General features: G+C 46.3%; 1 long non-coding RNA gene across 1 annotated transcript; it reads left to right on the top strand.

The window, feature by feature from the left end:
- The first annotated feature begins 28,043 nt into the window (after positions 1–28,043).
- Positions 28,044–50,204, top strand: LOC137325534 (uncharacterized). The gene is made up of 3 exons (XR_010963889.1): positions 28,044–28,506; positions 33,616–36,618; positions 49,015–50,204. It is a non-coding gene; the product is annotated as an uncharacterized lncRNA (long non-coding RNA).
- Positions 50,205–72,089: the final 21,885 nt, after the last annotated feature.

The following is a 72,089-nucleotide window of genomic DNA, read 5'->3' as shown; positions in this document are numbered from 1 at the left end:
ACTCAGACTGCAGGACCTCGACCCTTTTCTTTCCTATGTCGTTGGTTCCCACATGGATCACGATTTCTGGCTGTTCTCCTTCCCTTCGCAGGGTGTTCTGCACCCTCTCCGTGACGTCCTTTACCCTGACACCAGGGAGGCAACACACCATGCAGGACTCACGTCGACAGTCACAGAGACGCCTGTCTGTCCCCTGACTATCGAATCCCCAGGATTACTGCATTTCTACACTTCACTGTGCCCCCCTGTGCAGTCCTTTGCCCCATGGTTCCATGCTCAGGACTGCACTCCTTCGAGGTATCGTCACCCTCACTGATATTCAATGCTGAATACCGGTTTGAGAGTGGCCAAACACCCAGAATATTCCTGCACTGCCAGCCTCTTCCTACCCTTTCGAATGGCCACCCACTTGCTATCCTGAACTCCCTGTAGCTGCGGGGTGACCACCTCCTGGGACGTACGATCCAGGCAACCTTCAGCCTCCCTTATGCTCTGCAGTGACTCCAGCTGCCCCTCAAGCTCAGAAACCCTCAGCTTGAGCTCGAGCAACTGGAGGCATTTCCTGCACATGTGGCCCACCAGGACACACGAAACATCCTGAAATTCCCACATGGCACATGAATTGCAGGCAATGGGTCCCAGCTGTCCGTCCATTATATTTAGAAACCTGTTTTTTCTAAACTCCCTTTAGATACTCATATTATTAATTTACTTGCGGGTCTCTCAGAGCTCCTCCTCTCTGTTCACTGTCCTTCCCCCTCTACACCTAATTCCCCCTCTCATCAAATCCTCAAGTTCCCACTCTGTTCGCAATCCATCCTGTTCGCTCTGTGCTTCAGCAGATACCTTCTACCTCAGTGCAGTACTGAGGGAGTGCTGCATTGTCGGAGGTGCCGTCTATTGGATGAGACATTAAACGTTAAGGATTGGATTCAGATTCAGCTATGATTCCCTCTTTCCCTCTTCCCCCCCACCCCCGACCCAAATACACCAAAGAGGAGGACGCTGGGAAACAAAAGAAAAGTGAAAATGTTTGGTTCGACTGACCATGACCAATGGAATCACCCCAGTGAGTCAGTGAGTGGCCACTTGCTTGAGATACCGGAGGGTGACCAGGGCCCATTGGAACTGAGCCAGTGAGTGCCATTAAATGTGCAGATCAGACTCCGATGACATAATCAGGGACCGATCTGCCATTTTAACCTGAGGCCAGAGTGGGGGAAGGAGGCCGAGACATGTTGGGAACAACAGCCAGGTTTCCTTGTGGTGTGGGAGGAGTAGACGTTCTCCTCCAGGCCCCACAAGGAAATTTTGGGCCTCCTCTGCCCCCCGACTTCCCTGAAAAGGACTCCCCTCCCGGAGCATTTACTTTGTGTTGGGACCGTTCCAACTACTGCTCTGACTCTCACAGCCGGGCAGAGGCTTGCTGCCGATTTCCTGGCTGTTTTGGCTGGACAGGTAACGGGTCAGAGCAGACAACTCACTGTAAACAAGGAAGTGAGGCCCAGGAGTCAACATAGTCCGGGCTGTGAGCTGGCACGGCCATGGTAGTTGGACGGTCCCCCGACTCCCCTCTCCACCCCCTCCTCCACCTCCTCTCCCCCCCTCAACCCACCCTCCTCTCCTTCTCTCCAACCCCTCCTTCCCTCATCCCCTCCCTTCTCCCTCTCTCCCTCCAACCCCTCCCCCCTCCCCACTCTCAAACTGCCCTTCCCGCCCCCTCCCCCTCCCCTCCTCCTCTCCAACCCCCTTTCTCTCTCCCCCCTCTCCTATCCCTCTCCCCCTCCACCCCCTCCCCTCCCCCAACCTCCCTCCCCTTCTCCAACCCCCTAACCCCTCACCCCTCCCCTTCCCTTCTACTCCCCTCCCCTCCCCACTCTCCAACCACTCTTCCCTCCCCCTCCCCCTCCCTCCCCTCCCATCTCAAACCCCCTCCCCTTCTCCCCATCTCCCTCCCTTCCCCTCTCCCCCTTCTCTCTCCCTCCTCTTCTCCCCCTCCCCTCCCTCTCTCCCCTTCCACCCCTCCGCTCCCTCTGTCCCCTCCCCCTCCCTCCCTCTCTCCTCTCCCTCCCTCCACTCCTCCTCACCCCCGCCGTTCTCGCGCTCTGAGTTAAAATCGGGGCTAGAACAGACTGATGTGCAGAGAGAGAGAGAGAGAGAGATGAGTAGAAATAAAGTGAGAGAGACGAGATGAGCAGATTATTGCCCATTTTGGTTCCCCTCCTTTACCCTAATACTCTGCGACAGTGCAAGCCACTGCCCGAGGACCTCGAATTTCCTTCGACTGCAGCTGCTGGTTTGACAATAACACAGAGTGAATGGAACTTTATCCTCCTACTTTATGTCTGTTTTTTAATGGAGGCTTATTGATGGCAACATATCAATGATATTCATTCCGTGGCTCCTTATTAACGCTCATTAAACGGCAAGGGATAACACACTACTGGACAAGGGGATATTTTTCCACTTGGCTGTTTATAAATCTGTCGGATAAGATTTTATAAATAGGAATCAGGCTGATGTATTTATTATGTGGAGCAAGCTGCACCAATATTCAAAACAACAGAGGCCTCTCCATTGGGGCAAGAGGCCTCTGAATGGGCACAAGGCTTGTTTTGCGAGCTAGCACACGGTGGGTTTCCGTATTCCAGTGTTCTCCCCTTACTCCCCACGGTCCTGAAGGTGCTGACTCATCCTGTGGTACAGTCCCACGGGCCATAGCCGCCCTGTGGTCCCAATTGCCCATGTGTGAGTCTAGACAATGGGTGTCAGTAGACTATTTGACTGCAGTGGGCATCACAGTGGAGACTGATCGGGGGGCTGCAATTGGTCTACGCCAGTAACGCGTAACGCGAATCAGCAGCCCGTTTTACACCAGGCCCAGTTTTCATTTCCATTGAGTACCAGTTCACTATGAGCCCGTTTCGCACGACTGAGTTGGACCAATTTTACCCCCATCCTGTCCTCACCTAACATCTACATAAGGAAGGTTTCCAGCAGAATAGTGATCAGGAGCAGAAACCCAGGCTGATTATTTCATTCCACGGTCCAGGGACTCCGGAGCCAATTATGACAACAACTTCCTTATTGTGCCATTAGCCAAGGAAAACATCCCAAGGCGCTTCACAGGAGCGTAATAAGACAAAATTTGACACCGGGCCAAAGAAGGAGATATTAGGAGAGATGAGGAACAGAGAGTTTGGTGGGGGTGGGGTGGGCAGGGGGAGAGTTTGTAGGGCTGGAGAAGGTTACAGAAGAAGTGAGTGGTGAAGCCATGATAGGATTTGAACACGAGGATGAGAATTTTAAATTGGAGGCGTTGCTGGACTGGGAGCCAATGTAATTCAACAAGGTCAACAACTTGCATTTATATAGCACCTTAAGCATGGTAAAATGTCCCAAGGCGCTTCACAGGAGGGTTATCAAACAAAATTTGACATCGAGCCTCATAAGGAGATATTAGGACAGGTCACCGAGGAAGGTTTTAAAGAGCGTCTTAAAGGAGGGGAGAGAGGTAGAGAGACGGAGAGGTTTAGGGAGGGAATTCCAGAGTTTAGGGCCTAGGCAGCTGAAAGCACGGCTGCCAATGGTGGAGCGATTAAAATCGGGGATGTGCAAGAGGCAAGAATTGGAGGGCCACAGAGATCTCGGAGGGTTGTAGGGCTGGAGGAGGTTACAGAGATAGGGAGGGGCGAGGCCATGGAGGGATTTGAAAACAAGGATGAGAGTTTTAAAATCGAGGCGTTCCCGGACCGGGAGCCAATGTAGGTCAGTGAGCACAGGGGTGATGGGTGAACGGGACTTGGTACGAGTTAGGGTACGGGCAGCAGAGTTTCGGCTGAGCTCAAGTTTATGGAGGGTGGAAGATGGGAGGCCGGCCAGGAGAGCATTGGAATAGTCGAGTCTAGAGGTGACAAAGGCATGGATGAGGATTTCAGCAACAGATGGACAGAGGCAGGAACGGAGATGGGTGATGTTACAGAGGTGGAAGTAGGCGGTCTTGGTGACGGAGAGGATGTGGGGTCGGAAGCTCAGCTTACTGTTGGATAGGATGCCGAGGTTGTGAACAGTCTGGTTCAACCTAAAACAGTGGCTGGGGAGGGGAATGGAGTTAGGGAATGGAGCAAGGCTACGGAATTTATTGGCAAGAGCTGAAGATATTGGCTTTGGTCTTCCCAACATTTATACCCCCAATACCCACACGCATCTCCCACAAACCTACGAGCGTTTACACCCACACGTGTACCTTCACTCCACACGCCCACACACAAACGGTGCACAGGAAAGTTTGCATCTATATACAGAGCCCTCAGTGGAGCTGCAATTGCCCGCTTGTCAAGTCCGATCCCAGGTGAATGGCAGTGCCAACCTTCACTTCGTGCCCAGGCAGGAGAAAGACGGACTGCCTCAGGTAATGAGATTTCTTGTTGCTGCTGTAGTTCGTAAGGTCACAGCAGTTATTAGTCTGACTACAGAACAAGTGCAAACCAGCTCTGAGATACATATAAAGCCCGGCGGCAGAAATAAGAAACCAGAGCCTGTTGTTAATAAGAAGCATCATTACATTACTTACGGCATTGGTTTTCAAACTGTTGTCCATGAGAGGATTCAACGGAGTCTGCAAGGCTATCAGCTTTCTGTCTGTCTGGGGCCTGGCATTCTGGGCACTACGCGTGTTGCGTCTCGAGAATTCTGTATATTTCCTGCATTTTATTTACAAGGTGTCCTCAAAGTGGTTGATATTTACAGGGAGTCGTCAGGAATGTCTCGATATTTACAGGCGGGCAAAGGAGGGGGGTGGGCAAGAGAGAATCTCATTAATTGTAGGGGGGTTGGGAGAGAGTCTCAATATTTGCAGGGGGGGGGGGGTCCCCGAGAGTGCTTTTATATTTGCAGGAGGCCCCCTCACACGGAAAACGTTAAATACTGCGGAAGTACCACACCGCCAGGAATGCTCACATGCACAGAACCTTCAGGGTACCTGAGGTCCAATAACAAACACAGCGGGAAGATGTCCCTGGCTTGCTGTTTCTGATGAAGTCAAACTTGTTCTTTTTGTAAAGTGTTTACAATGTTAGAAATAAGTGCTGTGTTTATGATGCCGCTAACCCATAAACAAAGAACTTACGTTTATATAGCCCCGTTCACATCCTCAGAACTTGTCAAGGTGCCAATAAAATACTTTTGAAGTGTACTCACTGTTGTAATGTAGCGAAATGCTGCAGCAAATTTGTGCACAGCAAGATCCCACAAACAGCAATGTGATAATGACCAGATAATCTGTTTCAGTGATGTTGGTTGAGGGACAAATATTGGCCAGGACACCAGGGAGAACTCCCCAACTCATCCAGACACTTAGGGGGGAGTTTTAACCACCCAGGATGGGCGGGGTTTAATTCCATCATAATGTGAAACCCGACCCCAACCCGGGGCGGGCGAGTAACCCGCTCTCGAGAGGCGGGTCAGTAATTATATTATCATAATGAGGCTGCGTGTCTCAGATTTTAGCAGCCATTTGAATTTAATGGCTGCGGGCTGGGTCCCTGAGGCTCGGGAAACCTGAGGGGGGCGAGATCGGTCGGATCCAGCAGGTAAGTGTTTTTTATAGCACTGTCTTTGGGCCAGGAGGAGCAGGAGTACTTCAATCAGCCCCTTAAACAAACCTGCCGTGATCTCGCCCCTGCGATCTCTCCCCCCTGCTATCTCTCCCCCCGCCATCTCTCTCCCCGCGATCGTCCCACACCGTGATCTCCCCCCACCGAGATCCGATCTCCCCCCGCGATCCGATCTCCCCCCGTGATCTCGCCCCCGCTATCTCTCCCCCCGCCATCTCTCCCCCCGCGATCGTCCCTCACCGTGATCTCCCCCCACCGCGATCTCTCACCCACCGAGATCCGATCTCCCCCCGCGATCCGATCTCCCCCCATGATCTCTCCCCCCTGCTATCTCTCCCCCCGCCATCTCTCTCCCCGCGATCGTCCCTCACCGTGATCTCCCCCCACCGTGATCTCTCACCCACCGTGATCCGATCTCCCCCCTGCGATCTCCCCTGTGATCTCTCCCCCTGCGATCTCTCCCCCGCGATCATCTCCCCCCCGTGATCCGATGCCCACCCGCGATCTCTGCCCCCGTGATCTCTGCCCCCAAGATCTCCCCCCTGCGATCTCCCACCCACCGCGATCCGATGGCTCTCCCCCACCCCGATCTCTCCCTCTCTGCAGCCTTCCCGCCTGACAGACAGACAGCCTCTCAATCTGGCCGGCTAACGGGCGGGAAACGGGAAAATTCAAATGAGGTCCTGGTGTTAAATTCGGCAGGACCTCCGCGTCTCCCATATTTCCTGGTTTCCCGGCTGCTACAAGTCACCCCCACTCCCTCCCCGCCTCCCTGTAAATATCGGGGACTTAAATACAGCACAACAATGAAATAAATGACCAGATCATCTGTTCTTTTTTTAGGACGGATAAATGTTGGCCAGGACACTGGGGAGAACTCGCCTACTCTTCTTTCACGACTACCTGAGAGAGCAGACGGGGCCTCGGTTTAATGTCTCATCCAAAAGACGGCACCTCCGACAGCACAGCAATGAGGTGTCAGCCTAGATTATGTTCTCGAGTTTCTGAAGTGGGGCTTAGAACCCACCACCTTCTGTCTCAGAAGCAAAAATGCTACCCACTGAGCCAAGGTTCACAGATAACACCTGGTGTCCACAGGAGAACAGAGTCCTTCTCTACCATTAGACATTAAGCTACATCATTAAATAAATTTAAAACAGAAATAGACAGTTTCCTAGAAGTAAAGGGAATTAGGGGTTACGGGGAGCGGGCAGGAAATTGGACATGAATTTAGATTTGAGGTTAGGATCAGATCAGCCATGATCTTATTGAATGGCGGAGCAGGCTCGAGGGGCCGATTGGCCTACTCCTGCTCCTATTTCTCATGTTCTTATGTTCTTACATGCTGAACAATAGCTTCATAAAAGCTGCCAGCTCAAAATTTGCCCTGAATATAGGCCTAGGACATGTAAAGACAAGGAGTGGGAGATGAACTTGTCGTAACTTAAGCAGCAACATTCCATCACTTTTATTACAGGGAAAAAATCTGAAGAAAGCTAAGTGCCGTTTGAAACAGTGATGAATTTAGACAGGGGGGTTGAAGGCATGGGATTTGAGGCATGCCCCCACCCTGACAGAAACATTTGGTTTCTGACACTTTATTTGCTGCGTTTCTGGCATTTTTGGGGCCTGCTACAATTCTGCCTTTCAAACTAAAAATAGCTTCTCCTGGAAGAGTTAGCGGAAATAAAATTGGTTTTACAGACTTCAATCCCACGTCACGGGGTCCAGTTCCTTTCATTGGGAACCTGACCCCAGGCACACGTAAACCTTCACGTCACCCGCCCGTAATAATCCCGACCAGCGGTGTATTCTACATTCACCAGGCAATACTGCCTCCGTCTGGCCCCTGCCCCTGGCAGATGAGCTGGATTGAATTATTGTTGTTTGACCTATTGTAAATAAACCACTTCTTTTCTTGAGAATCTTCAGGAGGCATTATGATTTTTTAAAATTCATTCATGGGATGTGGGCGTCGCTGGCAAGGCCATCATTTATTGCCCATCCCTCATTGCCCTTGGGAAGATGGTGGTGAGTCACCTTCCTGAATCACTGCAGTCCGTGTGGCTTTTTGCAGTGGGATTGTACAACTGAGTGGCTTGTTAGACCATTTCAGAGAGCAGTTAAGAATCAACCACATTGCTGTGGGCCTGGAGTCACAAAGAGTCACAGGTAAGGACGGCAGGCTTCCTTCCTTAAAGGACATTGGTGAACCAGATGGGTTTTTATGACAATCCAGTAGTTCGGCCACCATTACTGATACCAGTTTAACATTCCAGATTTTATTAAATTAACTGAATTTAAAAATTCCCCAGCTGCCATGGTGGGGCTTTAACTCATATCTCTACATTAGTCCAGGCCTTTGGATTATCAATCCAGTAACATAACCACTATGCTACCACACCCACACAGTACATCAAGATCATTGAAACGAAACCTTAGAACTGAACTGTGCTGAAAGTCACACCAACATATCAACTCGTCTCTTAGATGCTCTTGTACCTGCATGTCCAACATTTTCTGTTTTCGAAGTCTTAAAACACAAGGCTGTGGTTTTTGTTGCCACTAATGGTGAAGGAACACATTACAAGTTTAGGTGACGATCCTGCCTGTTATTTTAATAGTCATCAAACTACAACAGCAACAACAACAACTTGCATTTATATAGCGCCTATAGCGTAATAAAATATCCCAAGGCGCTTCACAGGAGCGATTATCAAACAAAACTTGACACCGAGCCACATAAGGAGATATTAGGACAGGTGACCAAAAGCTTGATCAAAGAGGTAGGTTTTAAAGGAGGAAAGAGAGGTAGAGGGACGGAGAGGTTTAGTGAGGGAATTCCAGAGCTTAGGGCCTAGGCAGCTGAAAGCACTGCTGCCAATGGTGGAGCGATGCAAATCGGGGATGCGCAAGGGGCAAGAATTGGAGGAGCACAGAGATCTCGGAGGAGGTTACAGAGATAGGGAGGGCGAGGCCATGGAGGGATTTGAAAACAAGGATGAGAATTTTAAAATCGAGGTGTTCCCGGAACGGGAGCCAATGAAGGTCAGCGAGCACAGGGGTGATGGGAGAACGGGACTTGGTGCGAGTTAGGATACAGGCAGCAGAGTTTTCGATGAGCTCAAGTTTATGGAGGGTGGAAGATGGGAGGCCAGCCAGGAGAGCATTGGAATAGTCGAGTCTAGAGGTAACAAAGGAATGGATGAGGGTTTCAGCAACAGATGAGCTGAGGCAGGGGCGGAGACGGGCAATGTTACGGAGGTGGAAGTAGGTGGTCTTGGTGTTGGAGCGAATATGTGGTCGGAAGCTCATCTCAGGGTCAAATAGGACACCAAAGTTACGATCAGTCTGGGTCAGCCTCAAACAATGGCCAGGGAGGGAGATGGAGTCGGTGGATAGGGAACGGAGTTATCGATTGGGACCAAAGACAAGACTTTGGTCTTCCCAATATTTAGTTGGAGGAAAGTTTTGCTCGTCCAGTACTGAATGTCGGACAAGCCGTGTGACAAATTAGAGACATCGGAGAGGCTGAGAGAGGTGGCGGTGAGATAGAGCTCGATGTCATTTAAAATTTAAAATTTAATTTAAAATTAACATGTTAACAAAACCTGCAGTAAGATAACGGAGTGAGGAATGTTATCCGACCATATTATAGTAAGTATTATCGGCAACCGTAATTTCTGCCCTTTCGTGTACAGGAAATAAAAACGATTGCACGTTGCAAACATTAAAATAAAAACGACGACGTGTGGTTTGCAGGAACACACATGGGAAGCTGAATTTTCACTGTTGTGAGCTAACTGTTGCAATGCGTGATCAGGTTTCACATTGAAAAATCGCTCTTCTCTATAATAGATAACATTTAACAACAAGTAACTCATGCCACGTATCATAACCAATTGTAAGCAAGTAACCATGGGAACAGCCACACTACATCCAGGCCTCAGGCCTGTGCTCCCCGGGCCTCTACAATACCCATATACCACGGGAACAGCCAAACTACATCCAGGCTTCAGGCTTGTGCTCCCCAGGCTTTTACAATCTCCATATACCACAGGAACAAACAAACTACATCCAGGCCTGTGCTTCACAGGCCTCTACAATATCCATATACCACGGGAACAAACAAACTACATCCAGGCCTCAAGCCTGTGCTCCCCAAGCCTCTACAAGTATATAAAAAGGAAGAGGTTAGCTAAATTAAACATTGGCCCCACAGAGGATGAGACTGAGGAAATAATAATGGAAAACAAGGAAATGGCAGAGGAATTGAACAGATATTTTGTATCTGTCTTCACAGTGGAAGACACTAATAACATACCAATAATAGTAGAAAATCAAGGGGCAAAGGGGAGGGAGGAACTAAAACAATCACTATCACTAGAGAAAAAGTACTAGGTAAACTGATGGGTCTAAAGGCTGACAAATCCCCTGGACCTGATGGCTTGCATCCGAGGGTCTTAAATGAAGTGGCTACAGAGATAGTGGATGCACTGGATTGTAATCTTCCAGAATTCACTGGATTCTGGAAAGGTCCCAGTGGATTGGAAAACCGCAAACGTAACACCCCTATTCAAGAAGGGAGTGAGACAGAAAGCAGTTAGACCAGTTAGCCTAACATCTGTCATTGGGAAAATGCTAAAATCTATTATTAAGGAAGTAGTAGCAAGACATTTGGAGACTCATAATACAATCAAGGAGAGTCAACATGGTTTTATGAAGGGGAAATCATGTCTGACAAATTTATTAGAGTTCTTTGAGGAAGTAACAGGCAGGGTGGATAAAGGGGAACCAATGGATGCAGTATATTTGGATTTCCAAAAGGCATTCGATAAGGTGCCACATAAAAGATTACTGCACAAGATAAGAGCTCATGGTGTTGGGGGTAATATACTGGCATGGATAGAGGATTGGCTAACTAACAGAAAACAAAGAGTCGGGATAAAAGGGTCATTTTCAAAATGGCAATCTGTAACTAGTGGGGTGCCGCAGGGATCAGTGCTGGGGCCTCAACTATTTACAATATATATCAATGACCTGGATGAAGGAACAGAGTGTCTTGTGGCCAAATTTGCTGATGATTCAAAGATAGGTGGAAAAGCAAGTTGCGATGAGGACACAAAGTGTCTGCAAAGGGATATTGACAGGTTCAGCGAATGGGCAAAAATTTGGCAGATGGAATATAATGTGGGAAAATGTGAAGTCATCCACTTTGGGAGGAAAAATAAAAAAGCAAAATATATATTATTTGAATGGAGAAATACTACAAAATGCTGCGGTACAGAGGGATCTGGGTGTCCTCATACATGAAACACAAAAAGTCAAAATACAGGTGCAGCAGGTGTTGACCAGAGGTCACCGGTTACGGTTATTGGCTTAGTACAAAGAGGAGAAGAGTCAAATCTCTCTTAACTCTCAATTCACTTTATTCACGCCGTTAGATCATATACATATAGCTTATACGTCTGGTTAGATATAGACATGCAGTTTGCACCAGGTTATACAGTTTTATACCCAAACTAGGATCTAAACGCATACCCACTAGGTTTCTCTGACACTCCCTGAGCGGTCACAGAATATACGTCGTCTCTACGTCCCTGACGTAGGTTCTTCCACTTCCGCGATGGTTAGTCTCCGGAGTCTTCGCTCTGGCTCCACGCCCCAGATTCTTCATTCTTATTCCGAATCTTATCTCTTCAAGCTGTGCTGTCTCTCTCCCTTTGGTTTAGGCTTGCTCGCCTAGTCTGGGTCTTCTCCTCATTGACTCTGTCCCAAGGACTTAGGTAGCATTACCTCATTACTCCTTTTCTAAATAAGGACTTGTGTCTTATCACATCTCCTTTGTCTTTCACAAAACTTAGCTAATTCAAACCGGTTCCAGCCAGCTCAGGCCAGCGACTGAACTCAGGTTACTTCAGTTCAAAAGTTGCTCTTGCCTGTGTGTCAGCAGCTGGGCTCAGGTTACTTTCTGCAGCCCCTAGCCAACACAAGTAATCCGGAAGGCAAACGGAATATTGGCCTTTATTCCTAGGGGGATGGAGTATAAAAGCAGGGAAGTCATGCTGCAACTGTACAGGGTGCCGGTGAGACCACACCTGGAGTACTGAGTACAATTCTGGTGCTCTTATTTAAGGAAAGACATACTTGCATTGGAGGCAGTTCAGAGAAGGTTCACTAGGTTAATTCCGGGTATGGAAGTGTTGTCTTATGAGGAAAGATTGAACAGATTGGGTCTGTACTCATTGGAGTTTAGAAGAATGAGAGGAGATCTTATTGAAACATACAAGATTCTGAGGGGACTCAATAGGGTAGATGCTGAGAGGATGTTACCCCTCATGGGGGAATCTAAAACTAGGGGGCATAGTCTTAGAATAAGGGGTCGCTTGTTTAAGACAGAAATGAGGAGGAATTTCTTCTCCCAGAGGGTCGTGAATCTTTGGAATTCTTTACCCCAAAAAGCTGTGGAGGCTGAATTAGACAAATTTTTGATCAGCAAGGGAGTCAAAGGATATGGGGAAATGGCGGGAAAGTGGAGTTGAGGTAAAAATCAGATCTGCCATGATCTCATTAAATGGCGGAGCAGGCTCGAGGGGCCGAATAGCCTACTCCTGCTCCTATCTCTTATGGTCTTATGGTCTTATGGTCTCTACAATACCCATATACCACAGGAACAAACAAACTAAATCAAGGCCTGTGCTCTTCAGGCCACTACAATACCCATATACCATGGGAACACAACACAGCTGACTGTATAGCAACCATCTCAACTCAATGTTCTTATCTAACTTTGCACATCTTTTTTACCTCACATTGTCTGCTTGCACTGCTTCAAAAACTTGTACTAGTGTCAAAGTTGGATGTGTTGTATAACGGAAGCATCAGTGAGATTGCTAATGCAGTGCCAAATCAGGAGCGGTTATGTGCTGTGGGCCTGTGTCCACAAGGCACTGGATTTAAGATGCTTTTACGTTTCATTGGAGTCTGGGACGAGGTTCCGAGATAGCAATCTGTGCACACCACCACCCCACAGTTCTACGATCTGTGTAGGCCATCTCTAGAATTTGAAACTTGCTTGATTGCAGCTGAGAGAGTGGCTGTGCCATTTTACAAGACTCATCACGCAATGTAACATGCCGTCCCCTCTAAACATCGGAATTGCTAGACGAGATACCAGGGTCCATCCAGTTCGCCTTCTATCAGCCTGGTAGTCGCATGATACAATGATAACGGAGTTGTTGACTAATCGTAGCAATCAATCTCTGTCAAGTAGTCTACAACAGACCCAGACATGAGGCGAGGAAAACCCCAGTGGTGCCAAGGGAGCTTTGGGAACCATAGGTCAAAAGTCACCTTTTTCCTCCCAAGCATCCTACACTTACCACATGTAATATCTCAAGTTACTCATAGTTTGTAGTCCCACTAGAATTTTTCCCTGTTAAAAATTCAATTGCGCAATGGGCGAGAATGCTTCTTGGAGAATGTGAGATGCGCTTTGAATTAATTCCAGCACTTTCTCCGTGGTTGCCATCTGTGGAACTGATATCTCCCAGGTGCATATTACAGTTTTTCTTTTATCCTGTTGTGGATTATCGCTCCACTGAGCAATGAATTTGGCCTTCGTTCCCGTGACGAGGAATCAAATTACATCCCTCGGAGGAATACACAGGAAACATCATATGAAAATACTGGAATTGTCATTTCTAGGGAGAATACTCTCATGGGGCCGATGTGAAGATTCTCTTAGCAGCCCACAGATTGCTAAAATGTATGAGTGGAATGTCACCTGAACGATAAATGGGTCTGGGAGTAATATTGAAGGGCCGTAACCTGAAATGTTAACTTGTCTTTCTCCTACTGAGGTTGATCAACTCTGCATCCTATTCGACCCTGAGCTGAGCTTCCGACCTCAAAATCCACTCCCTCACCAAGACCGTCTACTTCCACCTCCATAACATTGCCGGTCTCTGCCCCTACCTCAGTCCATCTGCTGCTGAAACCCTCATCTATCATTTTGTCACCTCCAAACTCAACTATTCCAATGCTTTTCCGCCCGGCCTCCCATCCTCCACCCTTCGTAAACTTCAGCTCATCCAAAGCTCTGCTGCCTGTACCGTGAAGGCCTTGAGAAGGAGGGGCAGAGAGGTTTAGGGAGGGAGTTCCAGAGGTAGCTGAAGGCACGGCCGCCAATGTTGGAGCGATTAAGATCGGAAATGCGAAAGAGGCAAGAATTGGAGGAGCGCAGAGATTTCGGAGGGTTGTGGGGCTGGAGGAGGTTACAGAGATAGGGAGGGGCGAGGGTCATGGAGGGATTTGAAAACAAGAATCAGAAATCTGCCTCTACTCAGAGAGTTTGTGCCACAGGAGCACTGCTCCCTATTAACTCCTGTGGTCCCCAAGAGAAAACTGTTAGAATTTTTTTCACCTGCCACGAAACTGAATGAGGCGAGCGATCGGTTATAAATATCACAGTCATTGAACAAGAACAATGTTAGTGACTAATTTGTGGTGATTTAAATTGATTTATGAGCTGCTAGTTTGTTTTAGGGATCCATTAAACCTGGTAATTAATAAAGCTAGCACTGTAATGAGGAAGAGGGATACAGTAACAGTGATTAAAGGAGAGAGGATCAGGGAAGGTGGGGAAAAGTTTGGGGGGGGGGGGGGTGTGCTTGCCTGCTGCACTTAAAGAGGTTGGCATCGCAACACAGCCATAAGAGGTAGGACTCCAGTGCTCTTACAGGAGAAAAAATGGGTGGAAAACTAAGGACAAAGTAGTTTGTTTGAATGGTGCCCCAGCCATAAGGGTTGCCAACCCTCCAGGACTGCCCTGGAGTCTCCAGGAATTACTGATTAATCCTCAGGACACTGCTGTGAGCAAACACCCAGGAGGAAAATCACAGGGGCAATAAAATTGTGTTTTTAAAACATTTTTTTTTGAACACTTCTGTTCATTACATATAAAAATATCAGACAGAGGAAAAAAGGCTGTTTGACGGACAGTCAAGAATCATCCAATCGGATAATGAAGAGTCTGTTCATTTTCCGATTGGCTGTGGGAAGGCGGGGCACCGTGAGGATGGGCATGTTGGCCACCAATGGTGGGAGTGTGGGGGTGGCACCGTGAGGATGGGCATGTTGGGCGACCAATGGTGGGAGTGTGGGGGGGCACCGTGAGGATGGGCATGTTGGGCGACCAATGGTGGGAGTGTGGGGGGGGCACCACAAGGATGGGCATGTTGGGCGACCAATGGTGGGAGTGTGGGGGGGGCACCACAAGGATGGGCATGTTGGGCGACCAATGGTGGGAGTGTGGGGGGGGCACCACAAGGATGGGCATGTTGGGCGACCAATGATGGGAGTGTGGGGGTGGCACCATGAGAATGGGCATGTTGGGCGACCAATGGTGGGAGTGTGGGGGTGGCACCATGAGGATGGGCATGTTGGGCGACCAATGGTGGGAGTGTGGGGGGGGCACCACAAGGATGGGCATGTTGGGCGACCAATGGTGGGAGTGTGGGGGGGGCACCACAAGGATGGGCATGTTGGGCGACCAATGGTGGGAGTGTGGGGGGGGCACCACAAGGATGGGCATGTTGGGCGACCAATGGTGGGAGTGTGGGGGGGCACCACAAGGATGGGCATGTTGGGCGACCAATGGTGGGAGTGTGGGGGGGCACCACAAGGATGGGCATGTTGGGCGACCAATGGTGGGAGTGTGGGGGTGGCACCGTGAGGATGGGCATGTTGGGCGACCAATGGTGGGAGTGTGGGAGGGGGGGCACCGCAAGGATGGGCATGTTGGGCGACCAATGGCGGGAGTGTGGGGGGGTGGGGGGAGGTGGATGGTTGGAGGCAAGAGGTCATGTGATGTCATCTCCAGGAATATGTCCAACCAGAGTTGGTAAACCTACCCTGCCATTGGACTTAGTGCCCCCCCCCGTCCACCGCTGGCACACTCAGGCTGCAGTATGGATGATCTACAGGATGGACTGCAGCAACTCACCAAGGTTACTTCAACAGCACCTCCCTCCCCTGCAACCTCGACCCCCGAGAAGGACAACAGCAGCAATGTCGTGGGAACACCGTCACTTCCAAGTTCCCCTCCGAGCCGCACACCACCCTGACTTGGGACACGTAGCGCTGTTCCTTCATCATCACTGGGTCAGAATCCCGTAATTCCCTACTTAGCTCCACTGCAGGAGCACCATCACCACATGGACTTCAGCGGTTCAAGGGCGAGGGTCACTGCCACCTTCTCCAGGGCAACAAATGCCAGTCTCGTCAGTGAAGCCCCCATCCCAAGAACGAACGTGTCTCAGCTCAGGGGCTGTAACGTAACTGCGATGATCTTGGCTGAGGTAAGAAGTCAGCTAAATAATCAGCCGCTTTCTGTAAAACATCAGAGTATTCATAATGAATCGCCTCTATGGTGCCTACAGCTGGCAACAGCAGACTTACTCGCCTTTGTCTATAAACAGAGGGCCCATCAGGTGATAAACCTCACTCGATCAGTTCATGTAAAATTAAGATGATCAGTGATTAAATAATTTTGTCCTTTTTTTAGCGATATTTTTGTGCTCATCAAGTTGAAGGATGTAAGTGGAGCTGATTGGAACATTATTAGTGCCAGCACCAGGTCAGATATAGAACAGCTTGAACATCAGCAAATAGAGGAAACTTACATCCTATCAGTCTGGGCTGGATTTAACAAGAGCTGCCCCTCCTCCTCACCTTAACCGAGGGCCGCCCTCCCTCCTCCTCGCCTTGACCGAGGGCCGCCCTCCCTCCTCCTCGCCTTAACCGAGGGCCGCCCTCCCTCCTCCTCACCTTGACCGAGGGCTGCCCTCCTTCCTCCTCGCCGTTACCGAGGGCCGCCCTCCCTCCTCCTCGCCGCTACCAAGGGACGCCCTCCCTCCTCCTCGCCTTGACCGAGGGCCACCCTCCCTCCACCTCGCCTTGACCGAGGGCCGCCCTCCCTCCTCCTCGCCGTTACCGAGGGCCGCCCTCCCTCCTCCTCGCCGTTACCGAGGGCCGTCCTCCCTCCTCCTCGCCGTTACCGAGGGCCGCCCTCCCTCCTCCTCGCCGTTACCGAGGGCCGCCCTCCATCCTCCTCTCCTTGACCGAGGGCCGCCCTCCCTCCTCCTCACCTTAACCGAGGGCCGCCCTCCATCCTCCTCGCCTTGACCGAGGGCCGCCCTCCCTCCTCCTCGCCTTGACCGAGGGCCGCCCTCCCTCCTCCTCGCCGTTACCGAGGGCCGCCCTCCATCCTCCTCTCCTTGACCGAGGGCCGCCCTCCCTCCTCCTCACCTTGACCGAGGGCCGCCCTCCATCCTCCTCACCTTGACCGAGGGCCGCCCTCCCTCCTCCTCACCTTGACCGAGGGCCGCCCTCCCTCCTCCTCACCTTGACCGAGGGCCGCCCTCCCTCCTCCTCGCCTTGACCGAGGGCCGCCCTCCCTCCTCCTCGCCTTGACCGAGGGCCGCCCTCCCTCCTCCTCGCCTTGACCGAGGGCCGCCCTCCCTCCTCCTCGCCTTGACCGAGGGCCGCCCTCCGTCCTCCTCACCTTGACCGAGGGCCGCCCTCCTTCCTTCATAGAATCATAGAAAGGTACGGCACAGAAGGAGGCCATTCGGCCCACCTTTTCCTGCTATCCAGCTTAATCCCACTTTCCAGCACTTGGTTCGTAGCCCTGTAGGTTACGGCTCTTTAAATGAGCTGAAGGTTTCTACCTCCACCACCCTTTCAGGCAGTGAGTTCCAGACCCCCACCTCCCTCTGGGTGAAAAAACTTCTCCTCAGCTCCCCTCTAATCCTTCTACCAATCACTTTAAATCGACGCCCCCCTGGTCACTGACCCATCTGCTAAGAGAAATAGGTCCTCCCTATCCACTCTATCTAGGCCCCTCATAATTTTATACACCTCAGCCCCTTTGTTCCAAAGAGAACAACCCCAGCCGATCCAATCTTTCCTCATTGCTAAAATTCTCCAGCCCTGGCAACATCATCGTAAATCTCCTCTGTACCCTCTCTAGTGCAATCACATCTTTCCTGTAATGTGGTGATCATAACTGTACGCAGTACTCAAGCTGTGGCCTAACTAGTGTTTTATACAGTTCCAGCATAACCTCCCTGTTCTTATATTCTGTGCCCCGGCTAATAAAGTAAAGTATCCCGTATGCCTTTTTAACCACCTGATCTACCTGTCATGCTATCTTCAGGGATCTGTGGACATGCACTCCAAGGTCCCTTTGTCCCTCTACACCTCTCAGTATCCTCCCATTTATTGTGTATTCCCTTGCCTTGTTTGCCCTCCCGAAATGCATTACCTCACACTTCTCTGGATTGAATTCCATTTGCCACTTTTCTGCCCACCCGACCAGTCCATTGATATCTTCCTGCAGTCTACAGCTTTCCTCCTCACTATCAACCACACGGCCAATTTTTGTATCATCTGCAAACTTCGTAATCATGCCCCCTACATTCAACTCCAATTTATTAATATATACCACAACAAGCAAGGGGCCTAGTACTGAGCCCAGCGGAATCCCACTAGAAACAACCTTCCAGTTACAAAAACACCCATCAACCATTACCCTCTGCTTTCTGCCACTGAGCCAATTTTGGATCCAACTTGCCACTTTCCCTTGGATCCCATGGGCTTTTACTTTTTTGACCAGTCTGCCATGTGGGAGCTTGTCAAATGCCTTGCTAAAATCCATGTAGACCACATCAAACATGTTACCCTCATCCTTGTTACCTCCTCAAAAAATTCTATCAAGTTAATCAGACATGACCTTCCCATAACAAATCCATGCTGACTATCCTTGATTAACCCATGCCTTTCTAAATGACGATTTATACCGTCCCTCAGAATTGTTTCCAATAATTTTCCCACCACCGAGGTTAGACTGACTGGCCAATCCTCTGTCACCAGCCTGTATCCAGGGAGGATTGGAAAATGATGGTCAGAGCCTCCGTTATTTCCTCCCTTGCTTCCCTTAGCAGCCTGGAATACATTTCATCCGGGTCTGGTGATTTATCTATTTTCAAAGATGCTAAACCCCTTAATACATCCTCTCCCACTATGTTTATCCCATCCAATATTTCACACAGCTCCTCCTTAACTACAGTCTCTGCATTGTCCCTCTCTTTTGTGAAGACAGATGCAAAGTATTCAATAAGAACCACACCTACGTCTTCCACCTCCACACATAGGTTACCTTTTTGGTCTCTAATAGGTCCTCCTCACTGTTACCGAGGGCCGCATTCCCTCCTTTGACTGGCTTCCCTCCTTCTTATCGTTACTGATGGGAGGGGCCCTCCTACGCACTATCACCGAGGGGAGGGACTGAGGGGACAGAATGAGGGGAGGGACCCTCCTACTCACTGTTATTGAGGGCTGGATTTTCCAATCTCACTCTGACCAAGTGTCTGGCAGAACAGTGAGACCAGGCCCAAACTGGCGGATAACTTGAGACAATCTCATCCTTTCCACTGGATAATTCAATGTGGCACTGAGAGGAGGGTCCGGAGCAGGCTGGCGTCTGCCAGCTGGTACAGAGCCCGGGGAGAGCAAGGTGGGAAGGGGAGCAAGGACTGGGAAGAAAAGCAAAGGAAATTTACCCTGAAACTAAAAGCAGATATAGAATAAAAATTGCGTGGGATGGATTACACCCACAGGTCTTCAGACTCTGCGTCGCTGTTACTGAAAGTAGAAATGACCAGTGCACATCTTGCCGAGGGATTGATGGGGACGGGACAGGGGACGGGGACGGGGACAGGGGACGGAGACAGGGGACGGGCGTGGTGGAGTTTACCTGGAGCTGGCCACCTGTGACATACGGAGAAGCAATCACACGGTGTCACGTAATAAATTCAGGAGAATAATGTTTGAATTGACTGTTGAAATAGCAGCACACTAATAGGAGAGGCTGCTCTCTCTACTGCTGCCAGCTCTGTCAAGTGTTTGAATGCCTTTTCAAATCAAGTTAAGTTCTGTCGCCTCGAATTGCTCTGGACAGGACATCATGTTAAATTCTAAGTGCACTGAATCGTGGCTTGCAATGCGATTATACATGAATGAGGTGCGGCAGGTATTGGAGTCACAGGTTTTCAATCATTCATTGACCCTGCAGCTTCCCTTTTTCACAGTGGAATCACTGTGCAAATTAATTTTCAAAATGATTCTCCCACAGTAGCTTCAGGCTTGATCTTTGTGGTTATGTTGAAATAACAGGGCCCGCTGAGGGTACAGGCGAGGCACCGGGGGTACAGGCGAGATGCTGAGGGTACAGGTGAGGCACTGGGGGTACAGGTGAGGCACTGGGGGTACAGGTGAGACACTGGGGGTACAGGCAAGGCGCTGAGGTACAGGGGAGGCACTGGGGATACAGGGGAGGCACTGGGGGTACAGGCGAGACACTGGGGGGTACAGGCGAGACACTAGGGGTACAGGGGTACTAACATCAGATCAACCAGGTCAGCTAGTGCTGGTAATGGTTCTGCTGCTGCCATTTACATCTGCTACTGATCAATCTTTTGTTTCTTAACCTGTCCCATTACCACCTTCCTTGCCTTGAACCATCATCCCTTTTGCCATTTAATCACTCCTGCCCCCCACCCTATCAGAGACCTTTCCTTCTGTTCTTTCCTTCCCTCCCCCCTTTCTCCGGCTCTGTACTTGCTCAAAAACTTTTAACTCTTTCAACATCTTCCAGTTTTGACGAAAGGTCTTCGACCTGAAACATTAACTCTGTTTCTTTCTCCACAGATGCTGCCTCACTTGCTGAGCTTCTCCAGCATTTTCTGTTGTTATTCCAGATTTCCACAGCCGTTTGTGTGAAAAAGCGCTTCCTGATTTCACTCCTAAATGGCTGAGCTCTAATTTTAAGGTTATGCCCCCTTATTCTGGAATCCCCCACCAGAGGAAATAGTTTCTCTCTATCTACCCGATCGAATCCCTTAATCATTTTAAACACCTCAATTAGTTCACCCCTTAATCTTCTATACTCAAGAGAACACAAGCCATAATTTAACTCTAAGTCCTGGTAACATTCTGGTGAATCTGCATTGTACCCCCTCCAAGGCCAATACATCCTTCCTGAGGTGCGGTGCATAAAACTGAAGGTGGTACTCCAGATGGGGTCTAACCAGAGCTCTGTACAACTGAAGCAGAACTTCCTCCCAGTTGTATTCCAGCCCTCTTGAGATAAAGGCCAACATTCCATTAGCCTTTTTAATCACTGTTTGTACCTGTCCACTAGCTTTTAGTGATTTGTGCACAGGGACACCCAAACCTCTTTGCTCCTCCACAGCTCCTAGTTTCTCGCCATTAAGAAAATATTCCAATTTGTCTTTCTTGGATCCAAAGTGGATGACCTCACACTTCCCCACATTGAACTCCATCTGCCGTGGTTTAGCCCACTCACTAGATTAGTCAAAGATGACCTACCCTTCACAAATCCACACTGGCATAAATTCCTGTCTCTAGTATCTTAAAACCAGTGCTAACCTGTTCAATGGGTAACAGCAGCGTGGACAGGTGTTCGTGGGAAGGTGCTAAAATATCCTTTGTTGTCTTTTTATTAACGGGGGTGGTCCTGGCTCAGTGAAGAGTTTTTGGGGGCTGGCTCAGTATCTGCAACAGTCCTGTTCTGAACCCTGTCCCTTTTGGAGAATTTATATTATTGCCTTTGTAGTTTTTAAAAAAAAACTGAAACCAAGGCAGAACGGCTAATGCAAGAATTATGAGTCGGATAGCAATATGGGCAAATGAAGCTTGCCTTTCTGAAGTCCTTGACTCAGGATAAAAGCATCTTAAGCAAATAAACAGGAAGCAGAAGTTTCTTACTTGACTAGCAGCCAGGAAGGCACTCCGGCAGAGACATGTCTCTGGCAGAGACATCTCGGCGCTGCTGGAGGGACATAAGGCTGGCTGGGGTGCACCAGCTATCGGGCCTCATCTCTCTATTATGTAGGCGGAGAGCACAGGCGAGCACAATGTAGAGCACAACCTACATTACTTTCTGCCATCTGTGCTATAAAATGAAAGAGGTGGCGGCAGTGGTCAGTGGTCCTCGCGGCACCAAATACCCCACCTCTGGGGTGGGGGTGGGGGTCCTCCCTGAGCCGGAGAAGGCAAACTGCCACCAACAGCCAACATAACTGGATGCAGGCACTGGCACTGGATGTGGACAATGGTACCAAAGTTCCTGGCTCGCTGTGTGGAAGCTTTATCGGCACTGGTAATTAACCCGAATCAAAGAGGCTTTGTTCGGTTGATCATGGAGCTGGTGGAATGACTGGAGAATGGTTGCAGGTCAATTGGATAGGAGGTTGGGAATCCCAAATTGTTTGGCCCCTTGTCAATGGGGGCCAGTGCTACTTTCTTTCGAACCCCCTCCCCTCCCACCGTCCCCAAGAACTAGCAGCATTCAGCCAATTTTGGTAGGGTCATCGGTCGAGGTCCTGGGTGGGCACAACCCAATGTAAGGGCATATTTCAGGCCCCATGATGTTTTAATTTGTTCTTTGTCAGCTCCTGCAGCACAGATGTCCTGCAGGCATTGGCCACACAAACGCAAACTTGCCAGGTTTTTATTCTTACACCAGTGACAAGGAAGACCCACAATCACTGGGTCGTCCTGACTGCTGCCAGTCCTGATAACTCCAGTAAACTTGCAGCAGTGCGTTTCCATGGTGATGCTGCGTTATGACGTCAGCATCCCCCGTGTGCGCCCAGTTCACCATGTCATGGCGCTTTCTGCTCCATTGTTCACAAAGAGAGAGAGGTGGCACAATTTAAAAGCAAGTTTGGGATTTATTTTTTATTTGTTCACGGGTTGGGGGCATCGCTGGCAAGGCCGGCATTTATTGCCCTTGAGAAGGTGGTGGTGAGTCTACCTTCTTGAACAACTGAGTGGCTTGCTAGGCCATTTCAGAGGGTGATTAAGAATCGACCACATCGCTGTGGGTCTGGAGTCACATATAGGCCAGACCGGGTAAGGACGGCAGGTTTCCTTCCCTAAAGGGCATTAGTGCACCAGATGAATTTTTACGACAATGCAGTAGTTTTATGGCCACCATTACTGATACTAGTTTTTTTTTAAATTCCAGATTTTTATTTAATTAATTGAATTTAAATTCCCCAGCTGCCGTGGTGGGATTTAAACTCATAACTCTGTGAATATTAGTCCAGGCCTCTGGATTACTAGTCCAGTAACATAACCACTACGCTACCATACCCACAATCGATCTGTTTCCATGTCCCAGTTAATCCTCCTCTGTGTCTGTCTCTAGATTACAGATCTCGCTCCATTCCCACTTATTGCTCCTCTGTGTCTGTCCCTGGATTATAAATCTCTTTCCATATCCAAGTTATTTCTCCTCTATGTCTGATCCTGGATTACAGATCTCTTTCCGTATCTCAGTTGATCTTCTGTGTGTCAGTCTCTGGATTTCAGATCTCTGTCTGTGTCCCAGTTACTCCCACTCTGTATCACTCCATGGATTACAGATCTCTCTCCGTGTCCCGGTTACTCCCACTCTATATCACTCCATGGATTACAGATCTCTGTCTGTGTCCCAGTTACTCCCACTCTGTATCACTCCATGGATTACAGATCTCTCTCCGTGTCCCGGTTAGTCCCACTCTGTATCACTCCATGGATTACAGATCTCTCTCCGTGTCCCGGTTACTCCCACTCTGTATCACTCCATGGATTACAGATCTCTGTCCTTGTCCCAACTATTCCTCCTCTGTGCCTGTATCTCGATTACAGGTCTCTCTCCATTTCCCAGTTAACCCATTTGTGTCAACCCACGGTTTACAGATCACTTCATGTATCAATTAATCCCCCTGTGTCAGTCCATGCATTATTGATCTCTCTCCATATAATAGTTAATCCTCCTCTGTGTCGGTCCCCGGATTACAGATCTCTCTTCATCTCCCAATTAATCTACTTCTGTGTCGTTCATTAATTACAGGTCTCTGTCCATGTCCCAATTATTCCTTTTCTGTGTCAATCCTTGCATTACAGATCTCTCTCCAGGACCCTTTTATTCCTTCTCTCTGTCAATCCATGGATTACAGATCTCATCCCATGTCCCAATTAATCCTTATGTTTCAGTCCATATATTACAGATCACTCCATGTCAGGAACATAGGAAACATAGGAATATGGGAACAGCAGTAGGCCATTCAGCCCCTCGAGCCTGCTCCGCCATTTGATAAGATCATGGCTGATCTGTGATCTAACTCCATATACCTGCCTTTGGCACATATCCCTTAATACCTTTGGTTGCCAAAAAGCTATCTATCTCAGATTTAAATTTAGCAATTGAGCTAGTATCAATTGCCATTTGCGGAAGAGAGTTCCAAACTTCTACCATCCTTTGTGTGTAGAAATGTTTTCTAATCTCACTCCTGAAAGGTCTGGCTCTAATTTTTAGACTGTGCCCCCTACTCCTAAAATCCCCAACCAGCGGAAATAATTTCTCTCTATCCACCCTATCCGTTCCCCTTAATATCTTATAAACTTCGATCAGATCACCCCTTAACCTTTGAAACTCCGGAGAATACAACCCCAATTTGTGTAATCTCTCCTCGTAACTTAACCCTTGAAGTCCGGGTATCATTCTAGTAAACCTACGCTGCACTCCCTCCAAGGCCAATATGTCCTTCCGAAGGTGCGATGCCCAGAACTGCTCACAGTACTCCAGGTGCGGTCTAACCAGGGTTTTGTATAGCTAATTAATCTCTCTGTGTCAATCCATGCATTATTGATCTCTCTCCATGTACCAGTTAATCCTCCTCTGTGTCTGTCCCTGGATTGCAGATCTCACTCCATTTCCCAGTTATTCCTCCTCTGTCAGTACCTGCATTACACATATGTTCCCATGTCCCACTTAATCCTTTGTTTCAGTCTATGGATTACAGTTCTCTCTCCATGTCCCAATTAATCTCTTTGTGTCAGTCCATGCATTATTGATCTCACTCCATGTCCCAGTTAATCCTGATTTGTGTCGGTCCCTGGATTACTATTTCTCTCCTTGTCCCAGTTAATCCTCCACTGTGTCAGTTCATGGATTACAAATCTCTCTCCATGTCCCAGTAGCTCCTCCTCTGTTTTGGACCCTATATTATAGATCTCTCTCCCTGTCCCAGTTAATCCTGATTTGTGTTGGTCCCTGGATTACAGATCTCTCTCCGTATCCAAGTTGATCTTCTGTGTGTCAATCCATAGATTACAGATCTCTCTCTATGTCCCAGTTAATCCTCCTCTGTGTCAGTTCATGGATGACATATCTATCTCCCTGTCCCAGTTATTCTCCCGCTTCATTGGTCCCTGGATTACAGATCCCTCTGAATGTCCCAGTTAATCCTCCTCTGTATCAGTCCATGGGTTACAGATCTCTCTCCATGTCCCAATTAATTATTTTTTTAAAAAATTCGTTCACGGGATGTGGGCGTCGCTGGCGAGGCCAGAATTTATTGCCCATCCCTAATTGCCCTTGAGAAGGTGGTGGTGAGCCGCCTTCTTGAACCGCTGCAGTCCGTGTGGTGACAGTTCTCCCACAGTGCTGTTAGGAAGAGAGTTCCAGGATTTTGACCCAGCGACAATGAAGGAACGGCGATATATTTCCAAGTCGGGATGGTGTGTGACTTGGAGGGGAATGTGCAGGTGGTGCTGTTCCCATGCGCCTGGTGCTCTTGTCCTTCTAGGTGGTAGAGGTCGCGGGTTTGGGAGGTGCTGTCGAAGAAGCCTTGGCGAGTTGCTGCAGTGCATCCTGTGGATGGTGCACACTGCAGCCACAGTGCGCCGGTGGTGAAGGGAGTGAATGTTTAGGGTGGTGGATGGGGTGCCAATCAAGCGGGCTGCTTTATCTTGGATGGTGTCGAGCTTCTTGAGTGTTGTTGGAGCTGCACTCATCCAGGCAAGTGGAGAGTATTCCATCACACTCCTGACTTGTGCCTTGTAGATGGTGGAAAGGCGTTGGGGAGTCAGGAGGTGAGTCCCTTGCCGCAGAATACCCAGCCTCTGACCTGCTCTCGTAGCCACAGTATTTATATGGCTGGTCCAGTTAAGTTTCTGGTCAATGGTGACCCCCAGGATGTTGATGGTGGGGGATTCGGCGATGGTAATGCCGTTGAATGTCAAGGGGAGGTTGTTAGACTCTCTCTTGTTGGAGATGGTCATTGCCTGGCACTTATCTGGCGCGAATGTTACTTGCCACTTATGAGCCCAAGCCTGGATGTTGTCCAGGCCTTGCTGCATGCGGGCTCGGACTGCTTCATTATCTGAGGGGTTGCGAATGGAACTGAACACTGTGCAGTCATCAGCGAACATCCCCATTTCTGACCTTATGATGGAGGGAAGGTCATTGATGAAGCAGCTGAAGATGGTTGGGCCTAGGACACTGCCCTGAGGAACTCCTGCAGCAATGCCCTGGGGCTGAGATGATTGGCCTCCAACAACCACTACCATCTTCCTTGTGGAGAGTTTTCCCCCTGATTCCCATTGACTTCAATTTTACTAGGGCTCCTTGGTGCCACACTCGGTCAAATGCTGCCTTGATGTCAAGGGCAGTCACTCTCACCTCACCTCTGGAATTCAGCTCTTTTGTCCATGTTTGGACCAAGGCTGTAATGAGGTCTGGAGCCGAGTGGTCCTGGCGGAACCCAAACTGAGCATTGGTGAGCAGGTTATTGGTGAGTAAGTGCCACTTGATAGCACTGTCGATGACACCTTCCATCACTTTGCTGATGATTGAGAGTAGACTGATGGGGCGGTAATTGGCCGGATTGGATTTGTCCTGCTTTTTGTGGACAGGACATACCTGGGCAATTTTCCACATTGTCGGGTAGATGCCAGTGTTGTAGCTGTACTGGAACAGCTTGGCTAGAGGCGCAGCTAGTTCTGGAGCACAAGTCTTCAGCACTACAGCTGGGATGTTGTCGGGGCCCATAGCCTTTGCTGTATCCAGTGCACTCAGCCGTTTCTTGATATCACGTGGAGTGAATCGAATTGGCCGAAGACTGGCTTCCGTGATGGTGGGGATATCGGGAGGAGGCTGAGATGGATCATCCACTCGGCACTTCTGGCTGAAGATGGTTGCAAACGCTTCAGCCTTGTCTTTTGCACTCACGTGCTAGACTCCTCCGTGTCAGATCCAGGATTACAGATACATCTCCTTGTCCCAGTTAATCCTGATTTGTGTCGGTCCCTGGATTACTATTTCTCTCCTTGTCCCAGTTAATCCTCTACTGTGTCAGTCCATGGATTACAGATCCCTCTCCATGTCCCAGTTATTCTCCTGCTCTATTGGTCCCTTGATTACAGATCTCTCTCCATGTCCCAGTTGATCTTACACTGGGTCGGTCCTTGGATAACAGATCTCTCTCCATTTCTCTTTTAATCTCTTGGTATCAATCCAGTGATTACAGATCTCTCTTCATGTCCCAGTTAATCCTCCTCTGTTTCAGTTCATAGATTACAGATCTCTCTCCATGACCCTATTAATCCCTCTGTGTCAATCCCTGGATTACAGATCTCTTTCCGTATCCAAGTTAATCCTCTTCTGTTTCAGTCCCTGGATTACAGATCTCTCTCCATGTCCCAGTTAATCTTACACTGTATGTCGGTCACTGGATTTCAGATCTCACTCCGTATCCAATTTGATTTTATATGAGTCAGTCTCTGGATTATAGATCTCTCTCCTTGGCCCAGTTAATCCTCCTGTGCGTTGGACCCTATATTATAGATCTCTCTCCCTGTCTCAATTAATCCCGATTTGTGTTGGTCCCTGGATTACGGATCTCTCTCCCTGACTCAGTTATTCCTCCTCTGTTGCAGTCTCTGGATTATAGATCTCTCTCCATATCCAAGTTGATCATCTGTGTGTCAGACTCTGGATTGCAGATCTCTCTCCATGTCCCAGTTATTCCTCCTCTGTGTCAGCTTCATGGATTACAGATTTCTTTCCATATCCCAGTTAATCCTCCTCTGTGCCTGCCCATGGATTCGAGCTCTCTCTCTGTATTTCAATCATTCCTCCTCTGTCAATTTTGATTACAGACCTCTTTCCACTTCCCAGTTAATACTTCTCCGTGTCAGTCGCTGGATTTCAGATCTCTCTCCTGAAGGATTTTGGACTACTGGACGATTCAACATAAACCAGTCCCTTTAAAGATTGGGACATTCACTTGGATAGTACATTTACAGTACATTTGAAAGTAAGTGTTAACTTGCCCTGGACATTACAGTATAAACGCACAATTGCAAAACACCAAAGTGCAAACCATTTAAATTGGATAGTTGAACATCACTTTAACACTGCAGGAGCAATAAAGTACAGAAACTGTAGTCAGGCTGCAACTTTCAAGAACAACTGATAAGCAGAAGCTTCCAGAAGGTTATCGATGTCAACAACAACTGCGAAGGACAAAGAACTGATAGGACACCGTGTAGAGAGGAGGATATAAGGGTTTCACACGGTCCATGAGTGGTCCAACCAGCCACCCATCTTAATGCTATGGACAAATTGGGCCTTCTCATAACTTGGTTCACCCCTATTTGCTCAGAAGCAGATAAAGATAAGACATCGTAGCAGTCAAAATAGACAGACAATAGACAACATCAGAGAAGCTGGAAGAAGTTTCAAGAGTTAACGACTGCAGCATGAGTTCCTCCAACCAGACTGTGTTTCTGATCTTTGACAAAAAGACTTTGATTCTGAGCTTTGACCAAACCACTTTGTCTCTAAACTTTGATGAAAAGACAAACCTTGATGAGAAGAACTTCAACACATCACCTGTTACCACAGTAATCAGCTCCCTACTTTTGGACCTAAACGGCTGCATTGACCTAGACGACTGCTTTGATACATAAGGTTGTATGAGTTACTTGCTCGCTTTGCTTCGTGCCTCTTTTAAATCATTAAGTAAGGAACGTTGCGAACCTCCACTTGTATTATCGGGTAGAGTAATCCTTGTATTAATTGAGTTGCTTTATGCTTGCCATGTGCTCTTTTTAAATTACTAAATAAAGAATCACTTTGATTCACAAAACTACCCCGTCGGATCGCTTTCTTTGCCTGAACTACCGTCCCGTTCCTTGAATCTCTGGGGAAGACCCTAAATTCCCTACATAATGGCGCCCGAATGGTCAGGGACTTTAACATAGTTCAACAAAGAATGTGTAATAGTGCACGTGAAAGGACACCGCAGAACAAAAGCTAAAGAGAATTCCTTGGCCAACGTAGGAGGATATAACAAGCAGGGTGAAGAAAAATACTGGAGCCACGTTTAGACAGAAAACAGGGAACGGAGTTTTCTGGGTAGGAACGGGTAGAAGGTATAAACTGAGCGAAATTATTCTGCAGGTTAGGTAAGGCGTGTGGAATATAAAATGGAAGCGGCAGTTCAAAATTACATGGCAAAGAAGTTGCCAAAGAGTGAGGAATAGTTCCCGGTTGAGGACCATCAGGTGGACACCTTCAAAGTATACGATGATATGTGGATACATATGTTAACAGAGAGGCCGAATTTTTTTTTAAAAAGGCTATAGCTGTATGGCTCCCAGCCTTCAGTAAACAATAAAAGAGTGATGAGAAGCAGAAGGCAAGGCAGAAATATCGGATCTAAAGCAGGCCCTAGAAGAGGTAAAGGCACAGTTGGGGAGTGTTATGATAGAAAAGACAGGTTTAGGCACAGAAGTATCAGGACTAAAGCGGGCATTGGAAGAGGCAGAGAAAAAGTTAGAAAAGACACTTGATGCGAAACGGGAGGGACAAAACAGTGAAACACGTGTCCAAACTCTACAAGGCTATGTAGAGTACTTTCAGACCCTGGCAGTGGTGAAAGAAACTGAACTATGCAGGAAACTCAACGTGAGACATTACAGCACTTGCACAAAATAGTTATGGAATGGGATGATCTAAAGGCAGCCATACGAGTACAGATAAACTTCAATAAAGAACTTCATAGAGGAACAGAACTATCTCCTTCCCATTGTAGATGTAAGATAGCTGAGTTAGAAAAAGACCTGCAAGTAAAACAAGGAATTATCTGCTCCATGAAAGGAGATGATAGTGATGGTGATTTAGATGACCAGGATTGGGGTGAGTTAAAGAAAGATCAGCCATGGGATGAGTGCCCCTCTCTCAGTTTGGCAGACATAGAAAACTGTATCACCACTGCCTTAAAAGGGGTGGTACTACCAACCGCCCCTCCTGCTTCGGTACAAGGGGTACCCAATGCTCCTCCTATGTGCGTAATCGAACAACAAGGGATTCCAGTGGTTAATTTGCCGCCCCCCGCCCCCAATGATGGGGACAGGCCTCTCCTAAGTATTTGTGCCCGTTACAGTATAACTTACATGGACGACCGTGCGTAACCGCTGTGGTTGGAGGCCACCGTGGCATATATTTCGTTGACACGGGAGCATCCAGAACTGTCAAATCTGTACGAGAACCGAGGGAATCTCCGTTTTCCTCTGGGACGCCCTCTAAATTAGGTGGATTTACGGGGAAACTCCCAGGTGGGTGTTGAATCCCAGCCAATTCCTATCAAGATAGGATCTAGTGAGGGCAAACAAGTGGGTGATCTAATGAACGGTGTCTCAAAGAAGGAACAGGAGGAGAAGGGGCAATTGTTAGGGCATCATATATTAACGAGGGCAAACAATATTACCTTTAATAGAGAGAAGTCAAAGATGTGAGGTATTGGCACGAAATGTAATGGAATTAAAGCATGATCTGGGTGAGGTGGAATTAAATAGGGATGACCTGAAGAGTAGCTTTAGACAAACGATACAAACCCGACATGAATTGGAGCCAGGAGGCTCGCAACTCATGGTTGCAGTTTTAGATGAGGAGCCTGTATCGTTAAAACAGACCACGGTACGGTTATTGCCTCCACGCTCAGTCGGCAGGACTCGCAGCTAAAGGAAGAGCTAAAGGAAAAAGAAAATAAGCAGAAACAGTTAGAAATAGAAGCGCAGGAGAAGGAAATCCAGCAATTTGGAGATGAGATTGTTGACCAACGAGCAGCAGGAGCTTGTTCAGAAACATTTAAAGTTTCTGTAGAAAGGGACCGTCTCCAAACTCAGAGCGAAAAGGGAAAATGTGAGAGGTGTAAAGTTGCAGGAGTGAGAGAGGCAGTCAAAGAGGTTCCAGAAAGTGAACCGAGAAAGAGGCTTCCAGCAATAGAGGAGAAGGAGGACACTTTTAAACAGGTGAGCCAATACAAGCCTGATAAATGGTCTTTCCCACGAGATGTTAAATAGGTTCAAAATTGAGCTAAGGAAACTTTGGAGATTGAAAATGGAGTTCAGAGATAAAGGATAACACAGGATTTAAAACAGGAGGAAAGGGAAAAGGGAAGATTCTGCCTCTCTTCTTCTGTTACAAGCTAGAGAATTTTTCTTTCGCTTAAGTGTTTATTGCTTTACTTGTTTTAAATCACTTCGACCATTTACAAAACGTTAATATGAATGTATTTACATCTTGAGAACACAAAGAGAAGGACTTGGAGTTGGAAATTCCAAATTCAGCCGTCCTGTGGACATTTGTGTGTGGGATAGGCAGGGTCAATTTCAGACAGGCTGCTAGCAAAAAGGAGGGAGTGAGGCCTTGGAAGATAAGACAGAAAAGCTAGCCGGTCTCGCCCATGTTTTTTGACATATTTTGTTGGGTTTCTTTGAAATTTAGTGCTATTGTTGCAGTGCTTTAGTCAAGCGTATAAAATTTTTTTAAGTTTCCTAATTTAAGATAGTTCCCCACAGTGATAGAAGCCATGATGTGGAGATGCCGGTGATGGACTGGGGTGGACAAATGTAAGGAATCTTACAACACCAGGTTATAGTCCAACAATTTTATTTTAAAATCACAAGCTTTCGGAGATTATCTCCTTCGTCAGGTGAGTGAGTGAAAGGTTCTCAAATCGCATATCTTATATTAGGCTGGGACGGCCTCAACCGGGATCTTGGGTTCATGTCGCGCTACACGTAACCCCACCAGCAAGAGGAAAAAAAAGTTATCTGTTTTTAATATTCTCTCTCTGCCTTTCGGATCTCTTTCTCTCTGTCTGTGTAATTTGACACATTGTGTATTCAGCATACTGGGACCTACTGTTTTCCGTGGCTAACCTGTCTGAACACCAACGACACCTTTGATTGGTGTGATGGTGTCCCAGCCTAATATAAGATATGCGATTTGAGAACCTTTCACTCACTCACCTGACGAAGGAGATAATCTCCGAAAGCTTGTGATTTTAAAATAAAATTGTTGGACTATAACCTGGTGTTGTAAGATTCCTTACAGTGATAGAAGGAAATCTGATGTATCAGGAAGGAAAGTAGCAGAGTAAGGTGGCCAACCACAACCACCATGAAGGTCCAATAAAGGCACCTAAAGGAATCAGAAAGCAGACGAATTGGTTAAGAAAGGAGGAGAGGAGGGAATGAATCGGTAGAAATGGTTCCCCCAATGGAAACCAATCAGCCTGAGAAATTGCCCGACCCAATCGGATTGAAACAATTACAAAAAGAGGATCCTGTAATAAAGGCAGTCATGGTGATGCTAGAAAAGAAAGAAAGCCCAAGGGGAGAATATGCTAATCAGCCCAAATTAAAGGTGAAAAATGGGATCCCGCTGTGCGATTAAAAGTGGGTGGTACCACAGAATGAGCGCAATGCTTTTCTTTACCAAGCCCTTGACGCATCCACCTCAGGACACCCCAGTCCACGGGGAACGTTAGAAAGGCTCCAGCAAGTAAGTGGTGGCCTGGAATGAAAAGTCAGGTGGAGCATTATTGTCAAAACCGTTTAATTTGTGTACAACACAACCCGGATGCTAACGCCAAGTAGGCACTGTTGCACCACACTCGGCCGACAGCTGGCCCTTGGACAGATCGACATATCGATTATATTGGGCCCTTTCCCCCTTCCTCTCGAGGTAATTGGTGTGAATTACTGATAGTAGACATGTTCTCAAAGTGGGTAGGAGAATTTCCAACCCCCATTGCAACACCACTGCTAAAACACTGGTGAACCACATATTCACCAGATGGGGACTCCCAAAGTCCATCGTCTCGGACCAAGGTAGTCATTTTACAGGGAGGGTAATGCAAACTGCTGTGTAATTGTTAGGAATCAAAATATGATTCCATATTTCAAATAATCCTACCTCATCAGGCATAGTGGAGAGAAAGAACCGAACACTAAAAACAATGCTAAGGAAGCTATTTGAGCAATCCTGCTGCCCTTGGCATTAATGGCTATGAGATCCACTGAGTCACGTTGAACCAAGGTCTCACCCCATGAGTTAATGACAGGGAGGGTGATGAGAACCCCTGAACATTTGATGTATCAGGATATGTCTGAGCCTCAGTATCAGGCCTTGACTCAGGAGCGGTACGTTAACCAATTACGTGACCAGCTGACGTCTTTGCAGCTGTTAATATTGGACAATCTAAAAAGTTCAACAAAATGTATTTTGACTCCAAAGTCAAAGCAGTGGAATGGGATGTGGGACAGACAGTGATGGTAAAAACATACCAATCAGCAGGGCCGTTCGCAGCTCGCTTTTCTGGACCATATCCCATTGTGGATAAAGCCAGTCCATCTGTGTACAAAGTAGCCCTGAAAAAGGGAAAAGGAAAATGGGTCCATGTTAACCACTAAAACAGTACGTACATACTGTAGTGAGCCTGATGGAGGAAGAGATTACTCACCTCCCTCCTGTGCTGTGGGATGAGCAGGATGACAACACATTACGCCCACCTGTGGTAGGACAGAGAGCCCCCAGTCCTAGGCGGCTGAGACAAAGGCCAGTCCATCTGCCTAATAGGTACACTCCTCCATGGGAGTACAAACAAAGTACAAACGATGTGTAAATAGCAGAAGACATTTACACGAAACCAAATAAAGTTGATTTAAAAAAAAGTAATAAGATATTAACAAAGAGCAGACATTACCCATACATTTTGTTTCACCCTAGGTCCTGGCTTCAGACCAGATATCGGGAAAAGCAAATGAAACATCGGTATATTACATATTAATAAGGTTGGACCATGAACCTGTTGCTAGCTGTTGTGTTGAGCTGCGTTTTGCCCCTCGGTGAAGCTGGACACCTTCGGGTCAGCTGGGACTGTGTCGTCACGAGTTATACCACCAATGATACCAGGCCATGGTCAAAACTGGATTATATGTACTAGCAGGAAAAGGACTTCAATTGACATGTACGTGTATTGGCAACGGAAATGAATCAACTGCTATCAAGTGCTATCGGATGAGTGCATTCTATATGGGTGATACTAAGAATACATTTGCATTTCCTAATAGGACACGGGCAATGATAAGTTCTCTCAATTTCCCTCAGGTCTGGAAGCGACATGCTGATTGCTATGGGTGCATACCCAGAGGGGCTGGTGAGGTGTCATCCAGGTCCTCCTGCTTTAAAGTGATCAGGAATGCGGAGTTGTCAGAGGCAACTGCCCATTCGGCCTCTACCGAACGTCTGCTTGTGGACAAGGTTTATTGGTTTTCAAAACACATCAGATCCTATACAATGATTTTAAATCTTCCCTGTTCTGTTTAATTTTTCAAAAATGGCTTTGCTATCAGGTTTGTGTAATGAAACTTCTGAGAGGCTGTCCCAACAGATGTTGTCCGAGAAACTTAGACATTTTATGGAGCGAAATTCAGGTCGAGATATAAATGCAGTCCAAACAAATAAAACCACAGCCCCCATTAGAGGAAGAGAGAAACGGGGAGTAGCAGAGTGGTTGGGTATAGGGGCTACTGCAGGAATGGCTTTCCAGAACAGAATAGATATAGAAAGCATGTGGGAACATGATGAAGTCATGAGAAAGCAATTATGAAGGGGGAGAATAGAGTAGTGAAGGGGTTGTTGGATGAACAGCAACAAGTTTTGATATCTTTGCAGGAGATAGTTGATAACTTTCAGCAGACTCAGGAAAAAAATTAATGAAATGATAAGCAACACAGTGACATCCAAGGCGCCGATCTCTAAAGGCATCACGTGCAGTAAGTACGCCACATTTATGCTGTTTCAGATGAAAAATGGATTGGAGGATGTCAAGAGCAATTGTATTCCTTTTATAACTGATGAACAGCTAGATAAATGGACTGATAATAGAGGAAACCATTGTAATATTAGGCGACTGGGATCTGTATACCCAGTGAAACACCCCTGTGAAGAGTGGAGGAAAGGACAAGTTTTCACTGTGACTATTGCCATCCCACACCTTTCACCTGATCAGAAGCCCTTAGAGGTCTTGAAGGTGGAGTCCATAGGCGTCCTCGAAGGTGAAATACATAAGGAATTGGTTAATTATCCAAAGGTATTGGCAAAGAATGGGGAAACTTGGGTGGCACCAGATTTATCTTGCTGTACTCAGATCAAAGGCACGTCGATGTGTTGGTGCAATGTCATCCAGAATATTGTGCTGGCTTGTGGTTTCACCCTAGATGAGCACTCCCACAATTGTGCTGTTAGTATCCAAAAATGGAAATCAGGACGTGCAAGGCACGGGTACATGGGGACGAGGTCGTTACTGTGTGATGACATCGGACTTGGCTTATCGCCAAGGAACACAAGAGTGCCCTGTATTAACTCCATCATTTTGCTTCACTCCTGAGTTACCTTTGAGAACTGCAAGTTCAGTCCTGATCCCAGTAAATGTTCATAATGCTACGGAAATTCAGGTGGAGATCGGTTTAAAAGGGGAAGCCCTGAAAGCCGTGATCCAGTTTGGACATCTCATACCCCCACTATCCTTGAGTCTTAAATCCATCATAGAATGTACTAAAACTTCGCAGAAGCACCTTGTGAAAATGTAGCAAGACAATGAGAACATAGATAAAGTGATAAACGTGCTCGGTGCTCATGAGTGGTGGGAGACAGTATATAATGTTGGACAACACCCATGGATTAGAATGATTAGTTTGGCTTTAATCTGTACGCAATGTGTACTAGTGTTTATTATGATAATATGCTTATGTGTAAAGTGACGTTTAATCCACAAGCATGGCAAAGCAATATTCTTTCTGCATATGTCACGGCAAACCCGTCCTACACAGGAACATGACCCAATGATAAAGAAAACTGAACAACCATGGACAATGCTCAAAGTGTGTGAATGTGGATCGGTCAAAAGATTAGTCAGGTCCACTTGAGGAGGGACTGTAAGGACTTTGGACATTGGGTCAAACCCCATTTTACACTTTTGAACTACTGGATGATTCAACATAAATCAGTCCCTTTAAAGATTGGGACATTCACTTGGATAGTACATTTACAGTACATTTGAAAGTAAGTGTTAACTTGCCCTGGACATTACAGTATAAACGCACAGTTGCAAAACAGCGAAGTGCAAACCATTTAAATTGGATAGTTGAACATCAGTTTAACACTGCAGGAGCAATACAGTACAGAAACTGTAGTCAGGCTGCGACTTTCAATAACAACTGATAAGCAGAAGCTTCTAGAAGCTTCCAGAAGGTTTTCGTTGTCAACAACAACTGCGAAGGACAAAGAATTGATAGGACACCGTGTAGAGAGGAGGATATAAGGGGTTCATACGGTCCATGAGTGGTCCAACCAGCCACCCATCTTAATGCTATGGACAAATTGGGCCTTCTCATAACTTGGTTCACCCCTATTTGCTCAGAAGCAGATAAAGATAAGACATCGTAGCAGTCAAAATAGACAGACAATAGACAACATCAGAGAAGCTGGAAGAAGTTTCAAGAGTTAACGACTGCAGCATGAGTTCCTCCAACCAGACTGTGTTTCTGACCTTTGACAAAAAGACTTTGATTCTGAGCTTTGACCAAACCACTTTGTCTCTAAACTTTGATGAAAAGACAAACCTTGATGAGAAGAACTTCAACACATCACCTGTTACCACAGTAATCAGCTCCCTACTTTTGGACCTAAACGGCTGCATTGACCTAGACGACTGCTTTGATACATAAGGTTGTATGAGTTACTTGCTCGCTTTGCTTCGTGCCTCTTTTAAATCATTAAGTAAGGAACGTTGCGAACCTCCACTTGTATTATCGGGTAGAGTAATCCTTGTATTAATTGAGTTGCTTTATGCTTGCCATGTGCTCTTTTTAAATTACTAAATAAAGAATCACTTTGATTCACAAAACTACCCTGTCAGATCGCTTTCTTTGCCTGAACTATCGTCCAGTTTCATGAATCTCTGGGGAAGACCTTAAATTCCCTGCACTCTGTGTCCAACTTGATTGTCTGTGAATCAGTCCATGGATTACAGATCTCTTCATGTCCTAATCTGTGTCAATACCTGTATGACTGAACTCGCTCTGTGTCCCAATTAATCCTCTTGTTTGTCAGTCCACGGATAACAGATCTCTGTCCATTTCTCAGTAAATCCTATTCTGTGTCAATCTCTGGATTTCAGGTCTCTCTCTGCCCCAGTTAACCCTCAGGTGTCAGTTGCTGGATTACAGATCTCTCTCCATGTCCCAGTTAATCCTCCTCTGTCTCATTCCATGGATTACACATTTCTCTCCGTATCCCAGTTAATCCTCCTCTGCATCTGTCCATGAATTACAGATCCCTCTCCACGTTCCAGTAATTCTTCCTCTGCGTCTGGCCATGAATTACAGATCCCTCTCCACGTTCCAGTAATTCTTCCTCTGTGTCTGTCCATGAATTACAGATCCCTCTCCACGTTCCAGTAATTCTTCCTCTGTGTCTGTCCATGAATTACAGATCCCTCTCCACGTTCCAGTAATTCTTCCTCTGTGTCTGTCCATGAATTACAGATCCCTCTCCACGTTCCAGTAATTCTTCCTCTGTGTCTGGCCATGAATTACAGATCCCTCTCCACGTTCCAGTAATTCTTCCTCTGCGTCTGGCCATGAATTACAGATCCCTCTCCACGTTCCAATAATTCTTCCTCTGTGTCTGGCCATGAATTACAGATCCCTCTCCACGTTCCAATAATTCTTCCTCTGTGTCTGTCCATGAATTACAGATCCCTCTCCACGTTCCAGTAATTCTTCCTCTGTGTCTGTCCATGAATTACAGATCCCTCTCCACGTTCCAGTAATTCTTCCTCTGTGTCTGTCCATGAATTACAGATCCCTCTCCACGTTCCAGTAATTCTTCCTCTGTGTCTGTCCATGAATTACAGATCCCTCTCCACGTTCCAGTAATTCTTCCTCTGTGTCTGTCCATGAATTACAGATCCCTCTCCACGTTCCAGTAATTCTTCCTCTGTGTCTGGCCATGAATTACAGATCCCTCTCCACGTTCCAGTAATTCTTCCTCTGCGTCTGGCCATGAATTACAGATCCCTCTCCACGTTCCAATAATTCTTCCTCTGTGTCTGTCCATGAATTACAGATCCCTCTCCACGTTCCAGTAATTCTTCCTCTGTGTCTGGCCATGAATTACAGATCCCTCTCCACGTTCCAGTAATTCTTCCTCTGCGTCTGGCCATGAATTACAGATCCCTCTCCACGTTCCAATAATTCTTCCTCTGTGTCTGTCCATGAATTACAGATCCCTCTCCACGTTCCAGTAATTCTTCCTCTGTGTCTGTCCATGAATTACAGATCCCTCTCCACGTTCCAGTAATTCTTCCTCTGTGTCTGTCCATGAATTACAGATCCCTCTCCACGTTCCAATAATTCTTCCTCTGTGTCTGTCCATGAATTACAGATCCCTCTCCACGTTCCAATAATTCTTCCTCTGTGTCTGTCCATGAATTACAGATCCCTCTCCACGTTCCAATAATTCTTCCTCTGTGTCTGTCCATGAATTACAGATCCCTCTCCACGTTCCAATAATTCTTCCTCTGTGTCTGTCCATGAATTACAGATCTCCCTCCGTATCCCAGTATTTCTTCCTCTGTGTCAAAGAAAGAAAGAAAGACTTTCATTTATATAGCGCCTTTCCCGACCTCCGGATGTCCCAAAGTGCTTTACAGCCAATGAAGTACTTTTTGAAGTGTAGTCACTGTTGTAATGTAGGGAACGCGGCAGCCAATTTGCGCACAGCAAGGTCCCACAAACAGCAATGTGATAATGATCAGATAATCTGTTTTCGTGATGTTGGTTGAGGGATAAATATTGGCCAGGACACCGGGGAGAACTCCCTTGCTCTTCTTCAAAATAGTGCCATGCGAGCTTTTGCATCCACCTGAGAGGGCAGACAGAGCCTCGGTTTAACCTCTCATCTGAAAGACGGCACCTCCGACTAAGTGCTGCACTGGAGTGTCAGCCCAGATTTTGCCCTCAAGTCTCTGGACCTGAATCCAAAGCCTTCTCACTCGGAGGCGAGAGTGCTACCATCTAGTCACGGCTATGTCAGCCCATCAATTACAGGTCACTCTCCGAATCCCAGTTAACCCTTCTCTGTGTCAGTCCATCAATTACAGGTCACTCTCCATATCCCAGTTAATCATCCTCTCTGTCAGTCCCAGGATTACAGATCTCTCCCTATGTCCCAGTTAATCATCCTCTAGGAACATATGAACAGGAGTAGGCCATTCAGCCCCTCGAGCCTGTTCCGCCATTCAGTTAGATCATGGCTGATCTGTGCCTTAATTCCATTTACCCGCCTTAGTTCCATATCCCTTAATGCCATTATCCAACAAAAACCTATCAACCTCAGTTTTGAAATTTTGAATTGGCCCCCAGCCTCAACAGCTTTTTGCGGGAGAACGTTCCAGATTTCCACTCCCCTTTGTGTGAAGAAGTGCTTCCTGACATCACCCCTGAACGGCCGAGCTCTAATTTTAAGGTTATGCCCCCTTGTTCTGGACTCCCCCACCAGAGGAAATAGTTTCTCTCTATCTACCCTATCAAATCCTTTAATCATCTTAAACACCCTAATTAGTTCACCCCTTAGACTTCTATACTCGAGGGAATACAAGCCTGGTCTATGCAACCTGTCCTCATAATTTAACCCTTTTAGCCCCGGTATCATTCTGGTGAATCTGTACTGCACCCCCTCCAAGGCCAATATATCCTTCCTGAGGTGCGGTGCCCAGAACTGAATGCAGTACTTCATTTGTATTCCTCTCTGTCAGTGCCTGGAGTACAATTCTTTCTCCATCTCCCAGTTAATCCTTCCCTCTGTCAATCCCTGGATTACAGATCTCTCTCCATCTCTCAGTTAATCCTCCCCTCTGTCAATCCCTGGATTACAGATCTCTCTCCCTATCCCGGTTAATCCTCCCCTCTGTCAATCCCTGGATTACAGATCTCTCTCCATAGCCCGGTTAATCCTCCTTTCCCCAGCCTAAATAAACTTTCTCTCTGCCCAAGCAGCACAGAGTGAGCCGATCTCCGCTCAGTACCGTCGCATGTTCTATTCCCAAACCTGCTTCTCCCTTTCACTTGACATATGTCTCTCTCCCTCCTCTGTTGCTATCACGCTCAATCTCTTTCTTACGTTCCCCCATCTCTGCACTATTCAAAACCATTTTATGTTACTCTCTGCCTTTTCTCTGTTTGACTTGAGTTTTCTTTCTCTCTCCCTTCTTCTTTTCTCTTCCCTGTATCCCTGTTACTCTCCCTTTCTCTTCCCTATGTCTGTTACTCTTCCTTTCACTCTCCTCTGTCTCTGTTACTTTCCTCCTTTCTTTCTAATTTTTCTCGTTCCCTCTCCTGTAACTCTAAAAGATAGCGATGCAATTGCTAGCACACAATACGCTCTTCCAACACTCTGATTTCTCCTGATATTTAAAATACAAAATGTGCTTCCTCAGTTGGTGTCTAAAGGTTTGTACACAGTTCAAGCGACTTCATTCACTGTGAAAGCACTGGGTGAGTGATAGTCTCACTGGATCTCATGCAGTGCTACTTGGACATTATTGAGTTAGATCTCAAAGGGGTTCATCTGTCCTTGGTGGTACCACTTATGCTGTAATGTCTGGTTCTATCTGCACCAGTGTTTATTGTCCACATGAGCCACCTGGTCTAACCCCACTCTGAAGGGTGTATACTGTTAAATATTCAGGGTGGGCCTGTAGAAACATTACAGAGGGCACCTGCCCTGATGTGGTGGTGGACTTAGGAATGACTCCCTGACGCCCCGAGAGGGGACACTTGAGGCCCTTATCGGGCAAAAGAGGAGAGGAGAAAACATGTTTCTGAATAATTTTTCCAGAATTTCTGGCCATCTCTTCGATGGTAATGAATCCCTTCGAGATCAATTATCCTTGTCTTATGAACTGCAGAGGCCTCCCTTAGGCCCAGAAATGGGGTCATGCCTGCTTCCAGTGGGGCTAAATCCTATTGGGTCAATCAAGGGTGAGTTGGGTAGAATTCCCAGGGTAGCCAGGGAATGCCACCAATGTAACGGGAGCAGGCCTAAGAAGTGCCGACGTTCCCACCCCCTCCAGCACAATATTGAGAGTAAAATACCAGGGGTGGATATGCGGTGAGAGGCACTGACTGTAGTAATATTGATAAAATAGAGAAAAACTAGAAAAGGCGCAATGCAGAGTGAGTTGGAGACTAGCAATTGAGAGAAGGATTATCTGTCGGGTGACAGGCTTTATCTCATGTCCGGGCCAGGAGTGTGAGACAGGGGCTGGAAGAACCTCCCAGATACGGGAGCAAGACTCAAGTCTCGGATGGACTTGGACTTGGCAGAGAGTTAAGAGTTGTTGAGGAGAGCAGAGGAGGAAACAGAGCTACTTGGAGGCTCCTTCGTTAATGGAGGAGACACTGAGTTTGGTTTCAGGTCAGGAATGTCGATAGATGAAGAAGGACGAAGGGTGCTTTATGAGCAATTCAATAGATTACACTCCCCCTTTAATATGAATTGAGTGCTCCCCCCATTACAGAGACCATGCCGGAATTGGTTATGTTCAGTGGGCGGGATGAAATCTCTCCACCTTTGTTTCAAAAGGAGTTTGTTAAAAGATTAATACCCAGAGAAAAGATGCACCAAGTTTAACAAACAACACTGGGCAGAGAGTGGGGTCGGGCGGGCTGATACTTGGAACAAACCAAGTGTAAAAGATATAGGGGGAGACTGCACAACTCTTTCAAGCTCCCTCAAGATAACTGAGGGTTAATTGCACACCAAAGCCTAGAACTTATTGTTTGTAGGGCATTCATCGGTGCACTATTTTAAGGGAGGCACTCTCCATGTAAAATAAACAGGCTGCCTCCTCCATTAAGATAATGGACAGAGGAATGTCACATGTGCGTTAAGATTTTGTGAGATCATATTGCAGTCATTTCTGGGCTCCAGTGTTGGAGTCAGACACACTGACACATTCCCAGAATTGTGTTTAGTCCCCAGGGGCTGAATATTATGGGGGAATATTCAAATGAAGGCTGAGCCATGGCTAGATTTCATTGACCTCATTTACTTTTATAGTCTTGGCTTTTGGGCAGGTTCCAATTGCTCTTGATACAAATGGAGCAAGCGAGGCAGTGATACAATTGAGGCTATATTCAGCTCAGTCAGTCTGGTCTTGGTGATTGAAGTGAAGTGACGGTTTCATGGAAGAAAAGTAAAGTGAGAGGACATGATTATGAAATGAACAAATCTCATGCAAGATTTGAGATTCAAAAGCATGTCCTCTGCCCCACCCCCCCACCTCTGAGTCATGGATGTGTGGAAAGGAGTCCCAAATAAAACAGTTAATTCTGTGTTCATAGAATCATAGAAATTTATGGCACAAAAGGAGGCCATTAAACCCATCGTGTCTGTGCCGGCCGAAAAAGAGCTACCCAGCCTAATCCCACTTTCCAGCTCTTGGTCCGTAGTGTTGCAGCAGTTCAAGTGCACATCCATGTACTTTTTGAGTGTGATGAGGGTTTCTGCCTCTACCACCCTTTCAGGCAGTGAGTTCCAGACCCCTAACATCCTCTGCATGAAAGTAATTCTCCTCAACTCCCCTCTAATCCTTCTACCAATTACTTTAAACCTATGCCCCCTGGTTATTGACATCTCTGCTAAGGGAAACAAGTCCTCCCTATCCACTCTATCTAGGCCTCTCATATTTTTATACACCTCAATTAAATCTCCCCTCAGCCTCCTCTGTTCCAAAGAAAACAACCCCAGCCTCTCCAATCTTTCCTCATGGCTAAAATTCTCCAGCCCTGGCAACATCCTCGTAAATCTCCTCTGTACCCTCTCTAGTGCAATCACATCTTTCCTGTAATGTGACCAGAACTGTACGCAGTACTCAAGCTGTAGCCTAACTAGTGTTTTATACAGTTCAAGCATAACCTCCCTGCTCTATGCCTCGGCTCGTTCCTTATGCCTTTTTAACCACCTTATCTACCTGTCCTGCTACCTTCAGGGATCTGTAGACATGTACTCCAAGGTCCCTCACTTCCTCCACACCTCTCAGTATCCTTCCATTTATTGTGTATTCCCTTGCCTTGTTTGCTCTCCCCAAATGCATTACCTCACACTTCTCTGGATTGAATTCCATTTGCCATTTTTCTGCCCACCTGACCAGTCCATTGATATCTTCCTGCAGTCTACAGCTTTCCTCCTCACTATCAACCACACGGCCAATTTTTGTATCATCTGCAAACTCCTTAATCATACCCCCTACATTTAAGCCTAAATCATTGATATATACCACAAAAAGCAAGGGACCTAGTACCAAGCCCTGCGGAACCCCACTGGAAACAGCTTCCAGTCACAAAAACACCCTTCGACCATTACCCTTTGCTTCCAGCCGCTGAGCTAATTCTGGATCCAACTTGCCACTTTTCTTTGGATTCCATGGGCTTTTAGTTTTCTGACCAGTCTGCCATATGGGACCTTGTCAAAAGCCTTGGTAAAATCCATGTAAATTGCATCAAAAGCACTACCCTCATCGACCTTTCTTGTTACCTCCTCGAAATATTCAATCAGGTTAGTCAGACACGACCTTCCCTTACCAAATCCATGTCGACTGTCCTTGACTAATCCGTGCCTTTCGAAATGATTAATACTGTCCCTCAGAATTTTTTCCAATAATTTGCCCACCACCGAGGTTAGGCTGACTGGCCTGTAATTACTCGGTCTATCCCTTTCTCCCTTTTTAAACAATGGCACAATGTTAGCAGTCCTCCAGTCCTCTGGTACCATGTCTGTAGCCAGGGAGGATTGGAAAATGATGGTCAGAGCCTCCGTTATTTTCTCCCTTGCTTCTCTTAACAGCCTGGAATACATTTCATCTGGGCTTGGCAATTTATCTACTTTCAAAGATGCTAAACCCCTTAATACTTCCTCTCTCAACATATTTATCCCACCAATATTTCACACTCCTCCTCTTTAACTACAATGTCTGCATCGTCCTCCTCTTTTGTGAAAACAGACGCAAAGTAAAAGTTAAAGAGATTCAAACTCGGATATAGAACTGGGGAATGTGGTGTGGTGGGATGGGATGGGCTGGGGGGACCTGAGTGGAAGTTTGGGGATTTGGAATTAGGGAGAAGCAGACAACCTATGCCCAACTGTTATGATCTGGAATGCACTGCCTGAGAGGTTGATGGAAGCAGATTGAATAAAAAGAATGAAGAAAGACTTGCATTTATATAGCACCTTTCACAGCCTCTGGATGCCCCAAAGCACTTTGAAGCCAATGCGGTAGTTTTGAGGTGTTGTAATGTAGGAAATGCAGCAGCCAATTTGAGCACAGCAAGATCCCATAAACAGTAATGTGATAATGACCAGATAACCTGTTTTTAGTGATGTTGGTTGAGGGATTAGTAATGTCAAAAGGGAATTGGATACATACTTGAAAAGGAAACATTTGCAGGGATATGAGGAAAGAGCAGGGGAGCGGGGCTAATTGCGTAGCTCTTTCAAAGAGCCGGCACAGGCACGATGGGCCGAATAACCTCCTTGTGTGCTATATGATTCTATGATTCCAATAAGTTACTTGAAGGCTCTTTGGAGCAATCAATAGCCTGCTGCAGAGGTAGATTATGATGCAGCACATTGTGAGGACAGGAGAGTCCTTAGAGCATGAAGTGGGAGCATTGGGCTGTGCTCATCCACAAGGGTGCAGGATTACATGAAAAATTAATCAAAATCAGTTTTCCATTGGCTATGGTGAAAATGGTTCCTCTGGTCTAGTGCCAATGTCTCTAGCAAAGCCGTTAGGGCATCTTCAGAGGTCTGGAGAGAGCATTACAAGGAGCTGGTGCCTGTAATAAGGAACTACATCGAGGCGGATGGTGGAAAAACTGATATTTGATGCATAGAATGAACCCGTCCGATGAGAGGAAGTGGAGTCTGCACTTTATTGTCCAGCTAATGGTAGGCTGCTAAGTTGTTGTATTATTCATATCTTCACACTCTCAGTGTGGGGCAGTGAAAGGATTTGCAGTCTGATTAACAGTATGACAGGCCGCGAGCTGAACGCTTCTTCTATGGGCGTAACTATCTTTATGCTAACCGATAGGGGGGTTAGTTCAATATGGCAAGAGGGTTATATGGACCCCCACAATGGGGGGGGGGGGGCGCGGAGACGCTGTCCACACCCGCCAGATGTTGAGTATCCCACTGGGTGTCAAACCAGAATTCAGAGCCAGAGCTCTAGTCTCCACTCACCGGGTCTGTCTGGAGTGTTGCTCGAACCCTGCATCTTCTGACTCAGAGCGAGGAACCGTTACCACTAAGCCAAAGGGTTGGTGTGGACAGCATTTGTGCTGAAATCCTAAAAGCTGCTTTAAGTATAGGGGTGAGGTGGGGGAGGTGGGTGGGGGGGTTTGGGAAGTGGAACAGCAAAGGTGACATTAATCGCTAGTGAAAGCTCCAGCTATTACAGACATCGGAGTCAACGGACAGCGAAAGAAGGTGGTCCATTGCCAGAAGAGATGGGTATGGCTGAGATTTTCCGCTTCCGTGCTCACCAGCTCCCGATTTTCGCCTGCTCACATTTTGATAGGTGGAACATTGTGGCCAGGAATTTCCAGCAGCGGAGTGGGAACAGCAGCTTTGAGGAAATTCCTGCCCGCGTGGGTTGGTGAGCACTGACGTGGGAAATCCTGGCCTACAGGAGTTACCCTCGTCTGAACACGTTTGGACCACTGCATTTGTTGCAAAGCCTTATCCCTGATGTGATGGAAGCAGGACATCGTCATGGGTTAGAGAGGGAACATTTCTATGTGATAGATTTTTATATGACTTTAGATAGACAGAGTAATGCAAATCACAAATTGAGAGTTCTTTTTGTGACCAGAGGACACTCAATATATGAAACTGTCCAGAGAATCTCCAGTTTCTATGAGAGATCAGCTATCTCCATGGGAGCAGGCTGGTTGTTTGATATGTCAGTCATCTATGATACAGAAACCTTTGAACAAAAACTAATCAAACTGTTGACCCTTTGAAGGACAATGGGTATTTTAATTGTAGATTCTAATCAGACAAGGGAATGGTATTGATTGTCAATGAATACCAGGAATGAGAGCTTACCATAAGATTCATTGGCCCTGAAATTCCCCCTCAGAGCAGGACATCAGTGGAACATTCCGGTCTGCCCCCTCAGAGCATGACATCAGTGGAACATTCCGGTCTTTCCCCTCAGAGCACCACATCAGTGGAACACTCCAGTCTGCCCCCTCCGAGCACCGCGTCAGTGGAACGCTCCGGTCATTCCCCTCAGAGCACCGTCAGTGGAATGTTCCGGTTTTCCCCCTCAGAGCACCACATCAGTGGAACGTTCCCGTCTTCCCCTTCAGAACAAGCCATCAGTGGAACGTTCCCATCTTCCCCTTCAGAACAAGCCATCAGTGGAACGTTCCCGTCTTCCCCTTCAGAACAAGCCATCAGTGGAACACTCCGGTCTTCCCCCTCATTACAGCCTTGGTCCAAACATGGACAAAAGAGCTGAATTCCAGAGGTGAGGTGAGAGTAACTGCCCTTCACATCAAGGCAGCATTTGACCGAGTCTGGCACCAAGGAGCCCTAGTAAAATTGAAGTCAATGGGAATCAGGGGGAAAACTCTCCAGTGGCTGGAGTCATACTTAGCACAAAGGAAGATGGTAGTGGTTGTTGGAGGCCAATCATCTCAGCCCCAGGGCATTGCTGCAGGAGTTCCTCAAGGCAGTGTCCTAGGCCCAACCATCTTCAGCTTCTTCATCAATGACCTTCCCTCCATCATAAGGTCAGAAATGGGGATGTTCGCTGATGATTGCACAGTGTTCAGTTCCATTCGTGCTCGCATGCAGCAAGGCCTGGACAACATCCAGGCTTGGGCTCATAAGTGGCAAGTAACATTCACGCCAGACAAGTGCCAGGCAATGACCATCTCCAACAAGAGAGAGTCTAACCACCTCCCCTTGATATTCAATGGCATTAGCATTGCTGAATCACCCACTATCAACATCTTGGGGCTCACCATTGACCAGGAACTTAACCGGACCAGCCACATAAATACTGTGGCTACAAGGGCCGGTCAGAGGCTGGGTATTCTGTGGCGAGTGACTCACCTCCTGACTCCCCAAAGCCTTTCCACCATCTACAAGGCACAAGTCAGGAGTGTGATGGAATACTCTCCACTTGCCTGGATGAGTGCAGCTCCAACAACACTCACGAAGCTCGACATCATCCAGGACAAAGCAGCCCGCTTGATTGGCACCCCATCCACCACCCTAAACATTCACTCCCTTCACCACTGGCTGCAGTGTGTACCATCCACAGGATGCACTGCAGCAACTCGCCAAGGCTTCTTTGACAGCACCTCCCAAACCCGTGACCTCTACCACCTAGAAGGACAAGAGCAGCAGGCACATGGGAACAACACCACCTGCATGTTCCCCTCCGAGTCACACTTGGAAATATATCATTGTTCCTTCGTCATCGCTGGGTCAAAATCCTGGAACTCCCTTCCTAACAGCACTGTGGGAGAACCGTCACCACACGGACTGCAGCGGTTCAAGAAGGCGGCTCACCACCACCTTCTCAAGGGCAATTAGGGTTGGGCAATAAATGCCGGCCTCGCCAGCGGTGCCTACAACCCATGAACGAATAAAAAAAAAAGGGTCACCAAAGTTTATATAATAATAAACTGGTATAGACAAGGTAACCCCAAGATATTATTTCAAAGTAACCCAAAAATGGAGGGCCAAAGAAAGTAAATTTAAATTGTGAAAAGAAAATTCCAAAGGGATATTCGGAAGAACTCAAAAGTGTAAACTGTCAGCTGGGATAATAAAGATAAACTATTAAGGACATTCAAAATGTAAGATTTAACCCAATAACATATAATTTAGTATAATTATAATCAATAGTAGAAGTAGAATGAAATGTACTATGAATCTATGTATCTATAAATGTAAACTGCACTGTGTATTAATATAGTATGAACCATAAAACGTGTATTCAATAAGAAAGGGCTGGTGGGCCGAGAAGGATGCATGATGGTTATTATAGTCAAGTTTGCAATTAAATCTAACAGAAGGCTGATAGCATTGAAGTGACAGTTAACAGACCTTGGGAAAAATCACAGGCTTGAGGGAGGATGTGCTGTAATGATAAAACAGGTAGTCACGCAGGCTCAGGCCTCTCTACCTCGAGCCCCCGCAAGCTAGTGAACAGAAGTTTGTTTATACAAACGGGGTCCTGTGAAGGCTGGCAATGTGACTCTAAGATAAGGTACCGTTAAGCCTGTAACGACAAGGCACAGATCTTATTGAGGGAGGTGTTCTGTAGATGGGGAATGCCAGTTGAGGTGGATAGTGACCAGGGCCCACACTTTACAGGGGAAATCTTTACTGCCCTGCAGGAGATGCTAAAGATTAGACAAAAATTACACATTGCCCACCATCCACAGTCGTTTGGAAGTGTGGAAAGAGGCAATAGGACACTAAAAACACTGCTACCCAAAATGTGTACAGAACACCCCGCTCAATGGGCTAGCATGATGGCCCCTGTGCCTGATGGCCATACTCTCTACCCCTCACAAGACAACAGGGATCAGTCCACATGAAGCAATGACAGGGAGACAAATGCGCATACCAGGTCATGTAACCTTGGGTAGCAACACCCCTCTGAAACTACAACCGTGTAGTCAGAAGTGGATGCAGACTCTGATTGACCAGACCAACAAGGTAAACCAGTTAGTGGCAACCAACATGGGCAAATCACGACAACAGTTAAAAAAAAAATGCTTTGACAAAAGGGTCAGACCATTTGAGTATGAGATTGGAAATAAAGTTATGTTACAGAAATTCTCCCCAAAACAGCATTCTTTTGATCTTAAATGGACAGGGACTCACCGTATTGTGGATAAGCTGAACCCAGCCATCTATCTTTTGAATGTTCGGTATGGGGTAAAGGGGGAACCAAAGCTGAAGTAGTTTCACATTAACCAGATGAAAACTGTCAAGGATTAAAAGACATTATGCTTGGTCTGATTACAGGTGGAGAATGTGGACTCTTACGCTGATATTGATACTCCAAGACGTACATCAAGTAAAGAATCAAGAATCGGATTGTGCAGCCGTTTTAGGCGATAAATGTACCCTACTTTTGTATTTTGAACAGAACCACAGGTCATTGGTGGTACATAGGGTCAAACATAGTAATTCCTCCCTGGATCAGAACGCTTTCACACCTGTTGGTAGTGGCCCAGCTATTAGTCCTGATTTGTCTAGTTTCCTAGACATGTTATTTGAAACACTTAGTGCACCAGATGAGAGTCCAGTTATGGGGGATATGAACCCAAGACCTAATAGAAAGGAGCAAAAATGGGAATCTAAAATATATCCACATGAAGTATGAGGGATCGGCATAAATGCCTCACCCTCAAGGTAGGGAATTGTAAGAATTAACCCAACAACAGATATAATTTAGTATAATTATGATCAATAGTAGAAGTAGAATTAAATGTACTATGAATCTATGTATCTATAAATGTAAACTGTACTGTGTATTAATATAGTATGAACCATGTAACGTGTATTCAATAAGAAAGGGCTGGTGGGCCAAGAAGGCTGCATGATGGTTATTATAGTCAAGTTTGCAATTAAAACTAACAGAAGGCTGATAGCATTGAAGTGACAGTTAACAGAACTTGGGAAAAATCACAGGCTTGAGGGAGGATGTGCTGTAATGATAAATCAGGGAGTCACCCAGGCTCAGGCCTCTCTACCTCGAGCCCCCGCAAGCTAGTGAATAGAAGTTTGGTTATACAAACGGTCCCGTGAAGGCTGGCAATGTGACTCTGAGAAAAGGTACCGTTAAGTCTGTAATAACAAGGCACAGATGGTACCAGGAGTTGCTTGGGATGTAACTTCTAAAGGGTGAGAGACATGATTAATGGTAAGGCTGAGAGATGTGGGTGTGATAGTAAACTGCCACATAGACTGAAAAAGGGTATAAGAAGAGACCTCAAAAGCCGAGGGAGGCGCACAAGATTCTGGCAAGGAAGAAGAGAACTCTTCAGTCAACAGATCACAGCAAGAGAGAGAGAGAGAGACTGCGCCACAGTCACTTGGAGGGATACTTCTAAGGTTTCAAGGAACAGACTGTGACTATTTGTTAAGTATCACTTTGTTAAGTATCACTTTGTTTGTACTAATTGTGATGTGCTTAATAAATCAGTTTTGCCTTTAACCATAATACCAGTACCATGGTGGTCTTGTTGTTGTCACAAACCACTCCTTGGATTGGATTAAATTATAATCCCGAAAGTAGGGGCTTTAAATCCTACAAAAATGCAGCTGAATGCTGTAATGGGAGTTAGAGGATTGCAGAGATGAGCTTTGATGGGTCAGATGCTACAATGGGAGTTAGGGGGTGGGGGATGAGCTTTAATGGGTCAGTTATGTGGAGAGACTGGAGGAGCTGGGATTGTTCTCCTTAGAGCACAGAGGGTTAAGGAGGGAGTTAATAGAAGTGTTTAAAATTCTGAGTGGTTTTGATAGAGTGGATAGGGAGAAACTGTTTCCACTGGCAGGAGGGTCAGTAACCAGAGGACACAGATTTAAGGTAATTGGCGAAAATTTCAGAGGGAAAATGAGAATGTTTTTTATGCCACGAGTTGTTATGATCTGGAATGCGCTGCCTGAAAGGCTGGTGGAAGCAGATTCAATGGTAGCTTTCAAAAAGGAATTGGATAAATACTCGAGAAGGAGAAATTTGCAGGGCTGTGGGGAAAGAGCAGGGGGAGTGGGACTAATTCAATAGCTCTTTCAAAGAGCCAGCACCGTCACGATGGGCCAAATGGCCTCCTTCTGTGCTGTATGATTCTATGATGCTATAATGGGGGTTAGGGCTCTAGGGATGAGCTTCGATGGGTCGGATGGCCTTTTCTCCCCCTTGAATGTTCTTACGTAAAATTAAGTTTTGATGAAAATCCACACTCGGAATGTTAACCCGCTGACAGGCTGCTGTGTATATCCCACAGTTTCTGTTTTTATTTCTGACTTCCAATATTCACAGTATTTCTTTCTTCTATAGAATTAAGATGCTGCCCTGCTCAGTGCTTAAATCTACACCCTGTGAAAACAGTGATATTGAATTTCAGCAACATCCTCACCTGTAGGGCCGCCGGTGGCGGGTGCTGCTCTGATAGAATTTTTTTTCAATCAGGGCATTCTTCCTCGATCAGAACTGGAAGCTCAAGGTCTATAGTCCAGAGGGAAGGTAATTAAAGGGTGGGAGGGGGGGGGGAGTTCATTAAAGAGTGATCATTTCGTCCTGTATTTCTTAGTGTTCTTTTCACCCTAAATTTTATTTGGGTAAGAAGGTTGTAGGTTATGATGAGAGAAGCACAGAACTGAACTTCTTTTCCTTGGGGATGTAAGGGGTTAAAATACTGTTTGGAACAGGTTCCAAATGAAGAGGCAGGCACGTTCTTTAACTTGGACTGTGAGTGCAGAGCGAGAGGATGTGAGTATAATATTAACGAGAATTAGGCAGGACTTGAGACTGAAAGGAGTTTTTCTTTTCGCCCCAGAGACCTGGAGTCCTTTTGGTCTCTACTGCATCAGGGGATGGATTGTGGAAGCCATAGACTTTACAGTCTAATACATAATTTTCGGCTTTACAGCTACAGTGGGAGTAATTTTAACTCCCCCCCCAAGTATGGGTGGGTTGGGGGCAGTGGGCAGTAAAATGTTTTTGGAGCGGGACTGCATCCTGGCTCCAACCCGCCCACTTCCAGGTTTAACCCAGGGCGTGTTTGGATGCCCGTGCGTGCAACAGAAACCTGGAAGTCCCGCCCCACTTAAAGCCGGCGGGCTGATACGTAAAGGGGAAATGTACCTCCATTACGATAGTTGAGGCACTTAACTTCTTGCGTATTACAAATGTAGAATCAATTTAACCCTACCTGTTTGGGTTTCCTGTCGCGACTGATTCACATCAGGTGGAAGCAGGCGGGAAGGGCCGGATCATAGAAACATAGAAAATAGGAGCAAGAGTAGGCCATTCGGCCCTTCGGGCCTGCTTCGCCATTCAAAATGATCATGGCTGATCGTCTAACTCAGTACCCTGTTCCCGCTTTTTCCCCATATCCCTTGATCCCTTTAGCATTAAGAAATATATCTATCTCCTTCTTGAATACATCTGAAGACTTGGCCTCCACTGCCTTCTGTGGTAGAGAATTCCACAGATTCACCACCCTCTGAGTGAAGAAAATTCTCCTCATCTCGGTTCTAAACGGCATACCCCGTATCCTGAGACTGTGACCCCTGGTTCTGGACTCCTCAGTCATCGGGAACATCCTCCCTGCATCTTGTCTGTCTAGTCCTGTTAGAATTTTATATGTCTCGATGAGATCATCTCTCATTCTTCTAAACTCTAGTGAATGTAGGCCTAGTCTAACCAATCTCTCCTCATACGTCAGTCCTGCCATCCCAGGAATCAGTCTGGTAAACCTTCGTTGCACTTCCTCCATGGCAAGGACATCCTTCCTCAGATAAGGAGACCAAAACTGCACACAATACTCCAGATGTGGTCTCACCAAGGCCCTGTACAACTGCAGTAAGACATCCCTGTTCCTGTACTCAAATCCTCTTGCAATGAAGGCCAACATACCATTTGTCTTCCTAACTGCTTGCTGCACCTGAATGCTCGCTTTCAGCGACTGGTGTACAAGGACACTCAGGTCTCGTTGCACCTCCCCTTTTCCCAATCTATCACCATTCAGATAATAATCTCTCTTTCTGTTTTTACAACCAAAGCGGATAACCTCACATTTATCCACGTTATATTGCATCTGCCATGTTCTTGCCCACTCACCCAACTTGTCTAAATCACATTGGAGCCTCTTTGCATCCTCCTCACAGCTCACATTCCACCCCAGCTTTGTGTCGTTTGCAAACTTGGAAATGTTACATTCCGTTCCCTCATCCAAATCATTGATATATATTGTGAATAGCTGGGGCCCAAGCACTGATCCCTGCGGTACCCCACTAGTCACTGCCTGCCACCCTGAAAAAGACCGGTTTATTCCTACTCTCTGTTTCCTGTCTGTCAACCAATTCTCAATCCATGCCAGTATATTCCCCCCAATCCCATGTGCTTTAATTTTGCACACTAACCTCTTGTGTGGGACCTTATCAAAGGCCCTCTGAAAATCCAAATACACCACCATCCACTGGTTCTCCTCTATCTATTCTACTAGTTACCTCCTCAAAAAACTCCAGTAGATTTGTTAAGCATGATTTCCCATTCATAAACCCATGCTGACTTTGTCCTATCCCGTTAATGCCTTCCAAGTGTTCTGTTGTCACATCCTTTATAATAGACTCGAGCATTTTCCCCACTACTGATGTCAGGCTAACTGGTCTGTAATTCCCTGTTTTTTCTCTCCCTCCTTTTTTAAATAGTGAGGTTACATTTGCCACCCTCCAATCTGTAGGAACTGTTCCGGAGTCTATAGAATTTTGGAAGATGATCACCAATGCATCCACTATTTCCAGGGCCACTTCCTTTAGTACTCTGGGATGTAGATTATCAGGCCCTGGGGATTTGTCAGCCTTTAACCCCATTAATTTCCCTAGCACTTTTTTTTTACTAATACTGGTTTCCTTCAGTTCCTCCCTCTCACTAGACCCTCGGTTCCCTAACATTTCCGGGAGGTTATTTGTGTCCTCCTTTGTGAAGACAGAACCAAAGTATGTGTTTAATTGTTCTGCCATTTCTTTGTTCCCCATTATAATTTCCCCATTACTGACTGTAAGGGACCAACATTTGTCTTTACTAATCTTTTTCTCTTGACATATTTATAGAAGCTTTTACAGTCAGTTTTTATGGTCCCTGCTAGTTTACTCTCATACTCTATTTTTCCCCTCTTAATCAATCTCTTTGTTCTTCTTTGCTGAATTCTGAAATGCTCCCAATCTTCAGGCTTGCCGCTTTTACTGGCAATTTTATATGTCTCCTCTTTGGATCTAATACTATCCGTAATTTCTTTTGTAAGCCACGGTTGAGCCACCTTTCCTGTTTTATTTTTGGGCCAGACAGGAATGAATAATTGTTGCAATTCCTGCACACGTTCTTTAAATATTAGCCATTGCCTATCCACCGTCATCCCTTTTAGTAAAGTTCCCCAATCTATCCTAGCCAACTCACACCTCATACTTTCGTAATTTCCTTTATTTAGATTCATGAGGTTAGTGCCTTTATGACACTGCTTGTGGGCCCGGAGGAGCAGGAGTGCTTCATCCAGGCTCAACTGGCCAACAGGACCCCCCGATGGTGTACCCCAACCCGATCTTCTCCAAGGCCCACCCGATGTCATCCATCTCCCCCCCCCAACCCTCTGATTTCTTCCAGTGTCTCACCCTTTGCCGTTTTTCTCTTTGCTCCTCTGCTGCTTCTCCTCCTCACTGCTCCTTTCTTTAATTTCACACCATAACCTGCCTCACACTTCCCTTCTGAGTCTCCCTTTATTTATTTTTGCTTCTCTCCTCGCTATTTCTGCTGTTTTTTTTACCTCTCTCTTCGCTCTCTCCCACTATGTCTCTCTCTCTCACAGTAAAACATTCCTCCAATCCCACCATCCTTTCATTACCTGTACATTCTCCTTTCCTTCTCGAAAGTGATCCCACAATTTATAATTTATCCCTGAATAACCTTGAATCCCAGACACCAGTTTTTAACACTTGTAGTATTTCCAATAAAGATCGATTCACTGGAGTAGCCCCAACAGGTTTGATGCCAAAAGCTCTGGAACTTTAGGCTCCTGAGCTCACCACTTTCTTCAGATTTCAGCTCACACGTAATGACAGTGAAACAATCTTTAATATTAGTGTTAAAGCTACTCAGATATTAGCAATAATGTTATTACAGTAATTTAATAAACTACTAAAATACTTATTTTAAAATTGCACATTGACTTCCACAGTCTTTTCTTTTTTCTCATGTTTTTTTCTTGAATTTTGCTCTTTAAACTTTAGTCTTGTTATTTCTAAATGATATAGTCTATTTTAACTGCTGAGTCTTTTTTAATCATTTAAAAATTATTTACGGCCCACGATCGATCCTTTCCTCCCTCCCCCCTCTACGATTCACAGCTCCTTTCCCTCCAGACAGGCAGCCAGCCTGTCAATCTGGGAAACCTGGAAACACAAATACCTTCGATTGAATTGCGATCGCAGATTGCGACACGCTCATTTGGCTTCTGTTCTTCCTCACGTGGTTGTCTACCCACCCACTCAATTCCCGGCTCCGAGACAAAATCATGCCCAGTATGTATAGTTGAGTGGGGTGATTAGATCTGTTTGCTCACCATGGAAATCTGTATTGTGAATCGATTCACATTGTTGATAACATAATACGCTTTTGACAAAAATCCCAGCACTGGACTCTCATTCACACAGGAGATGTTCAACTTTCAATCCCGGCTCAACCAACAATTTCCAGCCCACAAGCCAGATTGGCTGCTGATGATACACCTTTAACCTCTGGTTTGGACTTGGTTGGTCTGTTGGCCCTTCACTGGGTTGCTGAGCTGTGTACAATTGATTTTAGTGAATGTGAGAGCTCCGTAAATCTGTCCTCCATTCGAGTGATTCACTGTTGTTCCACGGGTATTGTCAATAATAGTCCGGAAATTACAATCATCATTTTTCAAACAAATAACCAGTGAACTTTCTGTTTCAAGAACTTCCTTTCTGGGCAACTTTTGCTTGTGGAACTTAGACATTCTGATGGGTGGCTATATTTTTTTCCATTGTGTTCTGTATGATAGGGACTGACAATGATATCCCATTGAGAGGCAAAGTCATAGTCCTCCATCTTGTGAGGTCTGGTGTTCCACAGCCCATCTACTCTGTGAGTCTAGTATCTCACAGACCTTCTACCCAGTGAGTCTAGTATCTCACAGCCCATCTACTCTGTGAGTCTAGTATCTCACAGCCCATCTACCCTGTGAGTCTAGTATCTCACAGCCCATCTACCCTGTGAGTCTAGTATCTCTCAGACCTTCTACCCTGTGAGTCTAGTATCTCTCAGACCTTCTACACTGTGAGTCTAGTATCTCACAGCCCATCTACCCTGTGAGTCTAGTATCTCTCAGACCTTCTACCCTGTGAGTCTAGTATCTCTCAGACCTTCTACCCTGTGAGTCTAGTATCTCACAGCCCATCCAACCTGTGAGTCTAGTATCTCACAGACCTTCTACCCTGTGAGTCTAGTATCTCACAGCCCATCTACTCTGTGAGCCGAGTATCTCACAGCCCATCTACTCTGTGAGTCTAGTATCTCACAGCCCATCTACCCTGTGAGTCTAGTATCTCACAGCCCATCTACCCTGTGAGTCTAGTATCTCACAGCCCATCTACTCTGTGAGCCTAGTATCTCTCAGACCATTTACCCTGTGAGTCTAGTATCTCACAGCCCATCTACCCTGTGAGTCTAGTATCTCACAGCCCATCTACCCTGTGAGTCTAGTATCTCACAGCCCATCTACCCTGTGAGTCTAGTATCTCTCAGACCTTCTACCCTGTGAGTCTAGTATCTCACAGCCCATCTACCCTGTGAGTCTAGTATCTCTCAGACCTTCTACCCTGTGAGTCTAGTATATCACAGACCTTCTACCCTGTGAGTCTAGTATCTCACAGCCCATCTACCCTGTGAGTCTAGTATCTCTCAGACCATCTACCCTGTGAGTCTAGTATCTCTCAGACCTTCTACCCTGTGAGTCTAGTATCTCACAGCCCATCTACCCTGTGAGTCTAGTATCTCACAGCCCATCTACCCTGTGAGTCTAGTATCTCTCAGACCTTCTACCCTGTGAGTCTAGTATCTCACAGCCCATCCAACCTGTGAGTCTAGTATCTCACAGCCCATCCAACCTGTGAGTCTAGTATCTCACAGTCCTTCTACCCTGTGAGTCTAGTATCTCACAGCCCATCCAACCTGTGAGTCTAGTAACTCACAGCCCATCCAACCTGTGAGTCTAGTATCTCACAGCCCATCCAACCTGTGAGTCTAGTATCTCACAGTCCTTCTACCCTGTGAGTCTAGTATCTCACAGCCCATCCAACCTGTGAGTCTAGTATCTCACAGCCCATCCAACCTGTGAGTCTAGTATCTCTCAGTCCTTCTACCCTGTGAGTCTAGTATCTCACAGCCCATCCAACCTGAGAGTCTAGTATCTCTCAGACCTTCTACCCTGTGAGTCTAGTATCTCACAGCCCATCTACCCTGTGAGTCTAGTATCTCACAGTCCTTCTACCCTGTGAGTCTAGTATCTCACAGTCCTTCTACCCTGTGAGTCTAGTATCTCTCAGACCTTCTACCCTGTGAGTCTAGTATCTCACAGTCCTTCTACCCTGTGAGTCTAGTATCTCACAGTCCTTCTACCCTGTGAGTCTAGTATCTCTCAGACCTTCTACCCTGTGAGTCTAGTATCTCACAGCCCATCCAATCTGTGAGTCTAGTATCTCACAGCCCATCTACCCTGTGAGTCTAGTATCTCACAGCCCATCCAACCTGTGAGTCCAGTATCTCACAGCCCTTCTACCCTGTGAGTCTAGTATCTCTCAGACCTTCCACCCTGTGAGTCTAGTATCTCACAGCCCATCTACCCTGTGAGTCTAGTATCTCTCAGACCTTCCACCCTGTGAGTCTAGTATCTCACAGCCCATCTACCCTGTGAGTCTAGTATCTCTCAGACCTTCCACCCTGTGAGTCTAGTATCTCACAGCCCATCTACCCTGTGAGTCTAGTATCTCACAGCCCATCTACCCTGTGAGTCTAGTATCTCACAGCCCATCTACCCTGAGAGTCTAGTATCTCTCAGACCTTCCACCCTGTGAGTCTAGTATCTCACAGCCCATCTACCCTGTGAGTCTAGTATCTCACAGCCCATCTACCATGAGAGTCTAGTATCTCTCAGCCCATCTACCCTGTGAGTCTAGTATCTCACAGCCCATCTACCCTGAGAGTCTAGTATCTCACAGCCCATCTACCCTGTGAGTCTAGTATCTCTCAGACCTTCTACCCTGTGAGTCTAGTATCTCACAGCCCATCTACCCTGTGAGTCTAGTATCTCACAGCCCATCTACCCTGTGAGTCTAGTATCTCTCAGACCTTCTACCCTGTGAGTCTAGTATCTCACAGCCCATCTACCCTGTGAGCCTAGTATCTCTCAGACCTTCTACCCTGTGAGTCTAGTATCTCACAGCCCATCTACCCTGTGAGCCTAGTATCTCTCAGACCTTCTACCCTGTGAGTCTAGTATCTCACAGCTCTTCAACCCTGTGAGTCTAGTATCTCACAGCCCTTCTACCCTGTGAGCCTAGTATCTCTCAGACCTTCTACCCTGTGAGTCTAGTATCTCACAGCCCATCCAACCTGTGAGTCTAGTATCTCACAGCCCATCTACCCTGTGAGTCTAGTATCTCACAGCCCATCTACCCTGTGAGTTTAGTATCTCACAGCCCATCCAACCTGTGAGTCTAGTATCTCACAGCCCTTCCAACCTGTGAGTCGAGTATCTCACAGCCCATCTACCCTGAGAGTCTAGTATCTCACAGCCCATCCAACCTGTGAGTCGAGTATCTCACAGCCCATCTACCCTGTGAGTCTAGTATCTCACAGCCCTTCCAACCTGTGAGTCTAGTATCTCACAGCCCTTCCAACCTGTGAGTCGAGTATCTCACAGCCCATCTACCCTGAGAGTCTAGTATCTCACAGCCCATCTACCCTGAGAGTCTAGTATCTCACAGCCCATCCAACCTGTGAGTCGAGTATCTCACAGCCCATCTACCCTGTGAGTCTAGTATCTCACAGCCCTTCCAACCTGTGAGTCTAGTATCTCACAGCCCTTCCAACCTGTGAGTCGAGTATCTCACAGCCCATCTACCCTGTGAGTCTAGTATCTCACAGCCCATCTACCCTGTGAGTCTAGTATCTCACAGCCCATCCAACCTGTGAGTCTAGTATCTCACAGCCCTTCCAACCTGTGAGTCGAGTATCTCACAGCCCATCTACCCTGAGAGTCTAGTATCTCACAGCCCTTCCAACCTGTGAGTCGAGTATCTCACAGCCCATCTACCCTGTGAGTCTAGTATCTCTCAGCCCATCCAACCTGTGAGTCTAGTATCTCACAGCCCTTCTACCCTGTTGTCTAGTATCTCTCAGCCCATCTAACCTGTGAGACTAGTATCTCTCAGCCCATCCAACCTGTGAGTCTAGTATCTCACAGCCCTTCTACCCTGTGAGTCTAGTATCTCTCAGCCCTTCTACTCTGTGAGTCTAGTATCTCACAGCCCATCCAACCTGTGAGTCTAGTATCTCACAGCCCTTCCAACCTGTGAGTCGAGTATCTCACAGCCCATCTACCCTGAGAGTCTAGTATCTCACAGCCCTTCCAACCTGTGAGTCGAGTATCTCACAGCCCATCTACCCTGTGAGTCTAGTATCTCTCAGACCATCCAACCTGTGAGTCTAGTATCTCACAGCCCTTCTACCCTGTGAGTCTAGTATCTCACAGCCCTTCTACCCTGTGAGTCTAGTATCTCTCAGCCCATCTAACCTGTGAGACTAGTATCTCTCAGCCCATCCAACCTGTGAGTCTAGTATCTCACAGCCCTTCTACCCTGTGAGTCTAGTATCTCTCAGCCCTTCTACTCTGTGAGACTAGTATCTCACATCCCTTCTACCCTGTGAGTCTAGTATCTCTCAGCCCTTCCACCCTGAGAGTCTAGTATCTCACAGCCCATCTACCCTGTGAGTCTAGTATCTCACAGCCCATCCAACCTGTGAGTCTAGTATCTTACAGCCCATCTACCCTGTGAGTCTAGTATCTCACAGCCCATCTACCCTGTGAGTCCAGTCCCTCACAGCCCATCTACCCTGTGAGTCTAGTATCTCACAGTCCTTCTACCCTGTGAGTCTAGTATCTCTCAGCCCTTCTACTCTGTGAGTCTAGTATCTCACAGCCCATCTACCCTGTGAGTCTAGTATCTCACAGTCCTTCTACCCTGTGAGTCTAGTATCTCTCAGCCCTTCTACTCTGTGAGTCTAGTATCTCACAGCCCATCTACCCTGTGAGTCTAGTATCTCACAGCCCATCTACCCTGTGAGTCTAGTATCTCACAGCTCTTCTACCCTGTGAGTCGAGTATCTCACAGCCCATCTACCCTGTGAGTCTAGTACCTCACAGCCCATCCAACCTGTGAGTCTAGTATCTCACAGCTCTTCTACCCTGTGAGTCGAGTATCTCTCAGCCCATCTACCTTGTGAGTCGAGTATCTCACAGCCCATCTACCCTGTGAGTCTAGTATCTCACAGCCCATCTACCCTGTGAGTCTAGTATCTCTCAGCCCATCTACCCTGTGAGTCTAGTATCTCACAGCCCATCTACCCTGAGAGTCTAGTATCTCTCAGCCCATCTACCTTGTGAATCTAGTATCTCTCAGCCCATCTACCCTGTGAGTCTAGTATCTCTCAGCCCATCTACCCTGTGAGTCTAGTATCTCACAGCCCATCTACCCTGTGAGTCGAGTATCTCACAGTCCTTCTACCCCCCCTCTCTCCCCCCCCACCCCCGGCTGAGTCTAGTATCTCACAGCCCTTCTACTCTGTGAGGTCTGATGTCTCACAGCCCTTTTATCGTCTGTGGTCTCGAGTTTCACAGTCACATAGAGTCCCATGAAATAGAGTCCCAGTACTGACACAGCCTACAACGCTCCTTACTTAAAATTTCCTCAACCTCAACGCCTGTACTGAAACATCTTCAACCATCCCTTTCATTCAGGATCCCCTCTAACCCAATGTATATTCAGCTCTGACACCAAAACAGCAAGGTGCGGCCTCTCTTTACACATTCTGCTCCTGGTATTTTTGTCGCCTGCACCTGTTCAAGTTCACCATCTTGCATTGTCTATGACCATTTTTGCTCTTGCCCGTGGTGTGTACAGAACAAGAGAATGAAACCCTGTGTTTCCTGTTGGATTTACAAACAACCAAAATCATTTCAACAATAATAATTTAATACACATCTGACTCGCTAACTGGGCAAAATAAATATCGAACGCAAAATTGATTTTGTGCAAATTGAAAAAAATCACAGATCTTAAACAGGTATCCAAACAGCAAGATCCCAAAACAATTTTAGCTTGTGAAAGCAAAAGAATTATGTGCAGTGTCACCAACATATTTTAGGACATGTTTGTCTGCACAACATCTCCCCACTTACCTGAAGAAGGAATCTACTACCACCTACTCAAAAGACCACTTACTCACACACCAACAGAAGGAGTCTAGATACCACCTCTTTAAAAGACCACCTACCTAATCACTGATAGAAGTCTAGATACCATAATGTCAATATACATAACATTTCAACAGATTTACTGTATCGATGTACGCTCCTGTAAATGCAGTGTACAACTTCACCAATGTACACACTAGTGCGTATTGTCATTTAACATAAAAAAATATTTCATTCTGTTAGAAGACAAGTTCACTTCGCAGACATACTCACAGCTTCTGATATTTCTGGTTGGATTTGCAAGAAACTGCATTTAAAGAGAACTAATCGTTCTATTTAATGGATCTCCCATCTAGTAATATCACTAAAGACTGACAAAGAAACACTTTTCTTGTCTTCTATTGGCTGGAGACACGGTGAAGGAGGGAGGGCTTTAGATTCCTGGGGCATTGGGACCAGCTCTGGGGGATGTGGGACCTGTACGGGTTGCACCTCAATGGAGCTGGGACCAATGACCTCACGGGGAGGTTTGCTAGTGCTGTGGGGGGTAAACTACATACCACCTACTCAAAAGACCACCTACTCACACACCAACAGGAGGAGTCTAGATACAGGGGGATGGGCACCAGGATGTAGCTTTGGAAAGGAGAAACAAGGGGCACAAAGGATTGGGAGAGAAAGATATCACTAGAGCAAATAATAGTACGGTATTAGGTGGGATCAGACTAAGAGAGAGTACAAGAAAGTCTAAGACTGATTTGCAGTGCATGTGTGTAAATGCACAAAGTGTGGTAAACAAGGTTGGTGAGCTGCAGTCGCAAATAGTCACATGGGAATACGATGTCGTGGTGATAACGGAGACCTGGCTCAAAAAAGGGCAGGATTGGGTACTAAATATTCCTGGATACAAGGTGTTCAGGAAAGATAGGGAAGGAAAGAAAGGAGGGGTGGGGTGGCATTATTGATTAAGGAGAATATTGCAGTGCTGGATAGAGAGGATGCCTTAGAGGGGTCAAAGACAGAATCTATTTGATTAGAGTTAAGAAACAATAGAGGTGCCATTACACTACTGGGTGTATTCTATAGGCCTCCAACTAGTGGGAAGGATATAGAGGAGCAAATTTGCAGGGAAATTATAGAGAGGTGAAAAGGCTATACAGTAGTGGTAATGGGGGACTTCAACTATCCTAATATAGACTGGGATAACAATAATATAAGGGGCACAGAGGGGGAGGAATTTTTGAAATGTGTTCAGGATAACTTTCTTGACCAGTATGTTTCCGGCCCAACGAGGAAGGAGGCATTGCTGGACTTGGTTCTCGGGAATGAAGTGGACCAAGTGGAGCAAGTGTCAGTGGGAGAGCATTTAGGGAGCAGCGATCACAGTATCATAAGGTTTAGAATAGCTATGGAAAAGGTCACGGACCACTCTAAAGTAAAAATACTCAATTGGAGGAGGGCCAATTTCAGTGGGATGAGAACAGATCTGGCCCGGGTAAATTGGCAGGCAAAACTGTAATTGAACAGCAGGTGGCCTTTAAGGAGGAGATGTTTCAGGTATTTTTTTTTATTCGTTCATGGGATGTGGGCGTCACTGGCGAGGCCGGCATTTATTGCCCATCCCTAATTGCCCTTGAGAAGGTGGTGGTGAGCCGCCTTCTTGAACCTCTGCAGTCCGTGTGGTGAAGGTTCTCCCACAGTGCTGTTAGGAAGGGAGTTCCAGGATTTTGACCCAGCGACAATGAAGGAACGGCGATATATTTCCAAATCAGGATGGTGTGTGACTTGGAGGGGAACGTGCAGGTGGTGTTGTTCCAATGTATCTGCTGCTCTTGTCCTTCTAGGTGGTAGAGGTCGCGGGTTTGGGAGGTGCTGTCGAAGAAGCCTTGGCGAGTTGCTGCAGTGCATTCTGTGGATGGTACACACAGCAGCCGCTGTGCACCGGTGGTGAAGGGAGTGAATGTTTTGGGTGGTGGATGGGGTGCCAATCAAGCGGGCTGCTTTATCTTGGATGGTGTCGAGCTTTTTGAGTGTTGTTGGAGCTGCACTACTTTCAGATGTAGACAAGGTACAATCTAATGAGGGAGAAAGGTAGGGCAACTAAAGCCAGAGCTCCCTGGATGACAAAGGAAAAAAGCGGCATATGACAGGTGTCAGGTGAGAACCAGTCAGAATATAGAAAGTTCAGAGCGGAATTGAAAAAGGAATTAAGAGAGGCAAAGAGAGAGTATGAGAATAGACTGGTGGCCGACAAAAAAGGGATTCCAAAAGTCTTCTACAGATATGTAAACAGTAAATGGGTAGTAAGAGGAGGGGTGGGGCCGATTAGGGACCATAAAGGAGATCTACTCATGGAGGTAGAGGGGATGGCTGAGGTACGAAATGAATACTTTGCATCTGTCTTTACCAAGGAAGAAGATGCTGCCAGATTCTCAGTAAAGGAAGATATAGTTAAGATACTGGAAGAGCTAAAAATTGATAAAGAAGAGGTACTTGAAAGGCTAGCTGTACTTAAAGTAGATAAGTCACCCGGTCCGGATGGGATGCATCCTAAGCTGCTGAGGCAACTAGGGTGGAAATTGCGGAGGTACTGGCCATAATCTTCCAAACATCCGTAGATATGGGGGTGGTGCCAGTGGACTGGAGGATTGCAAATGTTACACCCTTATTCAAAAAAGGGTGTAAGGATAAACCCAGCAACTATAGGCCAGTCAGTTTAACCTCGATGGTGGGGAAACTTTTAGAAACGATAATCCGGGACAGATTTAACAGTCACTTGAACCAGTGTGGATTGATTAGGGAAAGCCAGCACAGATTTGTTAAAGGCAAATCGTCTTTAACTAACCAGATAAAGTTTTTTGATGAGGTAACAGAGAGGGTAGATGAGGGCAATGTAGTTGATATGGTTTATATGGACTTTCAAAAAGTGTTTGATAAAGTGCCGCATGGTAGGCTTGTCATCAAGATTGCGGCAATGGAATAAAGGGGGCAGTAGCAACATGGATACAGAAATGGCTAAGGGACAGGAAACAGAGAGTAGTGGTGAATGGTTGTTTTATGGACTGGAGGGAGGTGTACAGTGGTGTTCCCCAGGGGTTGGTGCTGGGACCACTGCTTTTTTTGATATATATTGACTTGGACTTGGGTGTACTGGGCACAGTTTCAAAATTTGCAGATGACACAAAACTTGGAAGGATAGTAAACAGTGAGGAGGACAGTGATAGACTTCAAGAGGATAGAGACAGGCTGGTGGAATGGGCGGACACATGGCAGATGAAATTTAACACAGAAAAATGCGAAGTGATACATTTCAGTAGGAAGAATGAGGAGAGGCAATATAACCTAGAGGGTACAACTCTAAAAGGGGTACAGGAACAGAGAGATCTGGGAGTATATATGCACAAATCATTGAAGATGGCAGGGCAGGTTGAGAAAGTGGTTAAAAAAGCATACGGGATCCTGGGCTTTATAAATAGAGGCATAGAGTACAAAAGTAAGGAGGTTATGTTGAACCTTTATAAAACACTGGTTCAGCCACAACTGGAGTATTGTGTCCAGTTCTGGACTCCGCACATTAGGAAAGATGTGAAGGCTTTACAAAAGGGTGCAGGAGAGATTTACTAGAATGATTCCAGGGATGAAGGATTTTAGTTACATGGATAGACTGGAGAAGCTGGGGTCATTCTCTTTGGAACAGAGTCGGTTGCGAGGAGATTTGATAGAGGTATTCAAAATCATGAAGGGTCTAGACAATATAGATAGAGAGGACGGAAGGGTCAAGAAGCAGAGGGCATAGATTTAAGGTGATTGGCAAAAGAACCAAAGGTGACATGAGGAAAATCTTTTTTACACAGTGAGTGGTTAGGATCTGGAATGCACTGCCCGAGGGGGTGGTGGAGGCAGATTCAATCATAGCCTTCCAAAAAGGAACTGGATAAGTACTTGAAAGGAAAAAATTTGCAGGGCTACGGGAATAGGGCGGGGGAGTGGGACTAGCTGGATTGCTTTTGCATAGAGGCGGCGCAGACTCAACGGCCAAATGGCCTCCTTCCGTGCTGTAACCTTTCTATGATTCTATTCCCACTCTTCATTGCTTCAAGCACCAAAAGACTGCAGCTTGGTTTAATTACATGTTTAGGTGGGTTACATCCTTACTTTATCTGCCAGTGAGTTACATTCTTTGAGGTTTAATCCCACTCATGTTTTTCTTGTCATCTCTTTCTCCATCTGCTGTTCAGATTTCTCCAAATGCAGTCCTTTTTAGTCATTTGAGTTGCTGCTGTACAGTTAATTCACCATCTAGTGTCTGGCATTTGTTCCACATGCCTAAACCCCATCATTCTCTGCCTTGACTTTATAGCTGTTGGGGAGAAATTCTGCCTGTTGGAAAATCTATCACACCACATACTGCGTTAGCAATTGACTTAATCTAGGTTCTTGAATATTAATAACATAAGATTGTTGCCTAAACTGTCGCCCTGGTGGTTTCTCCTGTGATGTCTGTTAGTGATACATCTCCCCACAAGCTAGTATATCAGCAAATGTGTCCATTACAGAGACACTCGATTTATACTGACATGGAATACGGGGAAACTCCATTTACACTGAGATAGTACACAGGGAAACTCCATTTACACTAAAATAGTACACAGGGAAACTCCATTTACACTGAGATAGTATACAGGGAAACTCCATTTACACTGAGATAGTACACAGGGAAACTCCATTTACACTGAGATAGTACACAGGGAAACTCCATTTACACTGAGATAGTACACAGGGAAACTCCATTTACACTGAGATAGTACACAGGGAAACTCCATTTACACTGAGATAGTACACAGGGAAACTCCATTTAGACTGACATAGTACACAGGGAAACTCCATTTAAAATGACATAGTATACAGGGAAACACCATTTACAATGATGTAGTATACAGGGAAACTTCATTTACACTGACGTAGTATACGGGGAAACTCCATTTATACTGACATAGTGTACAGAGAAACTTCATTTACACTGACCTAGTATACAGCGAAACTTCATTTACACTGACATAGTATACAGAGAAACTTCATTTACACTGACATAATTTACAGAGAAACTCCATTTACACTTCCGTAGTATAGGGAAACTCTATTTACACTGACATAGTATACGGGGAAAATCCATTTAAAATGACATAGTGTACAGGGAAATTCCATTTACACCGATATAGTATACATGGAAAATCCATTTACACTGACATGGGATAAAGGGAATCTCCATTTACACTGACGCAGTACACAGGGAAACTCCAATTTACACTGAGCTGATCGCAAAGAGAGTGGATCATGAACAGAGTGGGAACTTGAGAATTTGGTGAGAGCGGGAATTAGGTGTAGAGGGGGAAGGAGGTGCTAATTTTTTAAAAATGAAAATAAACCAGAACAGAGTAAAAAGTAATTATCTATAAATGGAGAGAAGTGGTGATGAGCCTCAGGGGAGGAGCCCCATTCACTAAGAACAGGGAGAGTGACGTCACAGTGAACAGAGAGGAGGAGCTCTGAGAGACCAGGAATAAAAGGGTCGGTTAGTCGGGGTAAGTAAACAGTGAGTAAATTAATAATAAGAGTATCTAAAGGGAATTTAGAAAAAACAGGTTTCTAAATATAATGGACGGACAGCTGAGACCCACTGCCTGCAATTCCTGTGCCATGTGGGAACTTCAGGATGTTTCATGTGTCCTGGTGGGCCACATGTGCAGGAAATGCCTCCAGTTGCTCGAGCTCAAGCTGAGGGTTTCTGAGCTTGAGGGGCAGCTGGAGTCACTGCAGAGCATAAGGGAGGCTGAAGGTTTCCTGGATCATACGTTCCAGGAGGTGGTCACCCCGCAGCTACAGGGAGTTCAGGATATCAAGTGGGTGGCCATCCGAAAGGGTAGGAAGAGGCAGGCAGTGCAGGAATATTCTGGGTGTGTGGCCACTCTCAAACCGGTATTCAGCATTGAATATCAGTGAGGGTGACAACACCTTGAAGGAGTGCAGTCCTGAGCATAGCACCATGGGGCAAAGGACTGCACAGGGGGGCACAGTGAAGTGTAGAAATGCAGTAATCCTGGGGATTCGATAGTCAGGGGACAGACAGGCGTCTCTGTGACTGTCGACGTGAGTCCTGCATGGTGTGTTGCCTCCCTGGTGTCAGGGTAAAGGACGTCACGGAGAGGGTGCAGAACACCCTGCGAAGGGAAGGAGAACAGCCAGAAATCGTGATCCATGTGGGAACCAACGACATAGAAAGAAAAGGGTCGAGGTCCTGCAGTCTGAGTTTCAGGAGCTAGGGAGGAAGTTAAAAAGCAGGACCTCAAAGGTAGTAATCTCTGGATTACTCCCAGTGCCACGCGCTAGTGAGTACAGAAATAGGAAGATAAGGCAGGTTAATGCATGGCTAGAGACATGGTGCAAGAGGGAGGGCTTCAGACTCATGGGGCATTGGGGCCAGTTCTGGGGCAGGAGGGACCTGTTCAAGACGGACGGGTTGCACCTCAACAGAGCTGGGACCAATGTCCTCGCTGGGAGGTTCACTAGCGCTGCTGGGGAGGGTAAACTAACTTGGTAGGGGAATGGGCACCAGGATGTCGCAACAGAAAGGAGAAACAAGGTTCACAAGGGATTGGGAGAGACAGATAGTACTAGAGTAAGAAATAGTACAGTATTAGGCAGGATCAAACTAAGACAGAATACGAGAAGATTTAAGATAGGTTTAGTGTGCATCTGTGTGAATGCATGAAGTGTGGTAAACAAGGTTGGTGATCTGCAGGCGCAAATAGCCACATGGGAATACGATGTTGTGGCAATAACGGAGACCTGGCTCAAAAAAGGGCAAGATTGGGTACTAAATATTCCTGGATGCAAGGTGTTCAGGAAAGATAGGGAAGGAAAAAAAGGAGGGCTGTATTGATTAAGAAGAATATTGCAGTACTGGAGAGAAGGGATATCCTTGAGGGGTCAAGGACAGAATCTATTTGGTTAGAGTTAAGAAACAATAGAGGTGCCATTACACTACTGGGTGTATTCTATAGGCCACCAACTAGTGGGAAGGATATAGAGGAGCAAATTTGCAGGGAAATTACAGAGAGGTGCAAGAACTATAGAGTAATGATAATGGGGGACTTCAACTATCTTAACATAGACTGGGATAGTAATAGTGTAAAGGGCAAAGAGGGGGAGGAATTTCTGAAGTGTGTTCAGGAGAACTTTCATGATCATTATGTTTCCTGCCCATCGAAGTGTCAGTGGGGGAACATTTAGGAAACAGCGATCAGAGTATCATAAGGTTTAGATTAGCTATGGAAAAGGACACGGACCACTCTAAAGTAAAAATACTCAATTGGAGGAGGGCCAATTTCAGTGGGTTGAGAATGGATCTGGCCCGGTTAAATTGGAATCAAAGATTGGCAGGCAAAACTGTAATTGAACACTGGGCAGCATTTAAGGAGGAGATGGTTCGGGTACAGTCTAGGTACATTCCCATAAGGGAGAAAGGTAGGGCAACTAAAGCCAGAGCTCCCTGGATAACAAAAGAGATAGAGAGTAAGGTGAAGCAGAAAAAAGGTGCATATGATAGATGTCAGGTTGATAATATAAGTGAGAGTCAGGCAGAATGTAGAAAGTACAGAGGAGAAGTGAAAAAGGAAGTAAGAGGGGCAAGGAGAGAGTATGAGAATAGACTGGAGGCTAAAATAAAAGGGAATCGAAAGTCTTCTATAGGCATATAAACAGTAAACGGTAGTAAGAGGAGGGGTGAGGCCGATTAGGGACCAAGAAGGAGTTTTACGCATGGAGGCAGAGGGCATAGTTGAGGTACTAAATGAGTACTTTGTATCTGTCTTTACCAAGGAAGAAGATGCTGCCAAAGTCACAGTGAAAGAGGAAGTCATTGATAAACTGGATGGGCTAAAAATCAATAAAGAGGAGGTACTAGAAAGGCTAGTTGTATTTAAAGTATATAAGTCACCCGGTCCAGATGAGATGCATCCTAGGTTTCTGAGGGAAGTGAGGGTGGAAATTGCAGAAGCACTGGCCATAATCTCCCAATCCTCTTTAGATACGGGGGTGGTTCCAGAGGACTGGAGAATTGCAAATGTTACACCCTTGTTCAAAAAAGAGTATAAGAATAAACCCGCAGCTATAGGCCAGTCAGTTTAACCTTGGTGGTGGGGAAACTTTTAGAAACGATAATCCAGGATGGAATTAGAAGTCACTTGGCAAGTGTGGGTTGATTAGGGAAAGCCAGCACGGATTTGTTAAAGGCAAATCTTGTTTAACTAACTTGATTGAGATTTTTGATGAGGGTAGATGAGAGCAATGCAGTTGATGTGATATATATGGACTTTCAAAAGGCGTTTGATAAAGTGCCGCATAATAGGCTTGTCATCAAGATTGAAGCCCATGGAATAAAAGGGGCAGTAGCAACATGGATACAAAATTGGCTAAGGGACAGGAAACAGAGACTAGTGGTGAACAGTTGTTTTTCGGACTGGAGGGAGGTATACAGTGGTGTTCCACAGGGACCAGTACTAGGACCATTGCTTTTCTTTATACGTATTAATGATTTGGACTTGGGTGTATAAGGCACAATTACGAAATGTGCAGATGACACTAAACTTGGAAGTGTAGTGAACAGTGAGGATGATATAGACACGCTATATCCTTCAAGAGGATATAGACACGCTGGTGGCATGGGCGGACATGTGGCAGATGAAATTTAATGCAGAAAAACACGAAATGTTACATATCGGCAGGAAGAATGAGGAGAGGCAATATAAACTAGAGGGCACAATTCTAAAAGGGGTACAGGAGCAGAGAGATCTGGGGGTATATGTGCACAAATCGCTGAAGGTGGCAGGTTGAGAAAGCAGTTAAGAAAGCATATGGAATCCTGGGCTTTATAAAGAGATGTGGAGGTGCCGGTGATGGACTGGGGTTGACAATTGTAAACAATTTTACAACACCGAGTTATAGTCCAACAAATTTATTTTAAATTCCACAAGCTTTCGGAGGCTTCCTCCTTCCTCAGGTGAATGGTGTCCACACTATTCACCTGAGGAAGGAGGAAGCCTCCGAAAGCTTGTGGAATTTAAAATAAATTTGTTGGACTATAACTTGGTGTTGTAAAATTGTTTACAATTTATAAAGAGAGGCATAGGGTGCAAAAGTAAGGAAGTCATAATGAACCTTTATAAAACGCTGGTTCGATCACAACTGGAGTATTGTGTCTAGTTCTGGGCAGCGCACTTTAGGAAAGATGTAAAGGCCTAAGAGAGGGTGCAGAAGAGATTTACTAGAATGGTACCAGGGATGAGGGACTTTAGTTAAGTGGATTGACTGGAGAAGCTGAGGTTGTTCTCCTTGGAATAGAGAAGATTGAGAGGAGACTTGATAGAGGTATTTAAAATAATGAAGGGTCTAGACAGAATGGATATAGAGAAACTGTTTCCCATTGATGGAAGGATCAAGAACCAGAGGACATAGATTTAAGGTGATTGGCAAAAGAACCAAAGGTGACATGAGGAAAAACTTTTTTACACAGCGAGTGGTTAGGATCTGGAATGCACTGCCCGAGGGGGTGGTGGAGGCAGATTCAATCATGGCCAACAACAGGGAAGTGGATAAATACTTGAAAAAAATTGTAGGGCTACAGGTATAGGGCGGGGGAGTGGGACTAGCTGGATTGCTCTTGCATAGTGCCGGCATGAACTCGATGGGCCGAACGGCCTCCTTTTTTGCTGTAACCTTTCTATGATTCTATGAACATTTACAATGACACAGTAAACAGGGAAACTCTATTTACACTGACATAGTACAGAGTGAAACCTCATTTACAATGACATTGTGTGCAGCAAAACTGCCTTTACACTGACACAGTACACAGAGAGCCACCATTTACAATGACATAGTTTCCAAGGAAACTCAATTTACACCAACAAGGGATACAGAGATATCGGGGCTGCGCAAGAGGCCAGAATTGGAAGAGCGCAGAAATCTCAGAAGGTTGTTGGCCTGAAGGAGGTTTCAGAGATAGGGAGGGGTGAGGCCATGGAGGGATTTTATCACAAGGATCAGAATTTTCAAATTGAGGTGTTCCCGGACCAGGGGCCAATGTAGGTCAGTGAGTACAAGGGTGAGCAGTGAATGGGCAGCAGAGTTTTGGATGAGCTCAAGTTTATGGATACAGAGAAACTCCATTTACACAGACATGGGAAACAGGGAAACTCCATTTACACTGACATAGTATACAGGGAAACCTCATTTACAATGACGTAGTACGCAGCGAAACTGCCTTTACACTGACACAGTACACAGACAGACAACATTTACAATGTCATAGTTTCCAAGGAAACTCAATTTACACCAACATGGGATACAGAGATACACCATTTGCATTGACAAAGTATACAGGGAAACTCCATTTACATTGATGTAGTGTACAGGGTCACTCAATTTACACTGACATAGTATACAGGGAAACTCCATTTACATTGATGTAGTGTACAGGGTCACTCAATTTACACTGACATAGTATGCAGGGAAACTCCATTGATAGCGATGTAGTATGAAGGGAGACTGCATTTACATTGGCACACTATAAAGGGAAACACCGTTTACACTGACATAGTATACAGGGAAACTTCATTTGCACTGACATAGTATATATGGAAAATCCATTTACACTGACATAGTCTACAGGGAAACTTCATTTGCACTGACATAGTATATATGGAAAATCCATTTACACTGACATAGTCTACAGTAAATCTCCATCTACACTGACATGGAATA

Source organism: Heptranchias perlo, chromosome 9 (genome assembly GCF_035084215.1).
Source record: "Heptranchias perlo isolate sHepPer1 chromosome 9, sHepPer1.hap1, whole genome shotgun sequence".
NCBI classification, from domain to species: Eukaryota; Metazoa; Chordata; class Chondrichthyes; order Hexanchiformes; family Hexanchidae; genus Heptranchias; species Heptranchias perlo.
Note: the sequence above shows the minus strand (reverse complement) of the source record. Positions and strands in the feature narration are given on the sequence as shown.